Source organism: Trematomus bernacchii, unplaced genomic scaffold (genome assembly GCF_902827165.1).
Source record: "Trematomus bernacchii unplaced genomic scaffold, fTreBer1.1, whole genome shotgun sequence".
Lineage (NCBI taxonomy): Eukaryota > Metazoa > Chordata > Actinopteri > Perciformes > Nototheniidae > Trematomus > Trematomus bernacchii.
Window position 1 is genome coordinate 4,631,841 of NW_022987708.1, and position 72,089 is coordinate 4,703,929.

The 72,089-nt window shown below is 40.8% G+C and overlaps 1 protein-coding gene across 3 annotated transcripts; it reads left to right on the top strand.

Moving 5' to 3' along the window:
- Positions 1–282: 282 nt before the first annotated feature.
- znf644b (zinc finger protein 644b) lies at positions 283–36,134 on the top strand. 3 transcript variants are annotated; one of them, XM_034140847.1, is made up of 8 exons: positions 283–363; positions 4,830–4,879; positions 20,963–23,671; positions 25,018–25,557; positions 27,457–27,570; positions 27,837–27,927; positions 29,380–29,596; positions 34,438–36,134. In XM_034140847.1, exons 3-7 carry the CDS (start codon positions 20,977–20,979, stop codon positions 29,546–29,548), a joined length of 3,609 nt encoding a protein of 1,202 aa, XP_033996738.1. In that variant the 5' UTR covers positions 283–363; positions 4,830–4,879; positions 20,963–20,976; the 3' UTR covers positions 29,549–29,596; positions 34,438–36,134. The 3 variants fall into 3 exon arrangements, with proteins under 3 accessions (XP_033996738.1, XP_033996741.1, XP_033996739.1); XM_034140848.1 differs by lacking the exons at positions 283–363; positions 34,438–36,134 and adding an exon at positions 378–419 and having other exon boundaries at positions 29,380–29,848; XM_034140850.1 differs by lacking the exons at positions 29,380–29,596; positions 34,438–36,134 and having other exon boundaries at positions 27,457–27,547; positions 27,837–27,907.
- The last annotated feature ends 35,955 nt before the right edge of the window (positions 36,135–72,089 follow it).

The following is a 72,089-nucleotide window of genomic DNA, read 5'->3' on the forward strand; positions in this document are numbered from 1 at the left end:
GATTTGATATCAGGATGCATTTCAAGGTCATGAACCTCACTCAAATAAATTGTGTTGTCACATCTGTTCCCAACCATTTTCAAAATATGGCACCATGTGTCGCTTTAGTTAAGTAGTAACGTCATTATGGTGAGCTGTTTTAAGTTTGAATGTCGGGCAACTAAAGTGGACATGAAGCTTTTTCGGGGTGAGCAGTTTGGGTGACGTTCTTCCCTCTACCTCCTGCTGAACATCCCTCTCCTCTGGACCAGAGTGCAACCTGCGTGGTTTTAAAGCAAAATGGCGACAGTGTAACAGAGTGGAGAGCCGAGTAACTGGGTCAGGTGCAATGACAAACCAGAGGACAGCAGTCTTCGTCCTGAGGTAGGTGATACAGCCTGTCGGAACCTCTGATGTGCGCAGGGATACATTGTAGTCAGGTACGGTCATTAGTCTGCCGTGTGTCGCTGTCTCTGTCGTGGGTCGATGTGAAGGTATTCAAACACTGCAGTGACCAACAACTGGGAGCTAGTTTACCTCAACTTCTATGTGTTCGATATTGCTACACAAAGTGTTTCTCCAAGATGTCGCTGGTTCAGTTGTATCTCTGAGGCTCAGCCTGTGGGCAGAGCAGCTAGCTGACTGTCGCAGAGCCTGTCAAAAATAAAGTCACTGCTAAGTGCTAACAGAGCCAGCTCTTTGATATCTAGCTAAGTTGTTTCAGTTTGTACTAAAGGACAAACAGTTTGTGGTCACAAGCCGGATTTCTTTGGAGTCAAACGAGATAAACTTGGTTGTTACTTTGATATTTTTGTAGGATATGCAAAGCATTGATGTAGAGCTGCATGATAAACTTGGTTTATCATGCAGCTGCAGAGTGATGTGGTTGTATGGAAATTACAAGACGATAGTGTAAGTTGTTAGACGTCAAAAGTAAGGTCAGTGGCTAAAGCAAAGCAAACTCTGCATGTCAAGTTGAGATAGCATTGCCAACATTATTACTGCAGAGCTAGCACAGCAAAACATGACCGCACCTACTGTAAGCACATTTAAGCAGCCTTGATTCAAAACATCCTCAACTACATATTGAAGTTCTTAAATGATAAGAAGCAAGCATAAAAATAAAGACAATATTTACCTTCCTCCATTTCCTTTGAGTGTGGAATACCCTCACAGATTCATCACAGATGTACACTACTTTCTCCTATCTATTTGTCGACTTTCCACAAAAAATCCCACAATGCAATGTGTTGTATTTTATAGAATAAAAACATATTTTTGTGTAAAAGCCTAATATAACGTTCAGTAATGATGCAAATAGGTTTGATCAGAAAGTTCACTGTAATTATAAAGTTAACCAGTGAGTGTCTATGCACAGGGAGTAGGCTATAGCGAATGAGGGATGGCTATAGGTTTAACCAGACAGATTTGCAACATTGGTGTAATTCTTTAGATTTATTTTATTTTATTTTTATTGCAGGTCAAAACGACTACATTATCAAAAGCCCCAGCATGTCCCTTCACACGAAGCTGCTGTTTATGTTTCAAGCCTGCAAGCAACAGAGAAAAAGCATGTCAAACATGAACAAAACTTGTTTCTCTGCAGTTGCAGAAATAACACGTTGATCATTTTTAATTAACACATGGAAGACTTTTCGATTGATAGCTTGTTAAAATATTTTAGCCTTACCAGTAACGAAACAGCCAGAGAGCATCTGGTAGAACTTGTTGCCAAGTTAAAACACAGGTACGCCCACAGTCATTTTCTCAGAGCAGAATGTTAGGCAAACAGACGAGGTTGTCGTTGCTCCGCTGGTCTATGGTGCCTCTGCTACCTCACTTTGCTGGCAAGCTAGCAGGTGAGACTGCAGATTTGTTGTCATTGTAGTCAGACCACTGCTTTGTACAAAGTTGACAAAAGCCTTATCTTTGTTAGTTATTTTGCCATCTGAGGTGTGAAACTAAAATACTTCCGCACAATGCTCCTCTGTACTTGTGTCCTGATTGTTTGCTCAGGATGGCTTTCCTCGCTAATGACCTCCATTTTCATAGCAAAAGACAACACTGGCATGGTTTACTGAAAGGTCAATAGGTCATGCAATTAGTCAACCTGATCACAAAGTATTTGTATTTGTTTTATTGTTTTATGTCCTATATAACTATGTTGCAATGTTGGAGGAGCTTGGGACTTTATCATTGCCATTTCTACATTGTAGCTACTGTACATGCTTTTGAATCTTGAATCTTTGAATTTTGAAAAAGAAAACTACTAAAAATTCAGTTGTGCTTATAAACTGTAAAAACGATTTATATATTAAGTAAGTTGGAACTCATGTTCATGTCCATGTTGATGCCCTAGGATGGTGATAGTGAATAAATATCAGCAGTTATTGGTAAGAGTTTCATTTTGAATGGCGCTTCATACATCCATGATCCATCTATCCATTAGGCGAGTTCACACCGGAGTACTTTTCCCCGTACTTTTCCCGTTTAGTTCCGTCAGTGCCTGGAATTTTGCGTTCACACCAAAAAGAGTACTTAGTTCCGAGAACTTTTACCCCCATTTCTAGTGCCTGCTAGAGAGGTGGTACTATCCTGGGGAGAAAAAAGTACCAATTTCAATTGGCTGGGCGAATTGCAAACCACGCCCCGTAAAACTCAGAAAAGTTTTTTGAAGCCGCCATTGTATTTGCTGGCATTAGCATTATTAGCATTAGCATTAGCCCCGCGCACCAACGGAGAGAGAATAACTTATAGCAACACAAAAAAAAACATGGGAGCGGTGGAGTGATGAGGAGGTGTCGGCGTTCTGGCGATTTACTCGGAAGGCTTCAGTAGAAGCTGCTGGGAGTCCCAGCAGCTTCTACTGAAGCCAGTCCCCAACTCCGGGGACTTCGGGTGGCAGTATACGCCGTGAAGTGGTTTGCGGCCTGCCAGTAAACCCAAAGCAGAAGAAGAAGAAGTGACGTCAGCGGCTTCATTTGCGTAATCTTCCCTCAGTGTGGTGCAGTGGGTTGTGTGTTGGTTTTCGGATCAGGTGGTCACAGGTTCAAACCCCACTGCAGTCAGCATGTCGTTGTGTCCCTGGGCAAGACACTTCACCCCAAATTGCTCCTGTAGAGATTGCCCACAGTATTGAGTATGTAAGTCGCTTTGGATAAAAGCGTCTAACAAGTGACATGTAATGTTATTCCGGTGTGAACGCGATCTGTACTTAGTTCCATGGGGGTACTAAGTACGGCAAAGTACTTGGTGTGAAAAGCGGCTATACTGTCCATCCGTCCGTCCATCCTTCTATCCAAACATTTCAGTCTCCCATCTTTATCTTTTGCAATTTGTGATTTTCATCAACCATTGAACCAAAGAATTGCCAGCAGAGATAACAAGCATAGTTGCATTACTCATATCTCTGTAATCAGCTCAGGAATAGAGGTTTTATCAAATCAAAGCGTAGTCCATGACTCCCTGCAGGTGTCTATAAGAAGAGCTTACGTGGCTATAGGAGGAAGTCAATGGTAGCTTTTCAGGTTTTACTGCTCGACTAAATAAATCAGACGGTCGAGGCATTTTATCCACAAATTGATTAAATGTCACTTGACAAGGTCAAATATTTTAACCAAGATGCTTAAAGTCCCTGAATGCTCAGCATAGCAAACAGTTCTGTGTTCTCTGCTGGCCTGCCCGGCTGCTTACACTGCTATAAATGAAGACACCGGGGACTACTTAAATGGGAGAACACTGGCCTGAATTAGCAACTCAGCTGAGGAACAGCTGCAGAGAGGAGATATTTTAGTAATCAGGTAGATCTACCAAGAACATTGAGGTCTGCAGAATTATATCAAAGGTGAGGAAATAAGGGCGGGCATCCATGGAATCACTGAAAGACTCATTAAACCTCTGCATGGAAATTCATTTATATCAAAGTTGTTTTCTCTAGGTGATGAACATATATATAGCTGTTCTATTTTCACTCATAATATATATGCCTGTTCCCATTTGGCTGTATATAAGTGTTATCTTTACAAACATTTTCATGTTTAATCATTAGAAAATAGTTAAAGTTGCATCCAACACAATTTCCCAGACACCATGGTTATTTTAGTAAATGCTTGTTTTTTCTTAACGCCAGGTATTACATAAATCCATACGCATTATTGCTTTTGATGTAACGTTCTCAAAATGGTTGTTGATTATTGTTTTGCGGGAAATCGATTAACATATCCTCTTAGCTTCAGTTTCCGTATTGTAAACATTTGAAAAGTTAATTAACTACCCTTGGCAAACCATTTTCTTAATTGAATGTTCAAATTGAGCTTTAAGTTGAAGAATAACCAGGAAACATAATGGACTGTCCCTAACTTTGTTGATGGTGCTGACTTTTTCTTCACATTTAGGCTAACAATGATCCTGTAAAATACTGTGGCAACACCAAGGCTGTGCCCAATCATTGTTTTAATTGTTTAGTCTGTTAATTATGTTTCCTTTCTTAAACCACAAAAAGGGAGGAATGTGTTTGATAAATGATTAACATATAATCTGAGTATTTATTGCTTAACCCTTTGGGTTTGGACACAAACACAAGAACACAAAAGATCCTGTAACACAATTTATCTTCTGATCATCACAACGCTTATCTGACGCTGCGATAATCATGTACTTGTGTGGATTTATTTAGCAAGAACAAAAATCAAGCTTTTATTTTTGGATCCTAATACAGAGTCTGAATTTGGAGGGACAGATTTCCTGAGGCAGGGTGTGTCAGATGTGATCACAAAATCTTACTGAAGCTGAGATGTTTTTCAGTTCTCTGTCGTGAGCAGTTTAAAGTTTAAGTTTGTTCTCTGTTACAGATGAGTTTACCAGGAGCCATGAGAGGGAATCTGTGCTTCAACATTCACTGGTAAGTACATTACTTTTCTTATTTCTTTCAATGTATCTTGTTAAATATTCTGCCTCGTTATTGAGATCCACTTTCTCTAATTTGACAAACACAGGTGTTAGTAGAATATCGTCTCTTATTATCAGCTTTATGATTCAGACGGGAATCACAACAGGCTGACCTCCTGTGGAGCGACATATGTTTATTCAAATAGCCACTGATCTGAAATTAAAAGTATTTGAGCGGGTAAAACTCAAAATGAGTGTTGATTGCTTTTTAATTGAAAAGAAAGAAAAATGTGTGTGTCTGTGGAGTCTAATGTTCTTGTTAGTATTATCATCATTATAATCACAATGGCAGAGCATAAAGCTAAAATGTGACCGTCTCTGAAGAGGTGTTAGCATTCAGAGGCACAGTAGTATGTCTCCTTACCGGCTTAACACCTGAAACTGTAGCTCCGACGTGTGAAATGCTCTCAAACTGTAGCTGGGTGTGATTAGCAGTCAAATTAAATCTGAGATGTCAGTTACATGTGTCAGTGCTTCCACTCCTACACTTGGCAGGTTGTAGGGAGTGACAAGCTGGCTGTTGATTATTCTCCGGTGTGAAACCCAACCAGTGTTTACTCCAGTCTTTGTTCAATCCTCTTAAAAATGTAAGTCCCTATTTTGATGTGGAAATTGTCACCATGATGAATGTGTACCATAGTAATCTAATCATGAAAGGTATTATTTGTAACTTTTTTGAGTTAAAATGTCTAAAAACGACTAGACCGGTGTTTTTGAGTTGCATTATTGCATTAAACCATATACTTTTTTATGTTCAAACCTAGAGTAAACCATCGGTTTCAATGTCATGGGGCTTTCATATGGTTAGCTTTCATGGCGACATCATTTTAATCCGGTTTTAATAAAGATTTTGATCAACCTTTTTTATTCATATAAGGATTTTATGATGTCTGGAACTTAAGATATCAGAAAAACAGGCTGAGCAAAAGTTAGTGTCAGGCCAACCGCATTGAAGAAACATCATTTTTAACATGAAACTGATTTATTAAGTATTTTTAATAGTTTTACTTCCCGGATCCATTTGTTTTGAAGAGGAGGAGTTAAGTTTGTACCACCATGGTCCAATCATAAAAGGGAGCACTACCGCATTACAATTTGTTATAACTACGAGACCAGTGTTAAATATGTTTTTTAGTTGCTAACGTTCACTGTCCCCATTGTTTTTAACTACATTCAGACATAGTGAAATCTCAAATGTTAATCAGGGTTCCATTGATTCATCTGTAATGTCATTGTATAGCTGTGAAAATGCTTCAGCGTCTTGGTTCTCTGCCAGAAGGTGACATTATTCAACTTTTTTTCCAGTTCTGAGAAACAAGCTATGCAAAAGTTTACTTCAGTTAAAGAAATACAGATTTTTACATTGAAACGGCACTATTAAGTGTTCTTTCAGTTTTATTTGCTGGGGCCGTTTGTTTTGGGTAGGAGGCGGATAATTCCAGATAATTCAGCTCCGGGGTAAAACACTTCTTAACTATGAACAATGAGGGAACCCTGACAGGGAGAAGATGACAAAAGTTTTGTTAATGGCACTGAATAACTGCTACTTACCAAATCGTACTTAAAATGATAAAATAAATGTGCATTTTAATCAAGGGTTCATGTATCATATCCATTAGTCCGATGAGACACATTTAACATTATTATGCAAAATACTTACTGAACCTACATTTCTCTGCAAAGTCCACGTAAGTTTACAGAGGAGGTTGAGGTGGATGGATGGCTCAGTTAGACGAAGACTTTCCCTCAGGAGACTGCTGTTTGTGTCCTGAAGCACAGCTTAAGAAAGAGCAAACGGAATTGAATGGCATGTATGACCATAATTAGCCTTTATAAAACTTCACTTTTACAAACATTTGGTTTCGAAAAGCCTGTATAAACCGCTCTGCATCCATAAATCATGACATTTTGAATCTATATGTTGTGTTAGGGAGGACCAGGATCCTTGTTGCCAATATGATTTGTTACACATTTGTTTTACACATGTATGTGCAATTACATGGACTTAAAAACCTCTTACTGAAACGTAATGGTGAACATTCACTGCTGCTGCAGTAGGATGGAGTTATAAGGCAGTTTCTCCCTGTCTTAATGTGATGGCAGCCCTACTGAGAGGGATTTGCAGAAACATATTTTGGATGAATTTGTAGAGATCAGGGTTCATTCTCTGGTTTTGATTCTCCGGTGCAGTCTGATTTATATAAAAACCCTCAAGCTAGAAGCTTTTGAAGCCAGTTTATTTCAATCCAAACTTGGATTTCCATTCTTTTTTAGTTTCTAGTTTGGGATGTTTTTCATGTTCACAATCCTGGATTTACATGTACATTGAGTGGCAGAGTGATTTTAAAGAGCCATGGGAGTTACTCTTTCTTGGAGAAGGTTTTGTTTGAAAGGAAAGACAGATTTCCGTTACTTAAATCTAAGAAGCCGGCAGGTGAGATTGCTTTTTGTCCAAGGCTGAATGAAGCAGTAAGTCAGGAGCTGCAGATGTCCACAATCCAGCCTCTGCAGATCAAGCCTCCAATTATCCTGTTTCACTCGGGTTATGGACCGTTTCCTCCACTAAGGGGCAGAATATGATCACTGATGCGCTCAGCCCTCGCTCAAGGGGATGATACAAGGACAAGCAACATCAGCTAATGTGCAGTGTGTAATCACATTAAATTGAATCAAAGGAATGATGCATGAAAACAAAGAATAGCTTATAATACAAAAAAAGAACATTTTGTAATTAAATGAAACCTGAAAGTAAATCAAAGATAAAAAGAGTCATGTTAATATACAGAATATTCGAAGGTATTATCATGATAAATATAGGTTGTGTTTTTTGCATTTTACTAACCTGATGATTAAATCTTGATTACAGAGAAATATATTTTGCTATATTTTAGGCCTGATCAAGATAAACCAAAGTCTGCAAGAATGTGAAGTCAGTATTTAACACCTCACAGGTCCAAACAGCTCTGTGTTTGAGGGTTTGGATTAGAGAGCTTCCGTTGAACATGAGCTGAGAGGCGGCTAACCCTTTCTGCGGTACTGCTCTAAGGTTGAGCTCAGCACTTTCCTCATTAATGTCCCACTTATTCTCAGAGTTGGCTGTGATATTTTAGAGATTTGAGCATGCGGGGCACAGGTTAGGCACAATTATGCTGACGGAGGGCTTTTACAGCTATGCTCAATGAAATCTGGAGTGTAGGATTAGACATGCAGAAAGTTATATAGTGATTAACCTTCATTTGAGTCCCCTCCGTGATCTCCAGAAGACAAATCCGCCTGCTGTCAGGTATATTTCTCCACCTTGATAAATGACCTTCAAAATGATAGATTGAGGCATTTTTTCCTTCTTTTTATGCTTTTGAAGCATTTGTTTGCCCTTTTCAGGAAGTTCAAATGCTTCCTTAAAATACAAACCTCTTCGATTTTCTTTGGATGCATGGCAGTATCGATTCAGAGGTAACTTAAAGGTCCTCCGTGGAGTTACTGACCACTAGGGGCGCTGTGGAGCATGACAAAAATACCCAGTTAATGTATCCTTGCGTTATGTCTTATTACATTTTTAAAGGAAAGTGTCAGTCTCTTATCATTGCAATGAAACGTATGTTCTGCACGAGTCATCACGTCATGAGTCATCACGTGTTCTTGCCACTTTTTCATATTTTCCGCAACAATCGTTGGCTGCAGGTGCCTTTTGTTGGTGATATTTGGTACTGGGGAGGATTTAGTGCCACACCAATTATTTTACCAATGAAGTGTCTGCTGCTTCTTCAAAAGACCATATATTTATACAATTACAGGTCAGATTGTATCAGATTGTAGTTCAAGGGGATAATAAAATACCAACATTATTACCACAACCAAATAACTTGATTTAAAAAAGGTTTAATGAAACATCAGCTTTTGGTTGGAATTCTTTTTGCCCCCATTAAGTGATTTCTGTTTTGGAAAATACATTTTGGGGGATTTATTTTCAGTGTGTGTTTGTTGGGTTTATTTATTCAGGTTTCATCTGCAATAAAAAAAATAAACCAAGTGTTATTTTTCTATCAAGAAACTGGGAAAACATCCTGTTAATCTGTTAATGATATAGAAAAACTATTGAAAGCTATAATGTCACAGTAAAGCTCCATTTAATCAACTGAATATATTGATGCCATCATTTTCTACTTATTATGCTTAGACATTTAACACTACCATGCATCTATATTAGTTCATGTCATGACTTTCTAATCATCGCTAATCATTATTTCCTTAAATGCAGCATGATGAATGAAGCTATAGCTAACGTTATCTTGTTCATGCGTTTGCTCTTTGACGCCACAGAAAGAAGCCTTTCATAACAATGGCGGGTCTCCTCCCTCGCCCCTTCAAGAAAGGACATTTTTGAGCCCCTTTGATTTGCCCCGATTTGTTTTGATGTGAGGAGTGAGTGGTTTTTAAAATCTCCTTAACTCCCCAGGCCTGGCCCAGCCTCCCACAGGGCTAATGACCGCAGCCCGGCCCGTGCTGAATAATACAGACGCTTGCTCGGTGGAAGTGGGGAGGAGGGCATGGGGTTAGACGTGGGCCCTCCTTCTACAGTACACCTCCATTGATAAGATTGTATTAATTGGTATGAATAGAGAGGGATTTCTCCCTCTCCTTGTATACATTTAGCATTATACTCATTAGCTTCCCTTTGCCTCCCAGCGAGTTTCTCCTTCACATCCCCCGGGGTCTCCTGGGAGGCAATTTGCATCTCTCCATGGTGTCCCTATGGGGTTATTGAGGAAATATTAGCCTCTTTTCTTCTGTGGCCGACCCTTTGATTTATTAGGATCTGGGGCTGATAGAGTGCCACTCACATGTTAATGACTGGCGCTGATACAGGCCCCCGGTGCAAGACCACGCATTGATCCGGGTTGAAAAGGTACAATTGACAAGCGGCACTGAATAATCGCCTTACACGCGTCTGTGTGTTTATGTATGTGTGTGTGGACCTTGGGAAATGACAAGGGAATCCCACTGCTGTCAAGGCCGCTGCGCTCAGGCTGTCCGTTTTCCCTGATAGAGTTAGATAAATAGGCTTTTGTTGCCCCTCTGAATTCCTTGTGACTTTTTGACAGGCGCAGTTTTGGGCGTTTTCTCGTCAGAGGCTGGCTGCTTCTTTGTTCTGCTATTCATGTCATCTCTTTGACCCCATGCAGTGCTTATTTTAGCCACTTCTATAGCTCTATAATCACAAGCTGCAGATGACACACTTGATCCAGTTGCTGTTAAGAGATGTTCTCCAGGTCTAATAATAGAGATCTAGATGACTACACTTTGGTTGCCATTAGTGACTACGGGGCCGCTGCTCCCCGTCCCCGCAGCGGTGCACTCGTATTATGTTTTAAAGAAAGATAATGAGAGATTTCATACTAATACCTGCGATACTTGACATGCCTTCAAATTCAAGCTCACTGATGTCTGCTCAGCAACATGGAGCCCGTCCTCAATTTAGAGAGCAGTTTGACACCGACTCCCTTTCATCTGAATGGTCACATGTCTGCGGCAACAAAGTTGATATAAATATATTTCATTTTTTTCCCCATCTCAACCGGAGAGGGAAGCATCTGCCTAATCATAGCAACAACTTCTGTCTTGGTTCGTGTCTGTGTGCTCTCAGTTATATGGTAATAATAACATTTAATACAAGTCAACATATCTGCCACTAAAGCAAAAATACCCTGCGCTGCAGCTCCTCTACATACTAAGAGGGTTGGGAGGGTTACTATAAAATGTATTTTGTTACAATAACAAGTTACATGCAAAAAACTGTTATCAGTAACGTAATCTAAGTAACACAATATAAAGTAATGTAACCTGATTACTTTCCATTACTTTTGGATTACCTGAATAATAAATTATAGATAGATAGATACTTTATTTATCGTAAGTTGGGAAATTGTTTTGTCACAGCAGCATTTTGACAGTCAATCTACAAGAATAACAACATTTCTTAAAAATAGAACAAAATAAATATATAAACACAAAAAATGTAATGCAATACAAAAGTAAAGAAATATCAATAAGATAATTACAACAGAACAATGTGTCATCTTAAATTAAGGCAAGGCCTACAAAATATTATAGTTTACAAAAATGTAATAAAAAACACAGTATCTTTAAATAAATATGGTGTCCATCTACTGCATTAAAAAACGAAGTATTAAAAACAAAAAATAATTAAATGAAAAAACAAAATTCAGGCAGGTAACATTTTAATATATCTCTTAATTTTTTAATATATTTTAACATGGTATTCCACATTTTTAAAGAATCTACCGGTAATCTGATTACATCCATGCTCATACATTGTGATATATTCATTGTGCTACATTTTTTATTTTTTACCGGGTAATAAACTTGATTCTGGTTAATGTAACTGTTAGGGAATACAGCTTACTTTTTTTGTATCCTGATTATGCAATCCCGTTACATGTAATCTGTTACTCCCAGACCCTGTTTATAACAGATTAGAGTTTATGTATATCCATTGCGCAGCTCATGCATATTGTTATGAAGGAGTAATGCAAGAAATGGAAATGTGCCATTTCGACGAGCCGGCACAGCTTGCCAAAAGCGGGCAAGTGGGTAGTGCTTGTGGTGGTGCTCGGGTTTGTTTTCCTCTCAGTGTCGGGAGATGAGAAGTCATGTATCTAAACAGAGCAGATATGATGTTTATGAGAGCCATCTGCTCCACTGCCCTCCTCAACGTGAGAGCAGCCTCATTAAAACGGTCACATGCCTGAGACATTTCTAACCGCTGTTTTTTCTTCTTCTTCTTACCCTCTTTAAAAGGAGTAGAGTTTAAAACTAACAAAGCCTTGGGAAATCCCCATCAGACATCCCTCCCTTAATCCATTTAATTTTGAAAGGTATTGTTTAAAGCTTTAAAGTTTATATCGTTTAATCCCCCTCCAACACTACGGGCAGCAAATGAGGCTGTGTCAGCAGCTTGAACAGATATAATCTACTCCACACAACAGAAAATCCTCCTTCAAGACAAGGTTGCATGGGTTTCCTGTGAACTCACCGTTTGATGTTTCTACCTGCTATTGAACATGACTTCTGTCTTAACCCAACTGTCACTCGCTCCCTGTCCCCTTTTATCACTCCCAATGTTCTCGCTTCACCTTTTTTCATCAGTAAATCTACCATCACAGCCATTTCACTCATTCCCCTTCTCTAGGACGAGGGGGGCACGGAGAAGTTTGTTGTGGGCAGGATCGGGGGGGCTCCTCAACACACTTTTACTCGTGTAGGATCTCGGACAAAGAACAGGATTGTTTCTAATGCACTTCTCTAACAGTTGTTATACTGTTTATTATGTATCTGCAGATACCTTTCACACACCACGGATTGTGCAAGACATTATTACTTATCATTTTTCCAAGGGACTTTCATTTTGTGTTGATTTTGGACCCCTTGTGCAGTACTGCCTCAAGTTGTAAAGGTCTTGATCTGACTGCACATGCATTTGTTTCGGAAGCAAGTACAAAGTGCTTCATTTTAATTGTATTTTTCTTTGTTTAACACATCTGTTTTTGGCATACATAGCAATGAGTAAATGTTTGTATTGGCAACTTTGTAAGATTAACAACTGTAATGCAGTTTGTGTTATAGCTACGTGAATACATATGATTGAGAAAGAAAACTCAACAAAGAAAATGTCCTTTAATGTACTGCTGTTTCTGAAAAGTTGTCTTTAATAGTGTGATAATCAGATCTTCCGGTCATGCTGTGAATCGTTCTGATATTGCAGGCAATCTGACAAGCCATATTGGACAGCCATAATAATAATTGTATAGAAATAACCAATATTATCTCTGATGGTCTACTCTGCTTATCTTTGGCCTCCGAAGTAAATCGAAACTGTTTTAAAACCACTGAAAAGTTCTAACTCTAAAGCATTATTTTAGAAATGATGCTAAGCTAGCAGCTAGTTAGCCTATCCAACCTAAGCTCAAATTGGAAATGGGGAAGCAGCTAGCCCAAATCTGTTTAAATTAAAAACATATATTCCCTCCACAACCGATTGTTAACAAAATGATTTGTATGCATTAAACATTTGACAATGAAGTAACATTTGAATACTTCCAAAAATATGGAGCTACTCCTTTAACTTATCTTTTTCGAAGTCATTTGAATGAACACTCGGTATTCTTGTTGTTAAAGCATGTATTAGCATTTAATCTTCTCATTACAAAGAAGATCATTTTATTTGCAACACACCTCCTATGGTACTCCTATATTGTCCTTTAGAGTCTAATTTGAGTCGTATAACACGGTATATATTTTCACTCAAGCAGTAAATTACATTGTTTAGTTATCAAAGGCTTTGTGTAATTACATTTGTGCAATTCAGGATGACAGGGCTGATAGTGTCTGCACAAGACGCTGGCATACATAATCACAGCCAAAATCCCATTAGGGAGAAAGAAGACCATTATTATGGAAATGACCTTTGGGTGACAAGAATTCAGTGGGATAAAAGAGTGCGTAATCCAGACAAAGACATGGTGTGAAGCCGCTCTCTTTATTTTCTCCTGTGCTAATTTACGAAATTTAGGGTGTTTCATGAATACTCCAAATTGGGGTTTATAGTTTCGCTGCTAAAAAAAGAAAAAAGTCACATTCAAGAAAGGGAGATTTGTGGCGTCTTGCTAATTTCTGCCTACTTTTCTTGGTACTGTGAATAGAACGGCAGGGCTAGGAAAGTAGATGTTTTGTTTACTGTGGCACCTTCTCCGAGAGAACACACTCACCTTGGGATTACCGGAGTGTCAAGCCGAATCTCTGTCTGTTTGTTTTTGAGCCACTCTTTGATACCTTCACACTTAAGAGGCAGCTTCATAAATTCACATTGTGTCAAATAAATCAATAGATCCCATTAGCCCAGGAAGTTGTGTAGTGCAGTACTTGAGGGAGCGTGGCTCCCCTTGTTTAGACGTCTGTGCAGCGGAGGCGATGGCAGAGGAGTATGAGGCTGGCTGTTGATCCGTACAGACAGCTCCAGCAGTTGAAATGGTTTGGCTGACTGGTCCCAGTTGGTTTTTAGCGCCGTCTCCACTGTGCTGCCAGCCCGGGTCTTCAGTTGAACAGGAAGAAGGAATTTGCTTAGACATTCACAGCCTTTACAAGCCTACAGCGCCAAACTCTCTTCAGTGTGTGTGTTGTCCTCAGTAGACCAGGAAGTTTGGGTTATTTCACTTGTTTGCACTGAATTGTGTTCTAAGTTTAAAATAAACGTCTCAACGTAAATATCTTTTACTTTTAGCATTTGTAGTGGATGTCAGGACGTTTCCTTGAGATGCTACTAACAATAATTATCCCTATGAATTAATAAGCAGATCATTTTCTAATTATTTGCTTTATAAAATGTCAAGATTTTGTTTAAAATGCACATTACAATTTTCTACAGCCCAAGATGACTTTGTCTTGATGGGTTTTGTTCAATCAATAGTAAAACAAAAAAAAAATTGCACATACAATCATATACAAGAGAAAAAGAAGATACAAATACTAAGATCTAACGAGCTATTACTTCTAAATGTTTGGTATTATTTCCTGATAAGTGACTCGAATGATGTTGGGTTCTTTCTCTGTCAGTTGACTGTCTTTCAGCAGAGCCATTGCATCACATTTTCTATTGCTGTTCTCCATGCTCTTCTGCATACCCAAAGAACACAACAATATCAAATACATCTACACAATGTATATTTAAATAACAGGTAAATGCAACTTCTTATACTTGAGCCTTTTGACAGCAGTTACCTTAAAACTGCTGTCCAAAGCTGCATACCACACAGATTATATTTAGTTTCATTGCCCATTATCATGGCATCCATTGGTTTCTCTAATTAAAAACATTGTAAAGTAATTAGCTGATAGTCAATTTTAAACTTTTTTTGGTTTCCAGTCTTTAAGTTCAATTAAACCATTTCCATTTATTTATGGTTAGGGTTATTACTTTTATTTGTTACCCAATATTCATTAATCCTGCTCATCCTCAACTGATGGTTCTTCTTCCTATTGGCTAATCTTTCTCGTTGACTAACCCCTGATTGTCACTGTTCTCATCTCAAATTATTGTTATAAACATTTGTATTAGGGTGTCACGTTTTGAGAGGCCTTGCTCAAGGCCATCTTGACATATAAGAGCCAGGGAACCCTTAACACTACCATAAAGACTCTACTACCATTCAAAGAGGATTCTTCAAATGCAGAAGACAACATAATGACACTGACACTAACAGGTCAGATAGAAAGGCTTCACATTCATCTAGATAGAAGTACATTGTTGACTGATCATTGCTTACTACTTAGTACTTACACATAGCAAATGTATTACAATAATTAATTTGGGCACTATCTTTGACTGTCAATGTATATGTCATTTTCATTAAATGTACAGAAGAGAATGAGCGCAGGATGAAAGAGAATATAGTTTGACACGCGCCGAGGTTGTGAGCCAGACTCAAATCCGTCCTGATGTGAGAACATGACACTGATCCCTGCCACTGTGTGCCATCAGTGCCATGTTCTCACATCAGTTAGTGAGGGCCGCACACCATCATTTTAACTCACTAACTTGAAGCCATTTTTAGCCTTGTGATTATCATGTGCACATGTACAATTGAATCTGATACAACATCCTGACAATAAACCCAGAAAAATGAAACATTCTAACCTAGGTTAAAGGTGGGGTAGGTAAGTTTGAGAAACCGGCTCGAGAATGAGGGCACGAGATAAGTTTGTGCACAGATGGAAGGCTGACAGGCAGGTAGGCCATCCAGTTATTTTAGCCGGGCCGGCTAAAATGATTGGTCGTACTTTTTACAGTATTACGGCTTCCACAGATGACATTTTGTTATGGATTTTTTGTCAAAGCACTTAAGATATTCATTGCTATCGGGATGTTAAGAGCATTCCATGGAATATAACAAAAAGTGTATCTCGAGCCGGTTTCTCAAACTTACCTACCCTACCTTTAAGGTAGAGCTGGGCAGGCAGAGGACGTCAGACCTGTGATTGGATCTCACTGTACAGTTGTACCTGATAATGGCCTTTCAGTGTATATTAAGACTGCATGATAAACATAGGCTTACAAAGTTAACTAAAGCAAACTAGAAAATACATTTCCTGCTGAAAATGCGTGTGAATGCTGTAAACTGTGTACATTTGTTGCTGAATTTAGCTGAAAATGCAGAAAAAGCTGAATATTTTATTAGTTGAATGGTCTCTGTAGCTGCTTTTAGCTACAGAAACCAAGTAAGTGTGTTGCTGAACTTAGCGGAGAAATGCAGAAAAGTGAAATGATTTGAATCAAAATTGTTACAGTTCAAATGCATTGCAATGACTTTGTTGAAAACTTGAAAGTGAAATGTTAAACTGGAAGAGTAGGAAAAATAGTGAAGAAGCTTAATATTTAAAAGAAAATGTTTTAAAAGGGATAAACAACTAAATGTATAGTCTCAATGTCCTGAAATAGCTGAATAATTTAATAGTTGAATGGTTTCTGTAGCTGAAAATAAGCTGAAGGAGTTAGATATTAAATAAAAGTAGTAGTGAATGAATGTGTATTAAGAAGAGAAAAGAAAGTAAAAACTCTTTGAAAAGCATCAGAATATTTTACCTGCAAACCTTTGAACTAACTTGATGGTGAGTGATCTGTCACCATGGCAACGGCATTTGATGAAACCCCATAATACGCTTAGATGTGTTGATGGCTGCATCGTTACCAAACCTGTGAAGTTTTGGGCCGTTTGGAGCATTTTCACTGAAGTTATGAGAAAACCGTGTTTCATGGTGAGCATTGTGTTGTTGAAGAAATCTCAAAACTGTCACGTAGATGTCTTCACGGCTGGACTGTTTGCACACATGTGAAGTTTGAGCACTTTTTGACAATTTTCATAGGAGTTATAGCAATATCGTGTTTTATGGCGAGGGATGCGTTGCCATGGTAACACCACATTATGTAACATCAGATTTGACGTAGAGCTGTTCAGGGCCACAGTGTTAACCATCATGTGATGTTTGGTGGCGTTCTGAGCATGTCAGTTGGAGTTATGACATCATCGTGTTCCATGACACAGGTGTTCATGTTTGAGCTAACGACGTTATGAAATACCTGTGCTTGAGCCCAGAGATCAGAGGTTTCCATGGTGATGTGCAGTAATCAGTGAGAGGAGAGCCTTTCCATTGTTCTGAATGAGAGATAAACCTCTTACATGTGAACGTTTTGTTGAAGAACCGCAGCAGATATCGGTAAAATGTCAACGCGTGAAGCGTCTCAGGACCCTGAAGAGCGTCTGAGTCTGCTTTTTGTGTACTTTCGGGTCAATAATGTGGCCTTTTTGGCAGATTAACTAAAGGTGTGCGGCTGCTGCTGTGAGGAAAGATCAGGCTGTATTTACAATAGGCCTTAATGGAGACATGTTGAACGTTTTTATCACTTCATGCCCTCAAGAGGCATTTTGTTTAATTATTTTGCGTAATTCTTTATTATTTTCCAATCTAGGAGAGGTTTTCCTACGTTTTTCATGAACAATTATGTCTCAGGAGTGTAGGGTTTGGGAATTATGGCAAGTTAAAAAAAATATATGTATGTATTAGGGGTGTAACGGTTCACAAACATTTCGGTTCGGTACGTACCTCGGTTTTTAGGTCACGGTTCGGTACGTTTTCGGTACAGCAGAAAAAATTATCACAAAACATAAAATAATTTTTGGGGGTTTTTAATTATTATTAAACTGTGAATATTCACTCAAATAAATACAAAATATAATAAAATAAACATTAAGGTGCAGCATTAACGTAACCAATTTTAGTTGAACAATGCCGACAAACAGCTTTGGTTCGGTCCACCTGTCTTTGTCCGTCATCCTTGTACGTAACTGCGAAACCAAAATGTTCCCAAACCGGAGACTTCAATGATGCTGGAGGATTTTCGAGCTCAACTTTATCTGCGTTCGGCATTTCGACAGTTCCTCAAATTACTGACTAAATTTGAACGCATCCCTGTGACCAGCTCTCATAGTATGCCTCTCGTCCAATGAAATGACTTGGTCGCTCTATGACGCGTTGAACCCAATGTGAGCAAATTACACTGAACGCTGCGACGCAGCACCTGAGATTACTTCCAAAAAGTTGTTCACGTTCTCAATTTTTTACGTTTAACGTTATATTCGTTCGGTACACTTCGGTACACACGTGTACCGAACCGAAGGGCCCATACCGAATAATTTCAGTACGAATACGTATACCGTTACACCCCTAGTATGTATATATGTTAAAATCTGAAGAAGGCCTCTTTACCAAGCTCCAAACTAAGTTAAATATCTCAAAAAGTGTAAAAGATATGAAAAAATCTGAATACAAGTTTTATATTTGAATGTCTTGTGATCATTTTAAAGTTGGAATGAAGTCTCTAGCTGAAAGTATGTGGAAGGAGTAGCATTTGGCGCACGTTGTAGTTAAAAGAGGATTTGAAGGTTCCTCCCATTGAGTTACATGTTAAAAAAAGAGTTTAAAAAGCTGAATATTTCAAAAAGTGCAACATATTTGGAAAAAGTTGAAAGTTTCCCATCATGTGCTGAAAAGGCTGAACATTTTGATATTTGAATGGTTTCTGTAGCTGAAAGTAGGCTGAAGTTATTCAACGGCAAGTTGAATTGCACAGCATTCACACTAATAAGAAGAAGTAGATTAAAGATTTGAAGAACTATAGTGGAATGCTGTAAACAGCATTCGCACTAATGATTGTTTGCTTTCTATTGTCTAACAGAGCACAATGATGATGAGGCGCCCATAAATCTCATTTACCAAACTGAAAAGGAGGCGAGTGTTTGGGGAACGTAGCAGGCAAGGTTAGCACGGCTCATCGCAGATTGATCTGTGCATACAGCTTAACGGCATTAAAGCTCATAATCCCTGTAAATATCTCCAGGCAAGGCAAAGTCAGCCTTTTAACATTGACTAAATGAAGTAAATAGAGGCAAATAAATTCATAAAAATTACATTTCTGTTGAACCCGCGTTCGTTATATATAGACGCGGGTTGTGTGAGTTGGCTGCTAATGAGGCTTACACAATTCCAACCAAGATATTTTGATGGTTTTGCCACCCTGCCGTTTGGGGGTAACAGTGAAGTCGGTTTTAAATGGAGAGCGTCTGTTCTCCCCTCCAACCTCTTACACCACAACAGATGGGGAGAATATGGAGCTTGGAAGGTTTTACCTCTGAGGTGGTAACAGTGAAGCCACTCATTAACACTGAATTTACCACTTCGTTAGCAACACAGCTTCCTGTAGAGAGAGCCACCCTGGATGTCAAATCCACAGAGCATACGTTTAGAAATAAATCAGCTCTGGACTGCAGGGTGTAATCTGTTATAAGATGTAGCATACACATGTTTAATTTAATCCTTAATATGATCCTATTTAATAACCAATGTAATAGTTCATAGTATAATTAGGGAAGAAACAGGGTTGGGGAGTTACAGTTTACATGTAATGAGTTTATGTAATCAGGATATCAAAAAAGGTAACTGTATTTGATTACAATAACATAAAAATAAGTAATCAGATTACTGTTACATAAAAAATAGATATTACTAGCATGATTAAAGTATTACAGTACTTTTTGAAATAAAGGTTGATATATATTACAGGTAGACGTGCTGAATGAATTTTCTTTATGGCTTGTATTTGGGCTACTTTAATTCTTCTTTATTTTAAATACATTTATATCTTAATGCAGTGGATGAACACCTGATTTATTAAACAAAAAATGCAGCTTGCTTTTGATTCATGTATTAAGCTTAAACAGCATTTTTTAAACTATTACTGTTACTACATGTTTGACATGAAATATCTTGGTTTCTTCTTTTCTAAGGTTATATTGTTACACACACTTAACGTAAAAATCATCTTATTGTTATTTATAATCAAAAGTAACAGGAAGTAATCAGGTTACATAACATTTATACTTTGATACATAGGTTAGGTTACTGATTACATGTAACTAGTTATTGTAACAGATTACATATTTAAAGTAACCCTCCCAACCCTGATTGCGAAGGCATATGTCTTCTTTGTGCGGGTCTTTGTTTGTGTTTTAAACAGATTGTGTGCCTGCCAATTTGTCAGGATTCAAGTAACAACAGTCTCATGCTGGGCTCCGTGTTGGCACCATCACAGAGTGATAAGACGCAATATGATCTCATCGGAGGTGTACTTTGTTCCCATGGAAATTGGTCAATTTTAGCAGACGACTGAGAACTTGAGGTGGAGACGCAGGAAGGTTGCGTCCCAGAGGAACCCTCACATAATTAAGCATCCTCGCCAGGGTATTCAGGGCTAACAGCGGGGTTTGTTGTGAATAGAAGTGGCGAAAGAGGGTGTTGGAAAATCATAATGCAGCACGGAATAAAACCACTCTCATTTTATGGAGGAAAATACTTTTTTAACTGAGCCAAATGATCAGCATGCATGAGAAAAGTGAACTACTTTATGTGTTGTGCAACAGTGTTTAGTTTTGTAATTTGTATGTGCTTTGTTTTTTCTTCAAACTATCTTCGGATGGTTGAATACCAAAATAAAATGAATATTATGCTGGTAGAACTTTAGTGCTGCTGCCGTGTGTATTGATGTGCATGCTGGGTACAGATTTGTTATGTATTTAACTTTTTATGTATATGTATTATTATTATTATTCAGTAGGTTTATGTTGTTCTGTCTAAGTATTCTATTTCATCTTAATTTTATTTTCACTATTATTATCAAGTGGGTTTTATTCCCATTGTATTTTCCTTTAACCTGGCATTCTATCCCTGTTTTTATGTATTTTTTATGTCCATTGTTCCCTTGTTGTAAAACACTTTGTGTTGCATGCAAGGAGCTCTACCAATGAAGAATAATATTATTTTTTATCATAAGACGTTGTTTGCGTTACTGAGCTTGCTTGTAATGATTAGAAATAAAGAGTTCATTTAATAATTTTCTTTTATATTTCAGAAAGTATTGCCACTATGTCAGATCTGAAGCCAAATGCACAAGAGGACAAAGACGTGGAGTCGGTGTGTGACAGCCCAGGTCGTACTCAGGAGCCATTACAGTGTCACACATTGTCCCTGAAGAACAATGCTGCAGGTCTGTCCTCAGATGAACACGAAAACCCTTTAAATGGAACCCAGCCGAATCCATTTGTATACAGCAGTGTCCCTGCTGTTCCCCATGCAGGCAATTCATTGCCTTCAGGAGCACTTGTTAATGGACCTGGTTCACACCCCACCTCAGAGGTACACTGTGTCCTGAACAAAGGCACTATTTTATCCAACAATGTCCTGGATGCCGCGTGGCAAGCGGAGAAGGACACGAGCCCCGAGGTGTTACCACCACCTAGTGAGCTTCAATCAGACGCTTGGAAGAACACAGCGGGGCCCGTCGAAAAAACCCCGGCCACACAGCCAGGTGTCAACACGCCATCGTCTCACTCGGAGGAGAATGAGTCCAAACTGGCCTGTTCCACGCTGTCAGGTGCAGACAGCGGCGAGGAAATGCACATTAGCCAACCTTTGACAAAACAGACAATGAAAACAAGATCTCGACGGGACGTAGAATGGTCAGAAAGCTCCTCGGATGATTATGACGACGCTAAAGTAATCAGATGGGATTCAGAGAGAGAGTGCTTCTCACACAATGACAGAAGGCTGGAGACCAAAGTGATGCACCAGAGGGACAGCAAGCACAATACACATGTAAAAAGCATGTCAGGCTCTCTGGAAAAGGTTAACAACAGCTTAAATCACACATACAGACGCTTCTGTTTCACCAGTGTCAATGATTTGGGAAATGTTGACACTGCCAACAAAGACGATTCTTCGTGTACTCAATCTGATATTAGATATTCCAGCGTGCCACTCAAAGGCAGTTCTCCAAGCACAGCTTCAGACTCCAAACGCCATATTTATAGCACAGCGCAGGAAGGCTGTAATGAGGGAAATTACCCTGAAGATGAAGACAATTTCAGTTCAAAAGTGGAACAGCTGAAGAAAGAACAAGTGGAACAAGAGACACTTTTCTTTTCATGCACGCTATGCAATGTTAATTTCAAGGAAAAAATACATTTCCATAGACATATGATGTATCATTTAGGCAAGCATAATCAGGTGAAGAGTGAGGGTGTCTCTCAGCCCTTTATATGCAGGGAATGTGGGCGTTTGTTCTGTGATAGCAACTCCCTCATGAGGCACATCATTATTCACCAAGACAGACTGGAAAAACGTATGAAGGAAATCAAAGGTCTCAAAAACACTGAATCCGCAGACCGGGGCACCAAAGTGCAGTGCCCTCGGTGTGTGTTCGGCTGTAATTGCCCTAAAATCTCTGTCCAGCATGCCAGAACGCATGATAATCTGAAGCACTACTACTTCTGTGAGGAGTGTAACTACATTACTCTGACACAGCAGGCACTTGAAGCACACATACATGTCGCACACCTCGACACACACCAGCCTAAGTACAGGAAAATGACTCATAATGATGATGCACAGGAAGTGGACCATGTTCAGCGTAGAATGAGTTTTTTCACAAGCAGAAACAAAGTAATAATTGAAAGATGTTCCGAGCTGAAGCATCTGCGTTCAAACTATGGCGATTATAAAAAGGTTGCAAACAAGCCCAAAATCGCCATGTCTAAACCAAATCTCTTGACTCTCGGAGAAACGGCCCATTTTCCCAACCGCTCCAGTACAACAGAGGGCATTTACATTCAAAAGTCCAGCGACAAAACTGTAAATCCTCCTCAGTTTCAGTGCTGCTCTAAAAACATGCTTTCGCCGTCTTTGTGGAGGGTCGATAGGCATGGAAAACTACTCCAACAGCAAAATGTAGATGTGGCAACTGATCTCACCTATGTGAAAAAAGACTCTGAAAACAATGACTGCGAGGCTTTTGGCAGCTCAAAGCAGGCAAACCGTCCTGCGACCGCTGATTTTTTACCATCAGCCAGAAATCTTAAATTAGACCAGATGTTCTGTCAGGATGGCGAGAACCACCCCAAAAACGTGAGTTTACAACCGCGAGCAAACCAAAATTCTCTGTCAATAAGAAAAATGTCAACACCCTTGCATAGCACTATTGACAACATGAACGGTAATATATCGACAAAGCTTTGCCAGAGGCTCAGGAAACGGTGTGCAGCAGATGAGGAGTTAGAGAAAGGCTGTGAGGGCAGGGAGAACTCCAGTGATGACAGCAGTGCAGCTACAGGCAGCTTCTTAGAAAGCCAGAATGTGAGGAACCCGTATGCTCGGAGGTATTTCACAAAGAGGCAGAGGTTCTCAGACAAAGACCAAAGCCTGCATGTGTACAAGAATGAAGAGGATGGAGATGACGACTGTAGTGACATAGAGCAGCTGGTAATCAAAGAGGAGTACATTGAAAGCACAGTGTGTGATGATTCCCCAGAGTCGCCTTGCATGTCTGTAAGTGACAGCGTTGATGTTTTGCCCTCACCGGGGGTGGAACACAAGCCCTGTCCGTACTGCCCCGCCATGTTCGAGTCCGGGGTGGGCCTGTCCAATCACGTGCGAGGGCACCTGCACCGAGTCGGCTTGAGCTATAACGCTCGACACATGGTTTCACCAGAGCAGGTGGCACTGCACGACCATCAGCCACGGATACGCAGAAGGATCCCCTGTGCCATGAGGAAAATTAGAAAAGGTAACACAACACATTTTTTTAAGTGAAATGTCTAGACATCCTTTGTTTAGTTTGCCATGAGATTTGGTACAGAACATTCACTTCCGTCCTGAATTGTAACTAATATGTTAAGCTAATATGGTGAAGCAATGTCATTGTGGGCATATCTGAATGCATACTTGCAGCATTAAGCTTAAAGCAGCCTCGCAGATGCTACCTTAAAATCTTTGTTGTTATTTACAACCCTAAACCTCAAAATGCCGCTTTTGGCATGTAAAGATATTATAAAAGGTTGAAAATTCAAGACTTGAAATTCACAAATTTGAAAAAACGTCTCCTTTGCCGAGATAATCCATCCACCTGACAGGTGTGGCATATCCAGATTCTGATTAGACCTCATGATTATTGCACAGGTGTGCCTGGTCACAATAATTGATCAGGTTGTTGATTGTGGTCTGTGGAATGTTGGTCCACTCCTCTTCAATGGCTGTGCCAAGTTGCTGGATATTGGCAGGAACTTGAAAAGTTGCTGGATATTGGCAGGAACTTCAATGGGTGACATGTCAGTTAAATATGCAGGCCATGCGAGAACTGGGATGTTTTCCTTGCAACACGGGGCTGTGCATTATCAGAATGCTGCGGCCAGGATTTTAACAAACCCCAAAAAAGGGATCACATTTCCCTGTGCTGGCATCACTGCACTGGTTACAGGTCTTTCAGAATTTATTTTAAAGCACTTTTAAAGATTTACGAGGCTTTACATAACCTGTCCCCGACATACTGTTCATCAATGACTGCCTTTCATGGTATAACCCTACAAGTCACTCAGATCCTCCAATGTCTTTATTTTAGAAGTACAGAAAGTATTAAACAAGAAAAATGTTGTGTTCATAGAAAAAGACTTAGATCTTTGATTTCAGCCCATGAAAAATGGGAGCAAAAACTAAAGTGTTGCGTTTATATTTCTGTACAATGTATATATCCGGATCTTAATCTGCTGAATGTTCCACTTTGTTCACCAGTTAGTTTCTAACAGTTTATGTACCGTTTCGTGCTGAGCAGGTCAATCACGACTAGTTTATAAAAAAGCTTTCTTACTGTACAGCTAAACAGCTAACAATGAGCTAAAATTGACTATAAAGCTCCATAAAAGTCTTATAAAGATGCAATGAGCAACCGCTTTTACACTGTCACATTGCTTTCACATTGTCATAGGATTTTGTTATGATAAACAGAAATATTAGAGCCACTTCGAATTTACTTTTGGGTATGTGAGACTCTAGTGGGCATGTGCATTAATAAGTGATCTATTATCAACATATCATGTTGTGTTGCTATTTTCTGACAAATGTCATCTGATCTTGCAGCTGTAAAGCCAGAAACCAAAGGAGAGCACACATGTCCGCTGTGCTGCGGGTGGTTTGATACTAAGACCGGCCTCTCCAACCATGTGAGGGGACACCTGAAACAAATTGGTAGGAGTGCAACCAGCACCAGCAAGTCTCCACTGTCCATCTTAAATGAACTGCTGCAGGACAAAAGGGAACATCAGAACATCCTCCAGAACCAGCCCCCCCCACCACCCTTTGTCTCTCAGAAGTTAATCAGCAGCAATAGTCTGGTCCTGATGCACATGGGCATCCCACTGAAGACCCAGCATGAAACGAGGAGCCCCGCTCTCATGCTGGACAGCTTCGTACCAAAACAGGACGCAGAGGCTGAAGCACAACTAGACACCAAGGCCTCTTCCAGCACTTTAGTTGGTCTTCTCAAGATGAGACAGGAACGTATGCAGCTCACAGCGAGACACAACCAGGAAGCTTATGGAACCAGGGAGCTCTATGATCTGACCAAAGATTACATGGAGGAGACCCAGATCACCAGTGTGGAACCAAAATGGGTTCACGGTAAAGATACATCTTCAACTTTGGTGGTTTTATATTATAAGCCCAGCACTATTGTACATAAAGTAACTTAAAGAGGCCCTATTATGCTTTTTTGGGTTTCCCCTTTCCAGTAGTGTGTAAATGGTCTGCAAAGGTTAAAATCCCAACTGTCATAGGAACGAACAGGGTCCTGCCTCCACGCTGTATCCAGTTCTGTATCCAGGTGCCTAAAACGCCTCCATTGTTTACTTCCGTAACATAATGACATCTATATGTAACACTCACACTGCTATTGGCTAGCGCTCCAAAACATTGTACGTGATTGGCTTTGGGGCGGGATATCTCGAAGAGGTTCACCAATCACCACAGAGCTGGCCAGCTAACCAATCAGAGCAGACTGGGCTCTGGTTTCAGACAGAGGGTGAACAGAGGTGCTGCAGCACAGGCAGTATGAGAAAAATAAAGAGCTTTTTGAACATTAAACATGGAGACATGTCACAGTAGAGACACACTTGAGAAAAAGAGGGCCCCTTTAGCTTAATTGGAAAGCATCCTAGGTACATTTCAAGTCTCTGCAAGTGTATTTTTAAAAGGTGAAGGAAGTTAAGAAGTAAATGAATCCTAAAATTGTATACAAATGTCAGCATTTATGTACCCGTTTTGTTGATTTTTGGCCAAATCTCTTTCAAGATATATGAAGCATTTCAGGAACCCCCGCTTTTTCTTGGAAGTACACTGCTGCTCAGCTGGATCATTCATATGAGATTTCTACACATCAAACATTTTTAGCTGTGTTCGATTGCTGGGGGGTCTGCTATTAATTGTGTATATACACTAGCTTTCAGTTCTCTGATGTTCATCAATATTTTATTACACATTTTCAATATCTCATTACACATAAACTGCAGGTGGGGGTCAGTTAAACAATAGTCCACAATCATTTGATATGTGGAGAAAAAAAAAACACTGAATGTCGCCAAAGTGCTTTTGAAGTTGATATTAAAAAATCATGAGGTCCTCTTGATGTGGAGTTGGAAACCCATCATCCGTGTTTTCACAACAGTGTTTAATGTCTGTCCAAATCCAACTTTTATTCAGGTTCTGAGAGAAATAAGATAAAAGATACAGATTTACAATGAAAGGACTCTTTGAGTTCTATTTTAAACTAAATTGTATGGTTATTGCTGTTATTATGGTGTTACCGTGACATCTGTAATGTACTCGCAAAGATGGCTTTATTTCTCCTGTACTGAAACTGATTAAATACTTAAGGTAAAACATATAATTACGGTGTTAATGTTAATATAATATGATTATATTTTCATTGGCAAGTTAGATTGATATTAACCTCATTTTTGCTCAATATTTATGGACATTTTTCTAATGGTAGGAAATTGTTCTAAGCATTGTTTAAGCTAAAAAAGGTTTTTAACTTTTTAATTTTGTTAGATCTTTTGGGATAACTTCTTCACAAATGTTCACATTAACAGGAAATGGTTCACAGCACATTCTGCCAGATTTCTGTCATAGGACTAACACATCTGTGATTTTTTTCACGTTTTTTATGAATTCTCTGTGACACTCGTGAGGTGGTGTATGTGAACATAGCCCCCCCGAAGACACCAGATTGTGTTATACTTTAACAGGAACACTTTTCAAATAGGAGAGTGCAAATCAGCTGCTTAGAATGAAAGCAGGTGGAAGAAGACTTTAGCGCACACTGGGAATAACTGTTTGCTTGATAATAAAATTACTGCATGAACTCAAACACTATCCCATAATGCTTTTCTCCTTAATAATGCAGTGTCTATCTTTGGCTGATCTAGAGCAAATAGATAGTATAATCACATAATTTGAGTTTCCTCATTTGCCTTTCTCTCTTTGAGTTTAATATTTCTTTCTCACTGTTCTATCTTTCAGATGAATGTGATTCGGATGACATTTCTATTCGGTTTAATAACACTTTACCCAGGCTTTCTGGTCATCTTCGAGGCTACGCACACAGGAAGAGGTTTGCCCTTTTTCAAGATGCAGGTACATTTTTGACGATATGCAAAATGACAACAAATGTGTCTCTACATGAAATATCTGTTTTGAGCACATGAATCAAGTGGTTCATATTTGTGAGTAATGCTTCAGACATTAGATAAATCAGCCCATCTCAAATGCATGTTAACTAGAATAGTAAATATCAGTATTAAATGCAATAGTTGGATTTGGGATTATTTATTTATGCCTTTTGTCAGTGATCACTTAATACATGCCCTCAGATTAAGCAGTCCACTGTTTTGTCTTGTTAGGCGATGATTATAAACCGAAGAAGCCAAGGCCCGGGCTAAAGAAGAAGATTTTACTCTCCTTAAATGCTGAGATATGCACGCTCACCTGCAGGTACAGAGATTTGAAGGTTAACCATGGTTCTTTAAGCGAAGAGTGAGTGAGAGTGCTTTCTACCTCTATTTCATATGTAGGCCTTCAATTAAATAGATAACCCAGCACACCAAAAATAGTGACCAGTTGTCATTCCTATCCTTTTCAGTTACATCCAAAACCAGTGGTGACCTGGAATCTAGGGGCAAACAAAATCTGATACCCTTAAAAAATTGAAAAGACCCAGGGGCCGAAATTAGCTTCCACACTCTAACGCTTACCGGACCAGGTATGGACAGATGTATCGCATTGATCCTGCTATTTGGTTTTGTTTCTCTGTTTTTTAAGCAGGCCTTATTATATGTTGTACTTTGGATTCCTAAAGCTTTTAGTCTACTAACCCATCATCCAAGGGTAGTTTTCACTATAAGTAAAAAAGAATTTTTGGACGGACACTATCATTTACCGTTTTTTACTATGTAAAATCTGAATTTTCTTTAAAATAAAAAACATCTATATTGATTCTGACTTTTCTACATCCAACTCACAGGTTTATCATTACTTTGAGAATAAAGATGATTAATTTAACCCTTTTAGAAGGGAAGATATGGTCATTTGTTCTGGGAATGTCATTTTCGAGCCTGAGACCTGAAAAACAGGCTCAGGGCTTAACAGGTTAACGTCAGCAGAGCATCGAGTACGCCTGTTCGTTGTTGTATTCCCATGAGCATACTTGCTGTTCTGAGTGCGTTCACACTAACAGATATGGCAAAATACAGTGCATTATGAGTTGAACTCATGATGGTCAAAAGGTTGAGTAGCCTCATTTGTTACCAACTAGACTACGTAGCGGAAGGGTCACAAATGTTGCGATTGCCTTTTCGGATAAGTGCACACAATCTGAGTTTGGTTGAAGAAAACGCTACCCTGTCAAAATTCACGCAGACCAAAGTAAGTAGATTGTGTACACAGTGTACTACATGGAAGTCCTTGCTTGTCTGATCTTCCACCTGACCAGTGACCCAGAGGCATGCTGGGAACAGTGATGGACCTAACCCTAACCCTAACTCTCAGAGAAGTACAATCCCATCCCTCTACATTCACATAGTGAACATGGAAGCATTGGCTCTTTTTGTTCACAGGCCCAATATGTTTGACAGAAGCCTGAAGACTAACCAACTCTTTAGAAGAGAATCTTCTCTAGAGTTCTCTAATGCACTTCAAAGGCGCTCCTCTTCCGGAAACATACATTTCTGACAGCGGGAAGACTTTTTAACTTGTTATAATGGAAAATGTTGCTGACCCCCCCCCCCCCCCCCCTGGCCAATCCATGAACATATGGAATATGTAACTGCTGGATAGATCGCTTTATAGTCTGAATAGAAATAAAGTAATATGAGCAAGTATGGCTTACTTCTCACACTGGGAGAAGATGATTGCACAATAGCTGACGGGTCTCCCCTCCCTCTGCAGGTTCTGTGACCTGGTCTTCCAGGGCCCCCTGTCTATCCAGGAGGATTGGATTAGGCATTTACAGAGGCACCTCCTGCACACCAGGGTGCCTCAGTCAGGGACCGGGATGGTGGAGGTTTTGGGTCTTCACAAAGTACAGATTTCCCATGAGCACCAAGATCCAACGTAGAGTTCTACCCATCTGGAACCTCCAGTTGCCTGAATTTGCACATTGTTTGTATGTAATAATCCCTAAATTGTTTTAGATTAGTCCTAGAAATATATAGTGAACTAGACTTGATATATTACTTAAAATTATATATTAATATAACTGTTTAAATTAGCACAAATGTATGTATAGGATATTTTACTGTTGTGCTTTGCCTTATACTTAGCTAGGAAAGCTTATAAGATTGATCTATATTGACTGCCAGAGATGGAGTACTGGACTCGGACTCGAGTCGGACTCGAGTGCCGATTTTCGGGACTCGTGACTCGACTCGGACTCGCCCACTGATTGACGCGACTCGGACTTGGACTCGTGAATTCTCGCGCACGATGACTTGGACTCGGACTCGGACTCGTGAATTCTCGCATACGATGACTTGGACTCGGACTCGTGAATTTTTCCCCCCACGATGACTCTGACTCGACTTGTACATTGGCGCTCCGACTTGGACTCGGACTCGAGCAAGTTTTCTCTGGAGTCTGATGTCCTCTATCCTGGCGTGTGCACCTGCGAGGCGAGTTCACGTACTGGGCCCCGCTATTCCAGTCTAAAGATGTCTAGAGACACACCCCGCATCGTGCTGTATGCTTTCACACATTCTGCTTCCACATTGGAAAAGAGCAGCGCAAAATGCTCGTTATGTGGAAAAAATATTGAAGAGAAGGCTCCGTAACGCATTACTCTAAGGATCGAGTTCAGACTTGAACACTATCATCAGAGTAACGTGATCTACTGTAATCAATAAATAAAGATTCAGCCGATAACACGAAAGTACATGGCTACTTAACATGGTCATTTTGCTTGCTAAGTAGCCATGTGCTTTCTGGGGCTAAATCTTTATCAGTAAACCGATTTAACCGGTAAAGGTTCCTTCAAAATAAAAGTCCCGATCTTATTACTATCAAAATAAAAGTGCAAAATGAAAACTTTACCATAGGAAAATATTGGCATACAAATATAATCACTTCTCTAAAAGGTAACTAATTTTAAATATAGTTAGACATATTATAGGTCATTTACAATAATAATAATATTAATATTAGTAATAAGCTTTATATTTGTATAGTGTAGTCCCGAGAGATAGGAGTCGGAGGCGGTGCATCGAAGGTGCAAATGGGAACTTTAATGAGCAGCAGAGACGGACATGTTGTCGGGTCGCAGCCCGGGAAGAGAAGAGAAAGCGAAAGGGAGGGCACGCAGTAAGTACCAACAACATATGTGTCCGTGCGGAAACAATACCCCCAACCTGTAGTTCCATGAGTGAATTATGTAACCTAGTTAATTAGTGATCACTACACAAGCCCCCCAGAATTCAACCATGGACACAATCCTCGCGTCCGGGAGGAAGCACCACAGGGGCCGAGGAGGGCGGGGCCGGGCCATGGAACGGGCCGTCGGAAGGGAGCCGCAGGAGAGGGTAGGGGCCCTAACGAGGGTGAGGGCATCCCCACCAGGTGGTGGGGGGCGGGCCGGAACGGGCCGTCGTCAGGGGGCCACAGAAAGCAGGGTCGCTGTGTTGCGACGTAGGGACGGTCGTGAATATCCCGGTGCACCCCAGCAGGGAAGAGCGCTGCCCGGCCGCAGGCGAAGGCACAGCGGCGGAGGGTACGAAGTCCACGGGAGGAAGGAGCCGTGTCCCCGGGAGGAAGGAGCCGTGGACAGGGGAGAGGCCAGACGGGGCGCCGTCCGAAGCCGCCGTCGAGGCGAACCGTGAGCCGCGGTTAGAGGAGAGGCCAGGCAGGGTCCAGAAGCGCGCCACCCACGGGCCGATGAAGGCATGGGCGACGTCCGAAACCGCCGAGGCGAGGGAAGAAGCCAGACAGGGTCCCGAAGCGCGCCACCCACGGGCCGATGAAGGCATGGGCGACGTCCGAAATCGTAGAGTCGAGGCGAGACGGGGTCCAGAAGCGCAACACCCACGGGCCGAAGAAGGCATGGGCGACGTCCGAAAGCCGCCGTCGAGGTGGTGAAAAAGCGAGAGGGTCCACACGAGGCCGACCAGACATGGTCGAACCTCCTCTCAGGCACCAGAAAAAACTCAAAAGGGTCGTCCTGTCCATGATCAAAAGCAGGTGGGCGAAATTGTGAGAGGATCCACACGAGGCCGACCAGACTTGATCGAACCTCCTCTCCGGCACCACAAAAAAAAAGAAAAAAAAAAAGGGGCTAACAATGGATGTCATTAGCCGCTAGCTGCTAGCCATTAGCTGTCGTGGCTAGCCGTTCTCGACGGCCGTTAGTCACTGTCGTCGTCGGCCCCGGAGCCTCTGCTAGGCGGCGTGCCCCCACCAGGGAAGGTGCTGCAGCGTGTAGTGGCCAGCACATCAGGGGTAAATCGCCGGGCGGCCAGGAAGAACCGGCTAGCTTCTTCGGCTAAAGCTTGGGGCTCAACACTAGCCGCGTGAGCTAGCGCAGCCTGGACATGCAGCCGCATGTCCCGAAGAAACAGCTCCATGAGGTAGAAGTCGGGTTCCTCCATACCCAGCAGGTCGCGGGAATGGCGAGCGACGTCCTCAGCCATTCCGTGGAGCGCACCGAGCCTCAGTCCGTGTGCACGTGGCAGCCATGGACGTCTCCAAAAATCTCCGGCATTTCGAGAAAAACAGTGTTTGTTTTTTGCCGTGTTCGGTTCAGTCTCGGATCCTTCGCGAGACTTATGTCGGGGTCACCAATGTAGTGCCGAGAGATAGGAGTCGGAGGCGGTGCATCGAAGGTGCAAATGGGAACTTTAATGAGCAGCAGAGACGGACATGTTGTCGGGTCGCAGCCCGGAAAGAGAAAGGGAGGGCACGCAGTAACGGGCCGTCTCCACGGCAGCGTTAAAAAAATCTTGGAGGTGGGCGTATCTGAAGCTTGAGGATTTTTTGCGAGCAACCAATCACATGAATCTCCCGCCCGCGACATACGAAGCAAAAAAGCCCGAAGTAAACTGGATATAAACTCCCCAAACAGGTGAAAACATACCACTGTCTCTGCCACCTCCCTCCATGCCTGGCTCCTCCGGTTTATATCCCGGTAGGTCTGGTCATAAAGCACCGGGTGATTGATTCGCTACCGCTAATTTCTCCTACATTTTTTGGAATATGAGGAAATGACCTGCGGTATGTCTCTCCCAGCATACACGCCGTTTGATTGGCTAGAGCTTGAACTGTCAGATTTGCGTACACGGGATTTGATTGGCTGACGCTTCCACCTCAGCCTCAAAAGTTGAACATTGTTCAACTTTGGATCTTGAAAATCCTGAGAATCTCCGCTCGCCTGCCCACAATGCATTTCGGCGAAAGCGAAAAAAAGTGACGTCACCCCATTCAAAGTGAATGGGCAGAAGCGTTTCAAGATTTTTTAACGCTGCCGTGGAGACGGCCCGTAAGTACCAACAACATATGTGTCCGTGCGGAAACAATACCCCCAACCTGTAGTTCCATGAGTGAATTATGTAACCTAGTTAATTAGTGATCACTACAATAGCACTATTACAAGAATTGTAGCCAAACTGGCTTCACAGCAGTTCAATAGACAGATTAGTATAACATGATAGGATAAAAGCAATGTAGAGGAGCAGCTACATTTCAACACATATATCCACGAAGATTAATACATGAAGACTTGTGACTCAGACTTGACTTGGACTCTACTTAGGTGACTCGGACTTGGACTCGGACTCGAAAACAGGTAATGATGACTCGGACTCGACTCGGACACTCCTTGGGTGACTCGGACTTGGACTCGGACTCGAACACAGGCAATGATGACTCGGACTCGACTCGGACACTCCTTGGGTGACTCGGACTTGGACTCGGACTCGAACACAGGCAATGATGACTCGGACTCGACTCGGACACTCCTTGGGTGACTCGGACTTGGACTCGGACTCGAAGAGTGGTGACTCGAGAGTGACTTGGACTTGTGAATTGGTGACTTGACTACAACACTGTTGACTGCTAGATAAGTTAGACAAAACAATGGGCAGCAGACATCTCTTCAATGGAAACTGGTCTGCAGAGCTGCAATCTTTAGAACATGTGTTTCTCATAAAGAAAAGTGCCTTGTCATAAGCATTTTATGAGAAATCATATTCATTATGAAATGAAGAAAATATTAACATTTCTGAATGTATTGTAACTTTTTATTCAAGATTCAATTCAAGATTCATAGGTCTTATTGTCATGGCAATGAACATCTGAAGTCCCAAGCTCCTCTAACAGTCCAACATACAATATGTTTTAAGACAATTTAGGTCAGAAAAGGTACATTTCTCATTACAAGACAGAAACTTTACTCAATATTGTTTTCCTTAGAAACGTTTTATCACAACAACAAAATGTAATAGAAGCGTTGCCAGTCCTATATTGGCAAGATGTAAAAAGCCTGCACTTTTTAATTAAGTTCATGTCTCATTTAGTTTTAGAGAGGAGATAAAATAAGGTGTTGTTAAGCAGTGTACACAGGGCTGTCATTAGTCTGTTCTCTGTCGGAGTTCACCTCGGTGTCTGCATCACACGCAGCATCTCTCTTAATCAAAGTGACATTCAAGATGTTCGGACAGCTTGTTCTGCTTAACCTTCAACCAGCAACATAACATCTGAAAACAGCCTCTCAATATAGCCACGATAACATCTTTTGATATAGAGAAAACTCTGTTTATAACAAGGAAACGTCCCCGTTATTAACAGCATAGTGTTCAACATCCAGATCTGCGTTCCTGAAGATTTGGACCTAAATTAGTTGCTTTTTTTCTGCTATGACTAAGAATGTATTGAAATATTCTATAAAACCACTGGCCACTTTTTTTGCATTTCGATAACCTGCCCTCCATATGTTTCTTCCTAAATGTGGTGCTTGTTTTGTAGGATGCAGAGACTCTTCCATACGTTCAGACAGGGAAATGGCTATGCAAGGTAAAAAGATGACAAATCATTTGAAATGTGTAGAATTTTTAGGGTTTGTCACTGGAAGATAGCACTTTGTCTTTTGCCAGGACATGTTGTCATACACTTTGTCCTTCTCTCACCCTCTTTTCGGCACCTACAGGGTGAGTCGACGCCAAAAGACTCAACTCACATGTCGCCATTATCATAAATACTTCGTACTCGTAGAATATTACAATTTTAGGATTTCAATTTTCATATTAGAAAACATCATTAAAAAATATATAAATGTCTGTGTTATTCAATCATGTTTCTCCAATGATATGCAAATTATTATAGTAAAAAGCCAACATGCAAGAAGAAAAATACTAAATCAAATAAATATTTAGCTTTAATAACCTAATGTAATGACATGTATTTATCTATTTTTCTTGGAATATCCAGCTTTCTAAAATTGTAGACATGCAGTGCTTCCTTACATACACGTTATTAAGATATTACAATTTCTATACAATAATCTACTCAGGCTTGATAGTTTAGTATTGCTTAGATCCTGATACAATTACTGCAGATGTTATCTTTTAGATAAAGTGAATTGTTCTTAAATAGTTAGATAGACGAAAGCATTTATTTGTAATTATTTGATAAGTTACATCAACAGTTGGATGTAGATTCGGAAATTACAGCATGGCCCATCCAGAAAACAGTTTTAAGAAGATATGCTGTACTGGTTTGAGGGTAGATCTACAGTGTATTATGTCTTCTAGTTAAATTGAAGAGATTATTTACAGTTTCTGTGGAGAGGTTTAACTAAAGGTTCGCCTTGTGTGGTTCGCTAGCAAACAGCCTGACAAAAGAATACTCAATTTGAAGAAATGGTGGCCAAATGTGTTGGGCATTCAATGTCAGGTGAAAATAGTGTTCCAGAGAATAAGCTGTATTTTTTGGAATATCAATGTTGAGAGCCAACGAGAAACAAAGAAAGACAAAACACTGAAGTCACGATGTTATATGCTGCTATATCTGTGTTAAATTAATAACATGTCAATAAATGATATGTCAACTCTTATTTATTAACTTGTGGTTTTATTTGAAAGTAAAGATAATAATAATAAAATAATAAATTTAATTTATATAGCGCTTCTCATCTGCCAAGACAAATCTCGAAGCGCTTCACAGCAAAGGACACTGATACAATTTGAGAGATTAAACAAATAATAATAATACAAATTAAAAATTAAAACAAAATTAAATAAAAAGATACAGCTGTATGTGGTGTGTTCAATTGGAGCATGGTGACAATTTTCTTCCAAGTGTAAAAGTGTTATTGTTTAAGGCTTCTGTGGTCAGAAATGTAGAATATGTTGACCTATTTGATTTATTGTGTTTAATTAGTTTGAACTACATTTTGAATACGTTTGTAGATAAGAATAACAGTGATTAAGGGTATAAATAGTGGATTGTCCTATGGGGAGGGGCTTAACATATATAAACCTCTGGCCACAAGTGTTTTGGAGTTAGTCTGATGTGGCTGTAGAGCAGAGAGGTACCAGTTATATTTCTTCGACCTGTACATATACTGTATATTGAGGTTTGTTTTCTTTCTATTTTGGACTGTAGATCCTTGTTACTTTGTGTTCTTTCAGCATTTTGGCTGTTAATAAAAGCACTTAAGGATACATTGTTTGTGACTCTAGCCATCTTATTTAATTCCTAGTTTTTTCATTGACCCTTTTTGTAACATATATATACTGTTTATAGCGGATCTTTATCTATTTATTTATATCATGGCATTTATTGTCACAAAACCCAATGTCTTGCGGGATAAAAAAAAGATTCTGATTCTGCTGGAAGTAAGAGATTCAAACAGTGAGGTTAGGAATAATACAGCAACATAATGAAGCACATGTTGAAACAAAGCATTTCAAAGCAACACGAGTAAAGAGGTGTTAATCTGCTGCAGCTCTGTAACATCTGGATGTATTTGAGGCTGAGGAGCAAGTCCATTAAAACACAAACTGTACATAATGACAATCAGAACTCTATAGGGTATTTCTATGAGAGAATGATGGTACCTTAGTTGCATTCCAAGATTTTCAAAGCCTGTTTGTAAGTAACATCCGTAATTTATTGGCCTGGACCGGGATCAGGCAGCAACCATGGGACAGATGTGAAAATATCATTGTACTTTGAAACAGCAAGTTAGCATGCTAGTGCTAATAGGGAGAACAAAGAACAGCAAGCCAAAGCCAGATGTCAAGATCATTCTTATTCTAATTCACACATCTTTTTTGCACGACTTCTAAGGGGAACAAAATGTGCTGCACAGGAAGTGATATTTTAAGATTTGGGCAGCAACAGTCGCCATGTTTGTGTTTGCTTTAAAGAACCTTTAACGTCTTAATCACCATAAAGCAGGGGAACAATAATACTAATGGCACTAATTTAGTAAATTGATATCCTTTGGTTGTAACATAATCACATTCTTTGCTAAATAAAAACAATATGAATTTCTGGAGCATTTTATCAATGACAATATAAGTTGTCTAGTGTTTATCATGTTATATACTCTGTGCTTTATCTACTTCCCTGTCTACAGTTCTATTAATATACAATGTTTCTACTCTCCCTATAGAGCACACACTACTTTTAGCATCCTCTGGAGTTGACCCTTTCATGATGAACTATTCCCCTGCCTACTACACATTTTATTTGTTGCAATTCTTCAGGGTGAAACATGCAGATTCCTGTATGATGTTGTGCCATTATTCCCAACAGGAAGTACTTTTAGGGCTATGTGCTATTTTAAACTCCACTTTTTAGCGTTACAGGCGCAGTATTTGATGTATCCAATGCTTGATAGCCACTCCTGGGTTTTCTACTTACCAGTGGCAAAGGGGGCTAACCCTGCAGTTTATCTTGGGCAGTATTTAAAGCAGCGATCAAAGCTGTACAAACCAATTGTCATCATGCCTCTCCGGAGGGAATTTTGAAGTACATTAATGCTCCTTCTTTGGGAAATAATTGTGGCACTCTGTGACTTCATTAGGTCTCCTAGCTGTTTCAAAAGATGTTCTCTCTGGAGGTTGAAAGCCACATCGCTGGCAGACAGCATCCCAAGGGGCCGAATGAATAAAAAAGGAGAGATTATAATGAGATTGAGTTAGCCATGACCAGAATTGGGCTTTTCATTATTCCAATGGCTGAAGAGAGAGGGGACAAGGCCGACATAAAGAAATGTGTTGTTGCAGGACCCTCACTCGCCATCTGCCATGGGGGTCCAATGGTAGGCAGCCAAAGCATGCTTATCACTGCTATGGGTATCAAAGGGGGGGCTCCTCCCTGGAGATTGCTCCATTAAAATGGCAAACGCCAACCCTGTATGCACACCACAGAAAACCTGCATGTTATTCACACATGTAGCACTTGCTATTGATCTAGCTGATTAAAAAAGGAACATTGGAACACCTGAATTACTTTGTGATTTTGGAATTTTTGTTTATTAGCTAATAAAGTGATTTTTTTTATTTGAATAGTCAAAGGTATTTTTCTTTGTATTTTGTATTTTTCTCTTACTTTTCTCCGATGTTAGTATTAGATGGCTTTTAGCACGGCCCTGATTTGGAGAAACAAAATGGAGTACTATATTATTTAGTTACTCTGGTTAGTTTGTATTTACCAAAGTGTCACAATCACACAAACTAACCAACTGATCAAGGCAGTGGTAGACCAGAAACTCTACTGTTTTGCGACTTTAAATGACTATTTTTGTCAATGGAGTCATAGTGGTTTTGTAAAGATCATGGATTAAGGGTTCAGCTGTCATAAAGGACATTTTGACACCAAGGTAAACCTGTGAAAATATTCTAAATATAGCTTACTGATATCGAGTTTAGCTATTCCCCCTGTCCACACAGCAGAACACTGCTTAGCTCCCATGCTAATGCTTCTGACCGCTATCTACTGTACACTGAAAAAACTGAAACGTTGACTTTATTTAAATGTTTAGTTGAAAGCAATAATATTTAGTTTAAATAAAAAATATAGTGTTCAACTTAATATTATTGCTTTCAACCTAATTCAGTTAGGCCTATGTGAAATCTGTTGACATAATACATTTAATTAAAGTCAACTTTTCAGATGTTTCAGTGTAATAAAGTGAATACGGATAATACCTCATAGAACCCAACTTCAAACCATCAGAACTTAACATGTAATCGCTGTGTCCTGAGAAAGTGAGCATTAACTGCAGGACTTTTTTGTCAGTGCTGTGTTTTTGGCAGCAGCGGTCCAGAGATCAGGGCCATTGATCATGACCTGTCCTTCTGCCAGCTATTCCAAAAGTGCCACAGACTGCCTGTGTGAGAAAAGGGGGAAAAAAGGAGAAAAATCAATAGCTTTCCATTATGTGGTTGGGCAGTGTCACTGGCCTGTCAATGATCCTGTTACAGCGGCGGAGCGGGGGTGACACGGGCCCACACTGCTGCTGCTGACAAGAGGAAAACATGCTGACAGGCACCGGGAACAAGTTGGAACACAGATTTGCACTTCAAGCAGCCGTCCGAGGAGCACCGTGCGAGGCCACCAGGCGGCACGGGGCGGGCGGGGTGGAGGGGTTGAGATGGGGATTGGGGGGGGGGGGGGGGGATTCCCAGCCAGGCAACCTCCTTCTCCTGTCTGACTGTCTAGCTCTCTACCAAAAACGCTTTTATCCTCCCATAAATTATTCACCTCTGGATACACCAAAGGAAACTCGGCTGCACTGATTGTGGCTGAGGGGAAATTCATAAAAGAAACCTGAGGCCCAGTCTGCAGCCGGGACTCGGACACTCCTCATCTGTAAGCACCTACAGTATGAAATATTTTATATAGGAGATATAGGAGCATCTGCTCTGCATTATGCATACACTCTGACATCACTGATCATCTTTTAGAAATGATCATTGAGGGAGGTTTGGGTCGCACCTTCTATGACTTAACATAATGTGTTAACTGTTTATGTATAATAATAGATCCATGCACTCATAAATATTCATAATTCTATAAACTATCATAACACATTTGTATAGGTTTTTTCAATGACATATGGTCAAGTGTCACAACATTTCCAAAAAGCTCACTGACATTTCTTTCCATAGTGTAATATTATTCCACCATTATGACCTTTATATAATGCATTATAATCACTTTCATAATGCATTTTCATGAAACTAAGTTACTACAAGTCCTTATTGTTTGCTTTTAGTATAGAGGAAAAAGTGAGCAGCAATATTTTGTGATATGATACTTGACATTATAGGTCATACAATGTGTTGTAATGTTTTATTACTGCTGATATAAAGCATTATACATATTAAGTGCTTATACAATAGTTATACAGTCTTATAAGCCAATTATAATTCAATATAGACATTTACTTCATAGAAAGTGTTACAGAATGTTGTGTCATATCTCAGATTTAATGGGAAAAGATCATTTTCATATTTCATAACTGATGTGTTGATCCCTGACATTATGTGTTGGCCTCCAGAGAACAGGAGTCCGCCCTCATCACTCAGTGCAGATGGCCAGTCAGAAATTAAGGGAGACATCAACTGTCTGCTGAAAGAACATGAATCAATATATTTTGACAAGGATCAAATGTGCTTCAGATGAACCTTTTGGCCTTCCCAAAACACCAGCCTGCCTTGTCAAACCTCTTTATTTCAGTTGGCCTACATGTAATCATCCCATGACTCATCAGATTCAATTTAATAGTTACACTGGTGGAAGAAGTGCTCAAATTAATTACTTAAGTACAAGTAGCATAGTATATTTTAAAAATACTCACATTTTAAGATTTTTGATGCATTTATGTGTTCATCACTTTAATGTTGCACTTGGTAAAAGTAGGGTTTATTTGAATTACTTGACATACCAGGTAGCTTAACCTATAACATAACATAATGTGTTTCAATACAAATATCAAGAAACTGCAAATTAATCTACTAAATTACTAGTAACTAAATAAGTAAAATAGATACATTATTTGCTTAGCACAGACTGGCGGAGAAAAAATATAAAGTATCATAATGTGAAAATACTCAGTTAGAGAACAAGTACCCTGATCTTTTACATAAGAACAGCCCTGGAGTAAATGTAGTTACATTACATCATATTAATAACAGTAGGCTACTGCATCACTCTCCTAATCCAGCATAATATCTGATAATAAACATGTATTTCAGCTCGTTTGCAATTCATGGTTTTCATTGAATCTTCTGTTGTCTGAACTACAGGCCCTGGGACTCTCAGTGACGTCACGCTCCCTGCTAATAGACTTGAGAAAACATTATTTCTTTCAATTACGCACACATATGTGTACATTTTTTTTTTTATGTGGGCAATTCAGCCCATAATGACTTGGGAATTCAGGTTAATATGTTGACATGGTTTAACAACAGCGGGTCATGTTGCACATCACGCATGGCTGCCTGCGCGTGCAGCAGCTGACAGGTCCTAATCAGCGCGGCCCCGAAGGCCCGGGGCCACGGGCTGTAATCACTGCAGTGTTACACAGCAGCGCGGCAAATTGAGACGTAATTAAAGTCAAAGTTGTAATAATTGTTTCAGCTAATTGGGCAGACAATGAAGTGCGTTATGGCGCGATTACATTATCATAACCTGAGACAGAGGTGGGTTTTCTGTGTGTTCCTGGAAGAAGAGGGAATGTTGTGTGTGAAAATGAAAATGATGGTGCATGGAAACGCATGTTCTGAGCAAAAAAAAAAAAAAAAAAATCTAAGGGTCAGTTTATTGTGTCATGGTAGAATTGATACTTTTTTTTTCAAAATGCATCCCGAAAAATACTTTCAAAAATTCTTATTTACCATAATTTAGCCTTCATTTCGGGGGTCTATTGACATCTCCACCCTTTAATATTAATAATGTACTTTAATATTGATAAAATAGAGAATGTACGATGGTTAACATATTCAGATTAGATTAGATTTACTTTATTGATCCCAATCTGGGAATTCTTTCGTCACAGCAGCATGTAAAGTTAACAATGCCTTGCACATTAAATACAAATGAAACAAAATTGAGAGAAAACACTCATAAACAGTAAATATATCAACAGTGTACGATATTTATCCATAGAGTATCTGTATCGACTACACATTATTACTACATTTGGACAATAAGATGAATGCATCAATAGCCGCACTGTAAACATCACCAGTCTGAGTGATGTGTCATTTACAGTAGCAGATTCATAATGCAGCCAACAATATGCCCACTGCTGCGTGTTGTGTGGCGATGCTGCACCTTGGGCTACATCATTACTTCCTATTAATGACTCTGCAGCTGAATGCCAGTGTACGGTGGGGTTGGGGGGTGCAGGAGGTGTTGGGGGGACCGGTCAGGGAGCAGCTGCCCTGATCCCGCCGGGCTCAGCCTGACCTCCTTTTTTATCCTTTCTTTTTACATCACTAAACTGCAGGCTGACAGGCCGAGCACAGAGCCGTTTGATTCGGATGAGGAGAGAAATGTAGAATATGAGCCAGAAATGACGAGTCAGCCAGGATTTCAGGGAATAAAGAAAAAATGGACATGAAGAAAATAAATCAGAAGGCGTCTGTAGTGATCCATCACTGCTGCTTTAACATGGACTTCCATCCCCTCTCATTCAGTCCCATTTTACACCACCACTCAACATATATTCAAACAGTGCTGCAAAGCAACTAAGTACATTTACTCAGTACTTAAGTATGATTTTGAGATTGATTTGCTATACTTGGTATACAATTTAAAGGTTAATCGTGTACTTTTACTCCATTACATTTATTTAATAGCTTCAGTTCCTCCTGGATTAAATTCACATGCTACCCAGCAGAGAATAAAGTAATTAGTATTAAATCCTCCTTTACCAGCTTGATAACACATGAATGCATTAATAATTATAATCAAAACGTATCATATTATTCTGAAAAGGACCAATCTGCATAATGAGTAGGCCTACCTTTACTTTTGGTACTTCAATTATATTTTAATGCTAATACTTTATTGTATTTGAATAACATTTGCAATGCAGACTTGTAACAGAGTCTACTTCTACTTTTACCAAGATCTGAGTACTTCTCCCACCTCTGGATTTAAATCCTGCAATCATTCACACAGAAGTGAATATTTACGGTTGTGATTGTTGCAGTGCTCACTTAGAGGGGTGTGAAACGGCTCTCTGGGATTAGAAGTGTTCACTAACCGCTGGGCCCAGGAGCCTCAGTCTGCAGTGAGGTGCAGTGTCAGCCAGAGAACGTTAGGGGGCGCTGCTCATTTCGTTCTGAGAGCCCACTGTGCTTACACTGAAACAATGATAATGGAATAAATGAGGCTAAAAATAAATTAAAAGCAGGGAATTAAGGTGTCAATTCGATAAAATAAAAGTCAATTAATGCAGATGATGCATTTGATTTTTGCGCACCTTTTAAGCTTAAGTGATGTGATGTTTTTAGTTATTAGGCCTACTGATGCAACATTCCTAGAATGACTCTCACTGCAGGCCGGATGCATTCCACTTCTTATGCACGGTGAAGGGAGGATTTAAACTGACTGCCAGACCTCCTTCAAGGCCTCATTCTGCAGGCGATTCCTCCCCGCTTCCATCCACCCTGCTGCGGCCACAGAGAGCTCACCTCCCCGCCTTCAGCTCCGCAGTCTGCAGGATCTGCAATCAAACACATCCCAGAACAAAAACAGAAAGAAAAAAAGCCTTTGTCGCATTTGAGGGAGAAATTTAATTACAACCGCGGGTGTAACGGAGGCATTGAAGACAAAAAAAATAGCAGGCGACAAATGAATATACAGAGCAAATGACAAAACATGAGGGAGTAACTGACAGATGAAAAGGCGCAGGATGTGCCGCTAACAGGCACACGCGCCGCTACAAAGCGCGCGCGCCTCTGAGAGCCAGAGTTTGTTTTATTGCTCTTCTCCCGGGTTGCATCTCCTGTCGATTTGCAGGAGAAAGAAGGGGGATAAGTGAACATGCCCTGTTTAAGAAACAAACATGCAGATTAGATGGGATCCTGACAACACACGGCTCGGCTTCATCTCCCACAGCTCACATCCCAACAATGGAAAACAGAGGGTTGGAAATGCACTCAGCGCAGGTTGACAACACTTACCGTCACTCTGCACAAAGTAATGCAAATAATGAGCTGGCATATGGAAGTAAAGAGAGGGAGTTAAGACAAAATCAACTCTGGCCCGCTTAAGACCCGATGGGTGGCGCTGGGAAGCTTTCTTTAGGCGTTTCAAGGCATGAATATAGAATAATAATGTGATAAACATTGACGGGTTTGCTATTCTTTTTTATTTCTAAAATAGAAATTAAACCCCCCCATAATGTGTCGTCGAGGCACACAGTGGATTTGGGCGTAGCCAGCAGGAAGCCTTTTATAAAGAAAATAGCTTACAAGGTGGAGCATGTTGTTCAGTGCGGGGGTGTCACCTGTTCTGTGGGACAGCATGTCACCCACCCCCCCAACATGATGCAGCTCATACTCACTTTATTCTGCGGGTGGAGCGACTCCTCAGGCCTCACCATACAGGAGGATATATAGGGAATATTTGAAAGAAGCATTATTATTCAGGGTTAGTTTTCAAATATGTGTTGTTATTATTGTAGATGATGTTTGTAATACTGGTGGTTACTTATATTTATATTAACATTATCATATCCCTTATGAAGCAGTTGCTCCAAAAAAAGAAAAGAAAAAGGATTTATACAAATGTTTCTATATTCTATTGCTGTTATAAGTTAAAATCCATATAAATAAATACAGACAATAGTATATATTTATTACGTAGAGGCAACATCTAGTTGTGTTTCATGCTCTTTTTTATATAAATGTTTTTTGTATTTTAGGTAGGCTAGTTTTAAAAAGGTCACATGACGCTTAATTTGATCATGACGTCATACATCCCGGGGATAACCTGTGCAGGTATAGCGGGTCAGTTGAGGGTTGCGCACAATACATACGTTTTAGTCTTTTTCAGCGCTGTGTTGGTGGATGGGGACTGATCCGAAAATACCGCGAGAGTTTGCGAAGTTAGGGGTAGGAAGTTCTGAGGGAGCTGCAGATGATGGAGGATGCTCTGGATGATTAGAAGCTTCACACTGCAGACATCATCATGTGACATCTGCATTATAAAGGGCCAGATCTAAATACATAGCCTTCAGTTCGGTTTCAGTGTTTCCTAATATAGGGGTCGAGACCTCCCACAGGGTCCCACAAGCTGATTTGGGGGATAATGATAGGATTATTATAGGAAAGAGTATAAAACGTATTGCTTTTGCAATCCACGATTCAATCTTCAACCTACGATGTGGGAACTTGTAGCCTTGAATGCACAAACAGAGAGTCCAGTAGTTCAGCTTTTGAAGTTAATAATATTAGAATATGTACAGATTCTGAATTTACCTATGAGGTAGGAATTACTACTTTTTCTAACTTTGTCTGGCAGGTATAAGACCAACATTTTGCAATGCGTTTTTATATGTCTGGTAAGCATTGTTAGCCAAAAAGGTTGGGAACCACTGCTCTAGTCTGTGAAAACTAGCTAAAAGAATATCATGTGATCTTCCCTAAATTACAGAATATAATTTTCTTGTACCACTTGTGAAGCCCCCCAAACATTCCAAATGATTCCCCCCTAACCTGTAGACCAGTGTAAAGTCATGTTTATACTACTGTTTACATTTTCTTAATTTCTTTGCCCATTTCCCTCTCCAGCTCTGCAGTACAGCAGCAGCGTCCCCACAGGCCGGGACACTTCCTGCCGCTGAGCTCCAGACCTCATTATTCCATTCTCCTCCACCATCCAAGGTTGATCTAATCACCAGATCAACAAGAGGGATGTGGAGCGAACAAATAATGGAGACAAAATGAACAAATGATTAGTATGCTGTGAAAAGTACAATACGTTTCTTATTTAGCATTTAGATAACTATCTATCCTGAGGAGCAAGCTTCAAAGTTGAACTCAGTTTAGGCGAGGGGGATTAATTCTCTCTGCTGCATGCTTCATTGAATCTCTCATTACCAAACTTTGTCCGTATTGATGTTAGATTTGATTGAAGATTAGAGCATTTAGCAAATCTTGCTTTTCCGCGTGTATCAGGCTTTCTCAAGCGTGGCGCACCGCTCGCTGGTCAATACCCTCACTTTTATCCAGTGTCTGCTTCATTTAAACTTAATCAACTCCATCAATGAACTGGAACAGCGAAACGTCCCCTGGAACAATAGCTTTTGTTGGATAATGCTTTGGTCTTATTCCCAACCGGGCGGCGATAAACCTAAAATTACACTATGATGAACTATTTCAATCAATATGATAATGGAAATTGGCTTTGGTGACTCTTTGCAGGGCTTAAGGAGGCAGGCTAAAGCCTGTGTGACATTAATACATCTCCATGCTCTCTCCCTGCTGTTGCAACCCCCTACCTCACTTTATTGTCCCATCTTTTCAGTGACATTGACTACACCATATTGCAAAGCGCCTGGTAGTTTAATGATCTATCTGCACCGGGGAATGCTTGTGCTGAAATGGATGCACGAGCCCACGGTCTCATGCATTGTTTTCCAACTAAATTATAGGCTCTATACTTTGTTTCCTGTAGTGGCTCAGCGGGGTGTAGATCAATCATTGATGGCACTGTTGTAAAGCAGACACAACATGACTTTTGCTGCTCATTTGGACATTTTGTCCTTGTGTGGCTTCCAGTGCCTGTTATAGTCTCCAGTTCATCATATTTATACTGCTACCAAAAGACCAATTTCACAAGCCATAGCAAGGAAAAACGCATGCTCCCCATCTGTTGCATACTAATAAATATGCCACCTTCTGGGACAATCCAGGCGTGATCATGATGATCAACTGCCAAGTGATATGACTTACCATAAAGCTGTTTATTTGAGAAGTTTCCCCTCAGCCAATAATTGTCAAATTTATTTCAGCATCTATTATCATTTTTCTGAAGTGATTTATGAAACCGGCAGAGTTGTTTTCCTCCACGCCTTTCAGAGACATTTCATTATCATTTCTGAAGCCAGTGCTGGCACGCAGTGAGAGGGATGCTGTGTGTTGTTTTCACACAGAACTGAGCAGTTATCAGTGGAGCTGAAAGTCACAGCTGTCTTTTAGCAGGGACTCAGTGATCAGCCCCATCCCATGTGAATGACTGATGGAGTCAGTGGGTATGCTATTAGAACCAGGTAACTAATTGTAATTGTATTTAAACCAACAGCATTTATTTGAAGAAAAGTAATATCGATGCATGCAGGTGAGTGTCACTATTAATAAGTACATTTCCACTTCTCAATACTAGCCCTTTATCTACCTGAGCTGCAGAGAGAATACAAACTCAAAAAAGGATAGAAAATTCTTTTTTAAATGACATTTATTTATTGATTTATTCTGACAGAGAAAGCCCTCTTAAATAAAGTCTTCTTAAGCCAATGAGACATGTAAATGTAAAGATGGCAGGACAGCTGGAGAGCTCAGTGCTAATGTCCATGTCCCGTCACAGGACCATGCTCATGGTGATACTATCATCTACACTGAACATTTTTGGCTAACCATTTCCCAAAGTTGTGGTAATATTTTCAATCCTACATTGGGATCAGTCTCCACCACAAGTGACAGGCTTTCCCAATCACATAAATAAAACGGATTATACTTTAGGTTTTAAAAGTACAACATTATAATTGTTATTTCTGCAGCAGGAAATTCTGACCTGCTTCCCAGCCCCAAATAATAAGTTAAGAAATATATTTGTTACTGTACATAACCTTGTAATCCCAATATGTTCTGTAAAGCATTAAAGAGAGACTTGTAACCTTGAAATGAAGAATTCCACACTCAGGGTTTATTACATGTCAATAATACTCTGACAGATACTGGATTGTGTCTGATAGGAACATCATTATTTGAGATAGTGATTCTCTTATTTAATTTTAGGCCCAGATTTGTAGTGAGTGTGACAGTTTACATTTATAGAATCAACTTCTCTCTTGCTTTCTGGTGTCAAAGCCATGTTATTGTACAAATAGTTGCCGCAATTTATCGTTACTCATTGGCAGACATATGCAAATACCAATGTATGTGATGAGCTAAAGCAGGCCAATAATGTAGGCTAGACTATGAACCTGAAACGCCTCCATTGGACTCCTTTGTTTATTTACATAATGACATCACGTAACACTTCTGGTGGCTATCGCTCCAACACATTGAATGTGATTGGCTAAGGGGCGGGACATCTCTAAGCGGTTGTCCAATCTCAACAGAGTTGGCCAGCTAACCAATCAGAGCAGACTGGGCTCTGGTTTCAGACAGAGGGGGGAAAGAGGAGCTGCAGCACAGACAGTATGAGAACAATAAAGAGCTTTTTGAAGTAAGCACAATATGGCCCCTTTAATTGTTTAAGTGGCTGCTGCTCCTGCTTCCTTGGTATTTTGGACTTAAACCAAAGGTATTCAGTCACGACGATATATAAACAATGAAAAGCAGCAAATTCCCTAAATAAAAAAAGCTACAAATAATGTTTATGAATGATTTAAATAGCTGATTAAAATGATTGTGTATGAATCAGTCAGGTCTTTACCCTGCTTTATGTAAATGTAAATGTGAAGCCTTTAAGTATTTATCCGCAGCCTAATAAAAGTGAGTTTGGCTGGAGGACAGTTGCTGACAGAGATGGAGACTCGCTGCCTCTCTAACCTCTGCCTCCTGCGGCAGCCTCTGTCAATTAGCCCGTCCTGCATCTTCACTGAGAGAAGCTCTTCCATGTCACCGTAATCCCGCTAACATGAAACAGCAGATGTGTCGTTTGACACTTTTTGAATATGTTGTTTGCCTTTGTTTCCATGTTTTACTCCCAGTGCTGGGGATGATTTGAGAGGACAGACATGCACAACAGATACAGCACCTTGAACATCAAAGGCCCGCCGCAGTATTAGCAGCAGTGTGTGTGTGTTTCTGCTCTGACTCTGCACACACACACATAGCTGCTGTGAGTTTGCGTGCACATCGGTGTGCCTGCTGTAGGAAAGCATCTGAGACAGCTCAGAATATAAAAATGTACAGGCCTTTTTCCTGCTTTGTCTGTCTTCTTTCCCATTCTCTTAGGTGAGCGGGGCCTGAGCGATGGAGCCAGAACCTTTCATCTCAGCCGGTGAGTGTAAATAGCTGTCATGTTTGATTGACGCACACCGTGATGCCCAGCACGAGGGGAAGAGATTCAGGAGAACACTTTACATGAAGGCCTTCCTGTCTTCAAACCAAAGACGTAATGAATGAGTTAATACACAAAAACCAACAGTGTTCTACTTTTCCTCAGATAAGATTTTATGCAGAGACATTTGCATACATTCCATAACAGCCTATACTGTACACGACTGGATCCACCTTGTTGGCTTAACAACTTGTTTTAGCAATGATTTTAAGAACTGGCTTCATGTGGTTACTTTCTTTCTGAATTACAATCAACCAATCACTGCTGCTGTAGCCTGTAGAGCCAGGGAGCGCTGAAGCTTAAAGTTACACATCACAATTACTAACTGTGATATGAAATCTGTAGACAGACCATGTTCACCCCAGCCAAGGAGGTTATCATTTTGGTTTGGTTTGTCTGTTTGTCAGCAGGTTTGTGGACAAAGTGCTAACACGATTGCCATGAAACTTGGGTGAAGATTGGGTCTGTACCCTCAATGCCCCTCTTGTTGGTTTGTTAGCAGAATCATTAAAAAACTGAAGCCTTCAACTTCTGCATAGAATGCAATGCAGGTTCATACATTCATTGCATATTATAATATTAGGTTTTTGAGAATCAATACAATATCATTTATATCAATTTCCGGAAGGGGAAATATATTCTCAAGCAGCTACTTATTACTGTGTTAGTCTAAGGCCATGCTAATAGCTCTGTTAGGCCTAAAGGTCCTTACACACCGAGCCGATTTTCGGCGTCGATAGAGGTCGATAGATGTCGGGCCGTCGATGAGCGTCGTGTCGCCCTACTCAGATTGGTGTGTACTGCACCGTCGTGTCTTTTCGGCCTTGCCGACACCTTCCGCCGCCGATTCGACATGTTGAATCGGTAGGCTGTCGGCCAAAGGCCGTCGGCCAAAGAAATCCCTCTGATTGGCTGTTCAGCTTAGCGAATCAGTGCATGAGAAGCGAAACGAAAGTGAGGGACACAAACAAACTATTACATTTCATTTAACTCCAGCTCTCGACACAGGTTGGGGAAAGCCCCATGAGCTTCTCGTTGTAGAGTGAAAATGGAACGCACACGCTATTTGTTGTTTGTTTATATCACGCAGTCTGTTCTTCTTCTCTCGGTTATCACGCAGTCTGTCTTCCGATTGTTGTCTCTTTTGAATGACGAATACACACTACCGCCGCCTGCTGGTAAGGAGAGTTATTGCCACTCACGCATGCGCAGTTCGTACGTGCTACTTGGCCGTCGGCTGAAGTCTTTGCGGTGTGTTCCAGTGCGAAACATGGCCAAGACGCAGGAGACGTGAGGCGACGTTCCGTCGGGACGTGTTCTTTGGTGTCAGTTTGGTGTGTAAGAGGTTAAGGCCCGGACACACCAAGCTGACTCCAAAGAACTGACACAGACGGACCCCCGACTGTTGTGTCGCCTCGCGTCTCTGCGTCTTGACCATGTGTCGCACTGGAACACACCGGAAAGACTTCTGCCGACGGCCAAGAAGCACATACTTGCACGTACGTGCGCATGCGGGAGTGGCAATAACTCTCCTTACCAGCAGGCGCCGGTAGTGTATATTCATCATTCAAAAGAGGCAACAACCGGAAGACAGACTGCGTGATAACCGAGAGAAGAAGAACAGACTGCGTGATATAAACAAACAACAAATAGCGTGTGCGTTCCATGTTCACTCTACAACGAGAAGCTCATGGGGCTTTCCCGAACCTGTGTCGAGAGCTGGAGTTAAATGAAATCTCAGATTTGCCTTCTTAATAGTTTGTTTGGGTCCCTCACTTCCGTTTCGCTTCTCATGCACTGATTCGCTAGCTGAACAGCCAATCAGAGTGATTTGTTATGCCGACAGCCTTTGGCCGACTGCCGTTTTCGGCCGAAAAGGTGTCGGCCCGGCTGAAAAGACACGACGGTGCGGGACACACCAATCTGAGTAGGGCGTGTCGACGCTCATCGTCGGCCTGACGCCCATCGACGGCCAAAATCGGCTTGGTGTGTCCGGGCCTTAAGAGGCTTAACATCTGTATGGATCTGTCCTCAGCTAAATGCTAATGTTAGCGTGCTTTCTAGCAGTAACAATATGTAGCAGCTAGCAGGACATGATTACAATGTTCTTCATCTCAGTTCAACTGAGATTAACTTAACACACATTCAAATGAAGGTATTATATTTAATGTTTTGTTACAAAGTCCTTTAAAGAATGCTATAGTGCATAAGCAGAAACATGGTGTTTCCTCATGTAGGGCTGTGACATATCTGCACGGAAGCTACTTAAGCAGTGAAATGCATTATCAGGGAATAAAATATCTTAAAAAAGATTGTGCTTTGTCTGTGTGGTTCAATCGGGAGTCCGACTGGCCTCCTATGGACATGAACACCTTCAAACCACACTCTAAAGTCATTGTTTTCTTTCAAATAAATGAGCTGGAGTGCAACACCAACACAGTACTTCTGAATGGACAGCGCTCCCTATCCTTTTGATGTTAAAGGCTAAATGTGTTGTTTTTAGTATACATTATGCAGTGAGCATTGTGACGGCTGTGTGGTCTGACACATATTTCTTTGTTTGGCCTGATGCATTTAACAATGTGCTTTTGCTTTGATATAATGAACAAAAGCACTCTCATCTGCACTCCAATGGGCTGGAACTGGCGAGAAAGAAACAGTTTAACTAAAGAGAATATATGCATCAAATGAAAAGCAGATGAAAAAACATGCAATTATGTTCCTGATTGGGTTAAGTATTTCTCTGCCAGCTCATGCCAGCTCCCACTAGAACCTGTCCCAAATGGGTGGCTTCCAGGCCTGGGCGAGGCCCCAGAAAACATCACATCAGAACGGTGCCTACTCCCGCTGCACCTCCGTTTCCTCAGATCCACGGCCAGTCCGTCCCCCTCCTTCCTCTCTGCTACGTTCAGCCCCTCTCTGCGTCCCAGATAATGGAGCTCAGCTTCTGTCTGCCAAAGGGTCCGTGGCTGCCCGGGAGTAATGACCTGAGGGGGTACTTTGTGACAACCAGGGTATAATAATGCCTCCAGCCACGGACAAAGCAGACCCTTGGGGTCAATCTTTAAATACTTTTATGTTTTTCACCAAGGGTAAGAGTCATTTGTTTTTATTGCAGGCCATATACTATACACAGTGCAGAAACAACACATTCATTCAAGACAACAAGGGACATAAAGTGTGCTTAATATTGTTTATTCCAACAAAAATGCTGTTAAGTTTTGATAGGACCTCGCCAGTGCTGACCTATCGCTTTTGATGAAACATCTTCCTCTTTCAACAGAATTTATCCGGCAAATGTCCGTAGGCCGTAGTCCCTCAGATCAAAATAATGTTATTGAGGCACGCAAGGGATTGTGGAATCACCTGCGAATGAAAGACTTCTCCTAATAGGTTAATTGTAACAAAAGCACAGGGTCTTGCCCCATTGAACAGGAGAGGCTTGTGGAACACAGGCCTGTGGAAATGATGTCAAGCAATGTGCTGCCTGCTCTCCCCTGCAGGGCCAGAGTTTGTCTGTCAGCAGTTAAATGCTTACCTCCCACCCCTCCCCTAACACTCTACAATCAATTTACCTCCTCGGGGTCTATGAACCCAAAGATTTGACCTTACAGACTCAAGCTTTGTTTCCCCCCTCATCTCTCACACCTCAAATAGGACTTATTAGACAAAAGGTATTTCAAAATTGGATTTTGTACACAGAAAGAAGATTTAGTTAAATGTTTATGTGGCTAAAAGCACAGAAATAATTTGGTGAATGAAACCATAATTTCCATACAGATCATGTTTTTCTGGAAACTATACCCTGCAGTGGTAGATCACAGTGCCCATAATTATGGTTCCTGATTGAGTTAGTCGCTTTGATTTAGTTCATATTGTCATATGCTGAAAGGAATAGTTTAACATATTTGAAAATATGTTTATTTGCTGAGAATTACATAAAAATCATACCACCCTCATGACTGTAGGCCTATGGCAAATATGAATCTTCAGCTAGCAGGCGGTTAGCCTAGCTTGGAGTCTGGGAATGGGGACAGATATCTAGCTTCACATAAATACCAATACAGTGTGTCTTCTTTTAAACTGTTCATGAACAGACCACAAACAAAACATAATATGTTAATTTGTGAAATTTGGAGCTGCTGATAGACAGGGCCAGGCTAGCTGTGCCCCCACATTTTGTCTGAGCTAAACTAGCTAATCTAATCCAACTGTCTCCTGACTGACTAATTAATTACCATACAATAAATGAGTGGTATCAATCTTGTTTTCTAACTCTCAACAATAGAGCACATTTGAAAATGTATCAAACCTTTTTCTGAAGTGTTAAATTAGCTAATCACAGCATCCACACTTCTGTTTTGGCAGGTTTTGCTGAACAGTGCTAACCACCGAACATGATGCCTCTGCTACTTAGTTTTACTCCATGGCCTGCTTACCTGGTATGTCTACAATGATTATTCAGTAATAGAAAAACAAAGCCAGTTCCTGATGAATGAAAAATCTTAAATAAAATCTTAAATAAAAGCTGCACCTTTCCTCTTATGTGATATTTATTGAAACTGTTGATGGTTCAGCACAAAGCTATCTTCGGGGTGCTTGAGGAGAACTTTGTAGTGAAGCATCATCTGTTTAAAAAGAGTATCTTCGTGGAGTCTTAGTTTATAGAGGAAGGCAGAACATAGTGTGAGGGGATAATATGCAGTACAATGTCACAGGACCATCACTGTAAAAAAAAAAAAAGTGATGTTAAAAATAATATCAAACATTAAAAGGCAACTTGCTTTTTAATGAGTTGAGGCTTAATCAAACTTTAAAGTTTTGAATCATACACAAAATATTGAGACAACAACCATTATTATTTTTGGAACAGTTCTTTGTTGATAATACTCTCTTTTATATATCTCTTTAACTATCTCTTTGTAGTTGTAATGAAGCTCTTGCTGGTTAGAACCATAGAAAGCAATATGGGGTGTTTAGTCAGGACACGGGAGGGAGGGATCTCTTTTTAATAATAATAATAATAATACATGTTATTTATATAGCGCTTTTTAAGGATCTATTAATAACTGAATATAAATACAGATATGGATGCACAGGCATTCAGGTATTACAGCATTATTGAAATGTGTGTGGTTCCAAAGGGAAGAGTGCTAGCTACGGGTTAAGTTAAGTGTCTGGTGCTTCTTGCTATTTGGTGAGCCTTTTGTACAATAGTCTTAAAAGGATGAATCTGGATTTTGGTGATCTAATGACTTTCCCTCTGATAGCAGGAGGTGTGTATTTTGGTGAAATCCATTAGAAAGACATTACATTTTGAACAGAAAAGACAAGGTTTGTACATGATGAATTGTAACGTTCAGGGACCCTTTTTGTTCAGGTCAATTATTTAAGGCAAGGCAAGGCAAGGCAAGGCAAGTTTATTTATATAGCACCTTTCAACACAAGGCAATTCAAAGTGCTTTACAAAAATGAAAGACATTAAGAAAATGGCATTTAAAATCAGTCATTAAAAAGCAAAGTAAAATAAACATTAAAAGAAAAAATACATGGATAAAAGTTACAGTGCAGTTTAAGATATGAATAGTTCAATTAAAAGCAGCGGCAAAAAGAAAAGTCTACAGCCTGGATTTAAAAGTAGTAAGAGTTGCAGCGGACCTGCAGGTTTCTGGGAGTTTGTTCCAGATATTTGGAGCATAATAACTGAATGCTGCTTCTCCATGTTTAGTTCTGACTCTGGGGACAGAAAGCTGACCAGTCCCTGATGACCTGAGAGTTCTGGATGGTTCATAATTTAGCAGGAGGTCAGACATGTATTTTGGGCCTAAACCATTCAAAGCTTTATAAACCAGCAGCAATATTTTTTAAATCAATTATTTGACACCCAGGAAGCCAGTGTAAAGACTTCAGAACAGGAGTGATGTGATCCACTTTCTTAGTGTCAGTGAGGAACCAGTGTAAAGACTTCAGAACAGGAGTGATGTGATCCACTTTCTTAGTGTCAGTGAGGACTCGAGCAGCAGCGTTCTGAATCAGCTGCAGCTTTCTAATAGATTTTTTAGTGAGACCTGTAAAGACACCATTACAGTAGTCCAGTCTACTGAAGATAAAAGCATGGACAACTTTTTCCAAATCCTGATGTGACATTAGTCTTTTAATCCTAGATATGTTCTTTAGGTGATAGTAGGCTGATTTAGTAACTGTTTTAATGTGACTGTTGAAACTCAGGTCAGAGTCCATGACTACACCTAGATTTCTGGCTTTATCTGTTGTTTTGAACATTGCAGACTGAAGCTCAGCGCTAACTTTTATACGTTCTGCCTTGGCTCCAAAAACCATTACCTCAGTTTTATCTTTGTTTAATTGGAGAAAGTTCTGACACATCCAGTCATTGATTTGTTCAATGCACTTACTCAGTGTTTGAATTGGAGAATAGTCTCCTGGTGAAATGGTTACGTACATTTGTGTGTCATCCACATAGCTATGGTAACTTATTTTGTTGTTTTTCATTATCTGAGCCAGTGGTAGCATGTAGATGTTAAAGAGAAGAGGCCCCAAGATGGAGCCTTGAGGTACCCCACATGTCATATTTGTCAACTCCGATGTATATTTACCTATAGAAACAAAGTTTTTTCTGTCCTTTAAAGGGGACCTATCATGCAAAATGCACTTTTGTACGTCTTTTATACATGAATATGTGTCCCCGGTGTTCCAGGGAACTCACCAAGTGTCAGAAAACACAACCCTCTCTATTTTCCTCCATACCCAAATCTCTAAAAAAGGGGCTGCAACGGATCTGATAAAAACTGATCCAGATTTGAACACTGTCCTGACGTCAGGACGGTGGCGCTACGGCTATTGAGCCAACTCTCCACCTATCAGGAGAATGTGGGGTTGGGTCACGGCCGGCCATTGCCGCTCGAAAGCGCTGGAGATGTAGTACATATGCCAGGCCTGTAAGTGGCGCTGTAGTCTGCCACAAAAGCAGCGAAGAAGACTTCCCGCGCATGGTTACCATGGTTACCCTTCTGTTTATTCTCCGCTGTGGTTTTTTTTTCTCCCTCCCCGAGGCAAGCGTTTGCTCCTGCTGCTTTAATTCAATGCAACCCCTCCCCGTCGAGGCAAGCACTGTAATTCTCTCCAGTTAGTCCACCAGCAGATGACAAACACCCACCTCTCCGCCTCTTCCAAGGAACGAGGGGACCGTGCGGCAGATTTTCAGTTCACCGGTCAAGATGTCCGTTAAAGTTTAAATCTTCCGGACAAAATTAGAAAAGTGCCGGTCAAAGGTCTTCTTTGTTATTTATTGAGCTTTAAAACAAATGAATAACGACTCTATATAATAATAGGCTATAATAAAACACGGAGGACGGAGATCTTTTTTTCTCCCCCTCTTCTGACTTCATCAGAGCACGGCTCCCCTCTCCTGCAGGGGGACGTGGTCAGCTGCAGCTCACAGAATCAGCCCCCTGCAAAAACAGGGCTGGAGAACAGCAGATAGAGCGAAATGAGGCATGGCTAAAATGCATGATCTGTTTGGTATTTTGAAAACAGAAACGTATAAATATACCTTATATAGGTATGGCCCTACAATATGTAATTTAAATATAGCATGATAGGTCCACTTTAAGTAGGATTCAAACCCATTTAGAACTGTTGATGAAAGTCCCACCCAGTTTTCCAGTCGGTCTAGTAATATGTTGTGGTCAACAGCGTCAAACTGAGATCTAATAATACTAACACTGAAGTTCTGCCACTGTCTGTGTTTAAGTGGATGTCATTGAAGACCTTTACAAGAGCAGTCTCAGTGCTGTGGTTTGGACGAAAGCCTGACTGGAACACATCCAAACAGTTATTTAAATGCAAGAAATTACTCAACTGTTGAAAAACAACTTTTTCAATGATTTTACCTAGAAATGGCAGGTTTGATATGGGCCTGTAATTGTTCATTACTGAAGCATCTAGATTATTCTTTTTTAAGAGCGGTTTAATGACTGCAGTTTTCAGGGCCTGTGGAAAAACACCTGAGTGAAGAGACTTGTTTACTATATGAAGTAGATCTGAGGCCATGCAATAAAAAACATTTTTGAAAAAATCCTGTTGGAATAATATCAACAGTTAGTCCAACTCTTTTGTTAAGACCAAAACAACAGAAAACTTGTGATATCCCCGTCAGCCTCAGCCGTGCTCTGCGTGTATAGTGCTAATTAGCAATGTGATATGTCTTGGAAACAATAGATATTAAAGTTTCTTTATATTGCATCATCATTTAGTTGCTTTTCCCTCCAGTCATACTTTAATAGCCAATCAGTAGCTAACATTACAAACGCTATAGGCTATAGCACTACATTACACGTTCTTTGTCCCTTTAATTGAGGTGTTGCCACCAGCTTTTGTTTGACTCCTGAATGATAATCAACTACTTCCTTTTTAAAGTGTTTGTGTAACACCACTGTGTTTTTGGTCTATAACTGAAGCTGTTACTTGGTTCTTGTTTTTCACCACTGCATTAACCATAAAGACAGCACCATATATTTTGTGTTGGTGGAGTGTTCACTTGCTGAGGGGAAGATGGAGTGGTTGAGGATGTATACACATGGGGGAAGAGCTGCAGTAACAGAACTCAGCTGGAGTAGGTTTCTTGAGGGAATGCTCGAGGAGCGGGAACAGAGCCAAAAGAGCGCGGAAACATACTTCACTTTATTGATTTTGTCGATCGTCTTAAATGAGGGGCACTCTAGGCCAAAGGCTCACCTCTGCATTTTCTCTGTGTGCCTCGGCTGCTCGGTGGACCACAAGCAGCCGTTACAGGAGCCAGGAGAGAGGGATTATGTGCAGTGTGTGCGTGTGGGGAGGGGTGTGTGTATTTGAGCCAGCTGTAGTGAAGTTCTAACTTAAGTTTATGACTTCTCAAGTATTTGGTATCAACCTTTTGTCTGGTCTCCGTGAGGTGCACTGCCTCGGGTGTGTGGCATAAATAAGGCTATTGTTTGGATCACATGCATCATGTTGAAGTCCAGAAATGAGATACAGTGTGTGTATGAAACACCCCCACACCACCCCCATCACGGATCATGACCCTTTGCTTTACACCAGAGATACACTACGATTGTGACTTATTCATCAACTGTGACTGGGTTATGAATGGCTTCCCGAGGCAAATATTGATCATGTCAAGCGTAACATCACTACACTTAAAGCAAATGTCCATAAACAATTACGGAGCATAGTCTTATAGTATTCTCCATTTTTGCTTGGACTGACATGCTCATTTGTTTGATATTCCCATATGTGCTTTTATTTTTTACAGACAGTGTCAATAGTTATTCAATTACTAGCACCATGAAGAGCTTACCGCTGGCCCCAAAGGCACGGCCTATTGAGTCACTTTATAGTTTTTTGGTTGAACTCCAGCCAAATCAAATCAAATCAAATCAGGTTTTATTTATATAGCACATTTAAAAGCGATTTTTGGTCGAGCCAAAGTGCTGTACATGTAATAAAAACACATTACTACAATCACAATAAACGACAATAAATTACAACAGATATATCTTAAAAACAAAATAAAAATAAAACACACGGAAAAGTCAGGAGTCGTGCTCCGCTCTAACTAGAAAGCCAGAGAGAAGAAGTGTGTTTTTAGTTTAGATTTAAAAACCCCTAGGGTCTGGGCCGACCTCACATGGAGGGGCAGAATGTTCCAGAGCCTAGGGCCAGTACCCCTTTTAATTGAGATTTTAATGCAAAAATGATATCATCTCTCTTGGGTTTCAGCACTCTATATGTTATTTACATTTCAAGACATAACTTATACTGTCACTTAAATATGTTGAGAAAAACAGTCTTTCTGCGTGACCTTTAATCTCAGTTTAACAGATAGATTTCCAACAGCAACATTTTAAAGCCAATTACAGGAAGAATTACGTATTTACGAGTTTTTACAAGTTATTTGTTACTCAAAACTAATTCTTATTCAAAGCCTGGCAACATAAGCCTTATTACATATCTAAAGGGATCTCTAAATATAGGACATCTCAATATACTTTGTCACAGTGTTGCAATATCTTGTAAACCCAATACTCCCATAAGACATCCGTAAACCAATCTTAAAAACTATTTTTAACAGCTGAGAAATGTTTTGTCTAGAACTTGACTCATATTGTCATATAGGCCAACTATAGACCACATTATAAGCATTTTTATAAAGTGATCAGTATATAAACAGAAAAAACAACTATTCTGATATATGATTAAATATATCAGAATAGTCAAATATTTTTGCGATTTTCTGTATCCAGTTTCCAAATTGTGAAAATATTCAGCTTAAACTAAATGTCCTTATGTTTCGGTGCTTGGTTGGATTAAACATGCAACATTACTGATATTTTGCTATTTTCTGTTTCTCTTTCAAACCAAACCTATAATTCATCATTTTTTGTGAGAATAAAAATCTGATTAAAGCATATTGCAAATAATCTAGTTGATGTCTTGGAGCACATTTCTCTGAGTTGGTGCAATTAGTCGTATTTCATTACTGAGCAGTCTCTGTTTGGAAGTCTGAACAGCATTAAACAGTGAAGGTGAAATCCCTTTCAAGTCTTTATTTGGTCTTTATGTAGCCTTGTGTTGGATTTGTCTGTGTAGTTACACTTTGGTACAGCACACATTGTGGATCACAACACATTTCATAGGTTGCATGTTTGGTGTTGTTCCTCCTAACAGTAGGTTAAACCTGTCAGTATCTCAGTCTGATCTGAATGTTGGTTTAGAATCTTCTATTAATCCTTTATGATTGCCTTTTGTCACACAATAACACTTTAGCCGTGTTGAGGGAATGAATATGGTTTTTGCGGGGTCTTCCCCCTGCATCCCCCTGTTGTTGTCCTACTTATCATCTTCATCTGCGTTTCCGTTATAACCTACCTAAGCTTCTGTATATTTTGTCCCTCTCATTTCATTACACACAATCCCAGAGAAAGCACTGGGCCGGATCAGTTAGTCCCAGCCAGCTCAGTGCTTTCCCTGTTTCTTTATTAAGGTGTAATCAAACATCACTTTAAGTGGAAAATAAATATCCAGATCTAATAAGCTGCTCAGCCGGATCATGTAAATGCTAATTTTCAAGCTGGTTCCAATCCATCCCACCGAGGGGAGAACAAGCCCCAGCAATCGCCTCCTCCACCCGCGATTGTAAATCAGGGGAAATAATGGCTGGATAATGACCAGTTTGCGGTCCCAAGCAGATTGAATGATAACAAAGCACGCATGTTGCATGCAGCTTTGCATTTAACATCCTATCACGCGGAAAGCCTGCACACAGCTTGGTGTGCCTCATTAAAGGGGTTTGTCAAAGCCTTGTAAATGTTGTATAGCAAGGGGTAGAAGATTCACAAGATAAACTTCCTGATAGGGGAAGACAGGGTTTGTTTCCCGCCCAAAGGGGTCTCCTCCCTGACAGGGGCCCAGAGATCTGAGAGGACCAGCGAGCCAACACTCATCTGTTTTCTAATGTGAAGGAGTGAGAGTGTGAAGCAGAAGGGAAGAAAACCCACTTAGACGAGCTCTAAATAATAATTTATAAGACATATAAATTGCCTCGTTTTCTTGTTTGGGGAGAGGCTGATTTAGCTGCTAATTGGTGACAGAAACTGTCAAACGGGTGGCAGATAGTGATTGTGGTGGCTTCTGTCAGGATTAGGTGAGAGGGAAGAAGAAGAGGAGGAGAAAAAAAAGGAGCTTTCTTCTGGTGAAGGCAAAGACAATATGACGGCAGTCCCCTCCCTTCCCTTGTCTGATATTTACCCAAAACACATTAAACAGATAAAAAAGGGAAAGGAAACAATAAGCTCAGGATTATGGACCCTGTCTCGTGCCTTCGTCTCGTGCTCTCATGTCTTCTCTTTTTTCTCCTCTCCTCTAAGCTGTCTCTGTGATTGATTAACGTGTTTGTTTGAAGAAATTCTGAATGTTTGCTCGCACAATAAAACACACAGGGTTAGGGATACAGGCAGGATGTACACAGACTCGCACAAAGACAATGAATGCAGCGGAGACACGGCGGTGAGACGGATAAAGACTGACTGACTGATCTCTGGAGGGCATCTTCCCCTAACCCCGCCTTGACTCTCCTCCCTTTTCTCTCGAGCATTAAAATGAACAGTAATTAGGCTTTGATACTCTGGCAAATGAACAGTAATTAGAGTGTGCTACTGTGGATCCTCTGCCTGGGCCGCTCATTGAATATTCACACCGTTATTGAACGTTAAGATTAGTTCGCCGCTGTTGTGCACAAACACTGTGGCATGGCAACGGCCCTTTGCAGATGGTGTTAGGGGGATGGTGGAGGCAGAGCGTGTGTATGTGTGTGTTGGTGTGTGTGTGTGTGTGTGTGTGTGTGTGTGTGTGTGTGTGTGTGTGTGTGTGTGTGTGTGTGTGTGTGTGTGTGTGTGTGTGTGTGTAGACAGGTCGCCCAAGCCCGGCGGACCCTCAGAGGGGATTTTCTGGTTATTAGATCCTTGCCAGATCATGGGCCAATTATAAAGAAAACTGTCAGTCAAGGCAAAGTGGCTATGTGATTAGCGGAAAAGGACAAAATCAGGTGAGCAGTGTGAATCTTTCCGGAGGCAGCTTTGATTTGCTAATAAGAGAGGGAGATGGGAGAGGGGAGAGGACCGGGGCCGGGTCCCCAGCTGTAGTCCTGCTTTGCTCTCTTCATTTTCACCGTGACCTTCTTAGCACTGCCGGTCTAATCCGCGCTGCAGAGGAGACATAAAGGATGGCTCTCGGGGGGGTTTCTGGGTCCAGCCTCTGAATGAGGCACAAGGGGGTTAGCCACCAAAAAATGAGAGCAGTACCCTCTACTCCCAACCAGAGGGCCATGAGTAATCAAACAGTTCCTTCAGCGCGACAGGGGCCAAATGCTGCGTAATTAGCCTAATAGTTTTAAAGACTTTTTACTTGTGATAAAGAAGAAGCTCTGTCAGAGAGAGAAGGGGGAGGGAGAGGATAAGAGGAGGGAGGGAGAACCGCTTGTCTCCGAGAGACAGAAGCTCTGTTCGCTCCTCTTCCTAATTTCTGAAAGCGCGACAGTGTATCCTAATTTAGTGGCTGGTGACCAGGGCTGACATTGAGGGGCGTGGTAGGGGCCTTTTTTTTCTCCCCCGCCGTGCTTCCTGGCTGGGAAGAAGCGAGCGCCGAGGGGAGACAGGCAGCACAGTGCCAGGGCTATAATGAAGCGCGGGAGACAGCAGCCTGACAGCTCTGGCAGGTGATGCATGGGGCCCATGCTAATTCTTCAGCAAGCCAGTGATGGATCCTGAAATCTTGACCACACATCCCATTAGCCCCTGTCTGTGACAGGAGAATAAAGATATTAAAAAACCCAGGAGAAGTTGGGAGGTGGGGGGGGGGGGGGGCGTGGACAGCCAGTCAAAGGACCTTACGCAAACCTCCAAGTCCTCTGCAATATTTTCAGCAGCAAAGTTATTGATGACTTAACCTCTGGGGTGCAGGTTATGGGTGATGGATACTGTGCATCCGCAGCATGGAACAGCAGAGGATAACAAGGCAGACAGTGAATCACCTGCCGCGGCTGATAAAAATAGAATATGACAAGTTCTATCTGCAGCTTCTACACTGCATTACTCCCTGTACATTCTAAAGAGATGAGAGGACTGGGCTTTCCTGTTAATACATTAGCTCATTGAATGTCTTTTCTATGGTCTCAGCTGTTCTGTGCATCCCCACTGCCCTGGCTATTGCATCTCAGCACTATGAATGGAAGAACTGTTTATTAGGCTGTCCCCGCCAACTCCTCTGCGACCTCCCCTCCTTTGCAGGAACACAAAAGAAGCAGGAAATAAAAAAGCGTAGGAGGGTTTGGAACTCCGTAGCTATCAAGCACTCAGGTGTGTTTACCATATATCTTTTATCTTCCTGTGCAGGATAGGGCTAATATTTCTGACAAGTTTTGTGTGAAATATAAATGACCCGGCCTCGATACAAATAGGAAAACCGGCAGCGAGGCGAGCTGAGTCGCAGCCAGGGCCCCCGGAATCCTCCCTATTTCTCAGGGTTGACAAATAGCACCGAGCAAGTTCCAGGGGAAACTGAGAGGTTACTGTGACAGACAAGGAGCACAATTATCACACTATGATGAAAGAGCGGTGGCGAGCGCGCGTCGCACCGTTAATTACCGTCCTTTTTCCACCAGCCTCTAATGTGAGGAAAAACACGCGATGACAAGTGTGTAAAAGAGCAAGCACTAAATTACTGTCAGGAGAAATAAACGGAGGATCGCGCGGCCTGCACAGTGATTTACGGGGGCAATTAGTCACCGCCCCACGGAGATGCTGAGGACAGCAGTGCGGCGGGAGTGTGTCAGGGAGAGAGAGTGTGAGAGACACCCTAATGCTCCACCCACACTTCCAAGGAAAGGGGATGGGGAGCAGAAGAATGTTCTCCATGCTCTTGGCTGAGTGACCTTTGTCTGGCGGAGGGCCTTTATCTAACTTTTCTATGGTATTAAAGTAGTTCAGAAATAAATGATCAAGCAACAACAATGCGGCGAACATCCTACTTCAAATCAGTGCCATGTTGTCATATGTATATGTAGGGCCTATCATAATAGAATGAAAGGAGTAACATCAATGGGCGATATGGAGCAAATGTAGGTCACCTTTACTTGTGTTGTGCTGAAGTAGGTTGATTACGACACAAGTGTAAGACAAGCTAAAGCAATGTCTGTCATTACACCGTCAGTACAATGCAGCCTTTTGTCTTAAGTCGAATGTGTCAGTGTACTTGAAATGCTAAACGTCTAAAATGAGCAGTCCTCCGCTCCACCATCAAACATCAATGGGCTCTAATTGTTTCTAAACGTGACACAAGTTAAGATACTTCAGTTTAAAGCCCCGTCGTCACATCTCAAAAGTGACGCTTGATTTCTCATCTCGTCTCGGCGAACGGTTTTCCGAGACAGGAGGTCGCATTGCAGTCGTCACATGTCCCTCATATTTCATGCTCGGCTATGAAACGAGCCCTTTCATCACGCATTAAAATACCTGCTGTACTTTTAAGGAAGTAAAACCACTGGGAATAAGCCAGAGCGGGCGGAGAGCCCATTGATTTGTAATGGCTGATGACAGATAGTGTCACATCATCTTTGTTAATTTCACTCATTCCGAGCCGTTGAACAAACATGGCGTGCCCATTTTCTTTCTGAGAGAAATTTCTGAAGTGATAGGCTATTGATGAATGAATTTGAAGTATGCCTTGTTAAGAAATTGTCACACCGTGTGATATCTTACAGACATGTGATGAATTAAAGTAAAGACGGAAAGGGAAGAGGATGCGGTCGGAAATGTGTCTTAATACATCCATCATAGCCAACTAAAGACAATTATAGTCGAGCACCTTCAAGAAAACCCTCAAACATAGACTTTTGACATGCAAAGCTTTTGAAGCGTTCACTTCACTTAGTGCTGATGCTAACGTGACAAAATGTGTTGGATAAATATTGACATTTTAATCTGCCTTGTCATGCTCGTATACATATTTAGACTGAGCGTTTGCGCAATCCTTTTGGACAATAATAATACTGCCAGTGTTATGGACAGTGTGATATGAAGGGAGGGGGGGTGGGGTTCACATTCTCCCGGCCATATAAATCCAGTAGGGGCTAGTGAGTGGGCTTGCTAGGTTTGAGCCACGTTTCCAGGTCAGTGGCCTTGAGCATGCTTGGTTACAGCTGCCTTGCCCATTCTTATTGGCAAAGGTGCCATAAGACGGGGTTGCGAGGGGCCATAAGTGATGAGGAGGAAGGAGGAGAGGCTAACCAGGAGAGGACCATATGCATGTGCAGTAGTCTGCTTCCCCCAGGCTCTCTTTCTATCTCTCTCTCTCCACATCCCTCACTTCACTGCATTATCCACTCCTCTGCCAGGGCTATAAGTGCCAGGACATCAGACTTCCTCAAGCTGTCAGCCTCGCTTTTTCCCCCGGAACAACAACATGCGAGATTGGAGGAGAGTAGGAAAAAAGCAGCTGGTGGAGCTTGAGAGAGATGAGTGGAGAAACTCATTGGAAAGATTGGAAACAAGGTTTAGCTTGAGCTGTGCTGCTGCCAGTTAAAGGCATTTCCCTTTGTTTGGGTCCTGACGTTATTTTACTTTAACCACACAATGTGATTGGGATCTATTTCAGTACTATTCTCAAAGACTATAATCTTGTATTTAACTGTAAAAAAGTGTGAACTATAGTTTCTGTACCAAGACGTCTAAAAAACAAGGACTATTTGTATAGTTCCTCGCCTATGCCTGCAAGCTTTCTTTGAATTATTGCAATATGTAATTGGGCCATTACTGCAGCAGCTATAACAGGTTTTAAAAGTTATTCATGAAATATTTTCAAAATGTGAAGAATTTCAAAATGTATGTGTTTGAAAATATTTGGTTTGGATGAGGAGTGGTTGTTCCTGCATTTAATGTAACTGAATGTTCCATTCACATGATGGGGGAAAAGAGGTATCAAATGAAATACTATGGGCTGGTAGTGATATTGGTTCTGGCATTGTTATTCTTTAAAGTAAACCCCACCCAGGCAGTCCTTAAGTTGACATATATTCTACAAAAGCCTCCATTATATCTGTATTTATTTGCGTATGTTGCTTGAGGATTTTAAAATTCTGTGACAATAACTTCAAATGCATATTCCTTTATTATAACTAACCTTCATTCCAATGAACTCAGTTAGTAGATCAGCTGGTTGAAGCATTGGAGAGATAGATGACAAGAATAATGCCACTCATATTTGTACGGTAAGTAAATACTTCAAACGTAGTTAGCGTAGCTTAGCTCACAGAAACAGCCTTAATCTGGCTCTGTCAGGGCAGATTTAAGAGTGGTATCAATCCTCTCATCAAATGCTTTGTCACAATATTTCTAAGTGCAAATATACTCTTTTTAGTTTAGCAATGAAGGCATTAAAATTACTTTGGTTCTCCGGTGTTACACACTCTTTCAAGCTAGCTAGTTAGGGTCAAAACGTGTTAGCAGGACACTTTCTAAATATCAATAGATTGACGGGGTTCAAGTTTCAGAACGAGACAGCCCAAATAATATGGGGATTTGCAGCCATACATGGTAAATGTATCTTTCAAAATAATACTATATGTATCACAAATTGATATTTGGGGTGTAAATTAAGAAAATACAAAGAGATTGTTTTCTATGTGTTAGCCTAAATCTTCACAAATCTTTGTGTATTCTCAAGACATTCTTAAAAAACCCACATTGGGGATTTCATTGTGTAATTTTATCAATGTTATCATCAAATTAATGTTGCCAGCCCATCTCCATTCTTTTTGTTGTGTTTTTGTTGTTTATCAAGGAAAGCTATTTGAAAAGGTATTGGGGCTTTTCTTCATAAAAGAGATGCAAGTGTAAAAAACACACTTATCCACCTTTTCCCGTCTTTATGGCTTCTGGTGTTCTGTGAAAAACAGGCTTTGAAATTAGACTCACTAACTGGCTATGAAATAACAGACAGTCAAGGAGAAAAGGAGGTAAAAAAAGAGGGTCCATGAATCAATATGGGCAATGGGGGAAGGCCAAATGTAATAAATAATACAATAACAAGCCTAACTAATGAGCTGTTGCGACGGTGCAGTTCAGAACCGTCCCTTTGTACGAATCTCTGCTAATAATCTTGGGGAGCCGGTGGATGATGAAGTGTTGCCATAAGGCAACACCTGTGCAATTAAAGCAGCAGATTCTTCTGCACGTAACATTAATTTCAGCCCTTTATAAAGGCCCAATGAGCACACTAATAATCTGGTCTACTTGACTCCACGTCGAGCTGAAACAGAGCATCTAATTAGGTAAAGGTAATTAATTAGAGATAAACGGAGCTAATCAGGGCCCGTTAGCACTCCCACTTTCTTGGCATTAAGACGTGGAGCCTCCTGCTCTCTCATTGGCCGCCCTGTCATCTGTTCAGCCAACATGAAACATATATGTTTTTAATAGAGGCTCTGTGATCTGACAATGAACTGGCCTGCTCCCATAAGATCAAGCTCTTCTTCTAGTGCTCCTCTAATGATCTTATTAACTGATGGTAAATTACTGATTTATAAAAGTTGAGGCTGTTAAGCATCATGATAGTTACACATGGTGTAATTGGGGTTAGTTTGGGTGCATAACAAGATGGAATTTACATTCAGCAGCAGTTACGTCTCGTACACATGTGACTATAGACAGCTGAGTCAATCAACAGAAAATGTGTCCGCAAATATTTGAATGATCTATTCATCATGTACTGTAAGCCATATTTTTGGCAAAAAAGGCAAACCGTTTCTTAGTCTACCGTCCTAAAGATCATACTTTCCTGGTTTTCATTGACTTATGTGATATTAAAGAGAATATCTTTTTTTTTACTGCCATAGACTGTAAAATTATATTATTTTTTATATATAATGGAAATACCAATTTTGTACCATTTAAATAATACCAATATCCAGTGTTAGTTTTTTTTTGCATTTACAACCTAAAATGAAATATCTATGTTTTGGTGGCCGGGACATGATATAAAACAAGAAACAGTTAGAAATACATGAATATGATTTTTTTCTTCCCTCCCCAATATTTCATGGGGAAAACTAAGCCCCAGACAGCAAACATCCAACTTCCTATCATTTTTGTTCTAATTATAATATGAAAGGTGGCGGTGTGCACAGGGATGGAACAGCTTCCTTGTTACATCGATGCAATAGCTGCACGAAGACCCCTGTGCTTCTACTCATGTACCTATCATGTCCAATTTTTTTTCCTATAGATATCCAGTCTGCGCATATGTGCAAATAGTCTTTGAAAATGGAAATGTAATGGTTATTGTAATGAATAATGACTTGGCAGATCAGAAAAGCAGTAAGGCAGGAAATGCGAGCGATCCTGAGAGAAGGAGGTTTGTTTAGATGCTCGAGTGTTGTTGGGTTTCATGAGAAGGAATGATTTGGGGGAAACATGATTATATTTTCCCTCTGCTTTTCCTCGTACACAGGGGAGTCGTCTGCTACAAGAAGGCAGGGCGCTCCCTCGACACGCATCATTAGAAGGTTTTTTACAAGCGACAAGCAGGCTATTTGGCTGTCATTGGGATTGTTTGAAGAGAATATGTTTCTGCTCCAGACTCCAGGGAGCCTCACATCAGGAAAAAAGTAGATCACCCTTGAGCACTTGACACTGCTGTTATGCATTTGTCAATATTAAGGCTAAGAGGTTGGGCCGGTGTGTGTAAATTGGGAGTTTGGCGCCGTCGCCCGCCTCATATGTGAGTTGACCTTTGACCCGACATGTCACTCATTCGTTAACCTTGTTCATGCTAATTGCTCAGACTCACCTGCGCTGTTTGATTATTCAATTGTACGAATAATACTGAGCAATTTGCCTAATGTGTGAACACTGGTATAACTAGCTTAGCTTTTGTTAGTGTTGTTAGTAGAATACAAATGATCGACAGAAAATATTCACTAACTATTGTTTTCATAAATAATAGTTTATGTAATTTTTCATCCAAAATGCTGAAAAAATCTTAAAAATCTTAAGATTTCTGACTTTTCTCTGTTTTATATAATTTAAAAGCTAATTTTCGTTTGGCTTAGGATTGACAAAAGTAGAAATGTGGACTTTTAGAAATCAGGAAGGATATTCATAACTATTTCCTAACATTATATAGAACAAGCAATAAACCATTAAGATAAATTATAAGGGGAAGGATTAATGGATAATGAAAATAAACATTATTAGCAATCCTAGTAGCTATCTATTTAGCAATTATTTAGCACGGTATGCACAACATTTGCAGAAATGTCCCTTTTATCACTGATAGCAACTTTCTAAAAGCAGCAAAAAGGCACATAAAAACTGAGTCTATAACACAAAGTGCTTGAGACAGAAGTGAAAAGTGAGGTGGCACATAGTGCGGACATGATGGACTGTCACATTGCGAGCGTGGCCCATAATGCAACCATCACTGGCCCAAAGTGCAGGGTGTGTGCAGCGTTTACAATTGAAATGAGGCAGGGTGTAGGCATACAGATCCTCATTATATCATTTCCCTAAGGGCTGAGGGCAGCGCTGCAGACAGGAAGGAGGGAGACAAGTGCATCCTCGCTGTTCGCAACACACAGACGAGTAACAGTTTGGTTTCAACACCAATCTCCACATGGCTTTTCAAATGCGAGGCGGAGACCAATACAGAGGGGAGAGATTTGTGTCGGGTGTCTGCGATTCTGGTTCATTTGTCTGCTGTTCACCATGGGCGAAACAGGCAAACACGGCACGCGGGTCACATCTGATTCCCCATTGGAGACGAAATGGTGAAAGGATGGCAGCAGTGCGAGGCAGCATTGCAGCACTCCGCCGTGTCCAAAAGTATCTGCATCAGTGGGGCTGATTGTGAGGCCCCCGCTGGCGCTGTTTAGATAGTTTGACTACATCAAGCTCTCCTCCAGACGGCTCTTACTGGTGCGATTAGAGGAGGGTGAAGATGAAAGGTGTTCGGTGTATTTTTAAAATTGTTGATTTTCCGTGTAATGATAGCTCGTGCAATTAAGCGCTGGCTTCAGGCTCTGCATGTCCTTGTGAAAAAAATCTCCTATTTGTGTGTGTGAGTGAAAATGAACATGTGTGTGTGTGCATGTCTGCCTGTGCTTTAGATATATTTTCTACATTGATATTATATTTTAATGGTAAGCACCCAGCAGACTTTTCTATCAGTGTTTCAGATGTTGTGTTTGATATATGTGATGTGCATTGATGTTATACTCTCTAGTTAGTGTTGATATTTTAATAAAAGAACCCAAAAAGCAATTATAAAATCAGGTTAAATCTAGATCAACAGAAACAATGCAAACAATTAACATTCATAAATAGAATTTTGAATGATTTTTCCTGCAGAAAGTGTCGTAAACTAGCAGTGTTGAACACCAGCCCCCTCGTGTTGAGAGGAACTTGCCTGACAGCTAATGTTTCCTCTTGGATTAAAACATAAGCCAGCGTTTTCTTTGTTTTCTGATGTCTAGTTTTCACGGTATGGATGACAGGCCATTGTGTGTTTGTGTCTGTGTTTAAAAGGTGGTGGGCGTGTTCGCACTCAGTGATGGGGCAGTGTGGGGGGGGGGGGGGGGGGGGGGGGGGGGCTAACCTGTAGGGGAGATTGTCAAAAGGGCTACATTTGCCATGAGAGTAATTGTGCTGCTCCGTGGCATTCACTTCTGCTAAATGTAATCACTTTAAATAATGTCAGTGACATCTTGTGAAGTATTTGGTGGAAGAAAAGGCACTATGTAGGGCAGGCATCTAAGTGTGTGATCCCGACTGTCTGTGCGTTATCTTCTCTTTCATTAGAGATGAACAGCCTCGGGTTGGATTGGCGGGAGGCAGTGGGGGGTGGGGGAGTGTGTGTGGATGCAGGGGGTGGGCGGTGGGTACGGGAGGGGGTGGCTTCAGTGGGAAATAGGATTATAAAGAGGGCTCTAGTGTTGCCTAGAAGACAAAAGTGACTGACGATTAGCGTAATATTTGTTGCACAGTGCATCACTGGCTGAGCATCGTGAACATTTATCGCTTGTGCCAGCCAATTGCATCTAGCATTTCATCACACCCTGCTCCGGCCTGTGAAATCCCTCGTAATTGTACAAACAGTCAGAGTGTGAGAGGAGCAGGAGGAAATAAAAAGAGAGAGAACATGTTATCGGCGGCTGCCTGATGTGCCTTCTATACCTCGAGGCGCGGTGCTGGAAAATTCAGTGTGAACTTTCGACACTTAAATGCTAAAATGCGACTGATTTGAGATGATAATAGGCGCCCTAATAGAAGCTGATCTTTCGCAATGGCTTCCAGTCCTATAGCACGCAGCTGTAATGCGATGTGAGTCGACAGTTCGGGAAGGAGAAAAAAGTGGAGAAAGGCACAAATAGTGAAAGATAACACAACATATAACCCTGCTTGCTGGCTGAGAGGGAAACATGGCTCTGCTCCGTATCAGGGCGGTCGGAGGTAGAGCAGATTGGAGAGGGAGCAGGAGACAGGGCAGGAGACAGTAAGTGGAGCTGGCAGAGCGAGGATCCAGGCGAGGGGGCTTGACGGTGTAAGAACGGAGCTGACCCCTCAGCCCTCCAAGATCCACAAATGGACGCAGGCGTTGGACGGGACAGGCCTGGAGTCAGAGACCTGCTCAAGGTTGACAACAGCTGGGGTCAACCTTCAGCAAAGCCGCGTGTAAACAAGCTGCTGAAAGAAAGCTAAAGGGCTCGAATCATGGCTGCTTCCATGGTAATCCTTCACTTATTGCCATGCTGAATTGGCCTCAGATATTTGAGGGCTGCCTCAAAGGAAAAGCTGGAGTAAGTGTAGCACACCAGTGTTTGCTGCAGTAACAGCAACAGTCCCAGAAATCCTTAACATTTCTATTACTTATTTTTGGTTAGATTTGAGAGATTTCTGCCTCCATCTGATCATACATGTCGTGAAATGCTGAGGAAATGTTTACACTGAAAACTGTTGACAGTGTGTTGGTGATGCTGATATGGAACGTTTATTTTTCAATACTGTGAGCAACAAACACATTTCCTTCTACCTCTATTGTATAGGGGTTGAAGGAAGGAATCTTGGAGATGTATATCTCAATACGGAGCATAAAAGTGTATTATTGACCATGGAAATAGCCGTTTGACATTGAAAAATCTTGTAGGATAAGGCAAGTGCTAGGGTGAATGTTTCTTATTGGCAACAAATGAAATAAAAACAAGTATTTGTGTATTGATCTTTGACCTTGAAGTTGTGTTTTTGGTTACTACTAAAGTTTAATTTCTTATTTATTTATCAATAGTTTCGTAAAACAGTTTGGCACTGTAGATCCAGCAAAGAATACTAAAATAGAGGTAAACGGTGCATTCGTTGGGAACTCTTTTAGCGGTGGACTAGTACACATTTGTTGCTCTTGTGAGAATATATAGCGCATAGTGCCTGTGTTTATAGTAGTCAATGAACATGTCATCTATGTGTGTTTGTAGTTTGGACCAGAGTTCTATGGTTAAGACAGGGTTGTGAGGCTTACTTTAAAAGTCTATTCTGTTACTATTTGTAAAGGAAAGTAATCAGTAACCTAAACTGTGTCAGATCAACATTTCAAAATAATGCAACATTACGTTTGGATTACATCAAGATCAAATACAATGCAATTTAAATAAAAACGTTGTTTACTTAAGTGTATTATGTAAGAAAAAATAACAATGTGATCTACTGAGTATCAAAATGATTGTATTGATAGGAAAAGCTGCCTTTCATGAAGCATAT

What these genes read in the sequence shown, in the direction of transcription:
- znf644b (XM_034140847.1), top strand. Translation starts at nt 20,977, where the DNA reads ATGTCAGATCTGAAGCCAAATGCACAAGAGGACAAAGACGTGGAGTCG. An exon ending in GGAACCAAAATGGGTTCACG is followed by an intron (nt 25,558 to 27,456) that starts GTAAAGATACAT and finishes TCTATCTTTCAG; the next exon opens with ATGAATGTGATTCGGATGAC. An exon ending in ATATGCACGCTCACCTGCAG is followed by an intron (nt 27,928 to 29,379) that starts GTACAGAGATTT and finishes CTCCCTCTGCAG; the next exon opens with GTTCTGTGACCTGGTCTTCC.